The following is a 72,089-nucleotide window of genomic DNA, read 5'->3' on the forward strand; positions in this document are numbered from 1 at the left end:
TAGATAATCCCTTACCCATACTAACCAAAGGGCATGGATATTATATTCAAATTAACAAAATCAGAAACGAAAAAGGAAACATTGCAACAGTAACTGAAGAAATAGAAAACAAAACAAAAAAAAATCATTTGATTTACAAAAGTCTATATTTAAAAACTGGAAAATCCAGATGAAATCCATGTACCAATGTTATATCAGGAACAGATAACTATATAAACAAGTAAGCCCTATGGAAATTTTAGGAATCATTAAAAGTTTTCCAACCAAAAGAGCAAAAGCCCAGATGATTTTACCAAATAATTCAAGCAGACCTTCAAAGAAGACCAAATAATAATACTTCTTCAACTATTTCACAAAATAGTAACAGAAGGAATACTGTCTAACTCATTCCATGAAGTCACAGTTAGGCTGATAATTAACTCATACAAAATCCCAACAATGAGAATTTCAAACCGATTTCAATTATGAATATAATTGCAAAAATACTCCATAGCATTCTAGCAAACTGAATCCAAGAACACATAAAAACAATTATTCACCATAATCAAGTAGGCTTCATCCAAGGGATGTAGGATGAGTTCAATATATGCAAATTCGTCAACATAACCCACTATATAAACAATCTCAAAACAACAGCAACAACAAAAAAAATCCTGTGATCATCCAATTAGCTGTTGAGCAAGCCATTTACAAACTACAACACCCCTTCATGTTAAAAGTTTTGGAAATTTCAGAAATTCAAGGCACATACTTAAACATAATAAAAGGGAAATACAGCAAAAGAAGAGTTAAAATCAAATTAAATGGAGAGAAACTTGAAGCAATCCTTCTAAAATCAGGATTAAGACAACGCTGCTCAATCACTCCTCACTTTTCCAATATATTAATAAAGTTCTAGGTAGCTCAATTTAGACAACCAAAAGGAGGTCAAATGGATACATGCATATCAATGAATCCACATAGATCCATTTTTATCTTTTTGTACATATCTCAAGTACAAGTGGATCAAGGACTCCACAAAAAACAAGATGCACTGAATCTAATAGAAGAGAAAGTATAAGAGTCTGAACACATCAATACAGGTAAAAATTCAGAAAACAGAACACCAAGGGCTCAGGCTCTAAGCTCAATCATTATAATGGGACCTTATGAAACTAAAAAGCTTCTTACTGTAAGGCAAAGGGCACTGTCAATAGGACAAAATGCAAAGTACAGAGTAGAAATTTTTTTACCAACTGTACATCCAATATAAGGAAAATATCCAAAATAGACAAAGAACTCAAGAATTTAGACTCCAGGAAACCAAATAACCCAAGTTAAAATGTGATACAGAGCTAAACACAGCATTCTCAACTGAAGATTCTCAAATGACCTAGAAGTACCTAAAGAAATGTTCAACATCCTCAGACGTCAGAGAAATACAAATCAAAACAACTCTGAGATTTCATCTTATACCAATCAGAATGGCCAAGATAAAAACTCAGGTGAGAGTAGATGCTGTCAAGGATATGAAGAAAGAGGAACACATCTCTATTGCTCGTGGGACTGTAAGATGGTACCACCCTGTTGAAAATAAATCTGGTGCTTCCTCAGAATATTGGAAACAGCTCTACCTAAAGACCCAACTGTATGTACCACTACTGGACATATACCCAAAAGATGCTACTACATATAAAAGGATGCAAGTTCATAGAGTCCTTATCTGTGATATCAAGATGCCAAAAACAACCCAGATGTTCCTTACTGGAAGAATAGGAACAGAAAAATGTAAAACCTTTACACAATGGAATATTATTCAGCTATTAAAAATGATGACTTTATGAAATTTGTAGGCAAATGAATTGAACTAGAAAATATCATCTTGAGTGAGGTAACCTAGACCCAAAAGGACATACATGGCATGCACTCACTTATAAGTGGATATTAGCTCCAAAGCTTAGAAAACCCATGATACAACTCACAGACCATATGTAGCTTAACAAGAAGAAATGCCAAAGGGTGGATGTTTCAAACTCTCTTAGAAAAGGAAACCAAATAATCATGGGAGGCAGAGGGAGAGAGCAACCTGGGTGGAAGAGGGGAGCGGTGGAAAGGAGGAGGCAAGACTAGGTATTAGAAGAGACAGGAGAGAAGTCTGGAGGTCCAGGAGCTCAAACATAAATAAGAGGCAGTGAAGAGTTGGGGGTGCTTGGGAAAACAATAAAAGACCCTAAGGCCAAAGATACTAGAGGCTCCCAGGACCCAGTGGGAATGACATCATGAGAAATACCCAACAACCCGAAGACAGTATCTCAAGAGTCAACCTCTATTAGACACACATGGCCACCAATGGAGGGATTGGGCCACCCACCCATCTCAAAATATTTAACCCAGAATTATTTCCATGTAAAGGAAATGCAGGGACAAAAAAATAGAATAAAAACTAAGGCTTTCACCCAGAGACTGCCCTACTGTGGAATCCATTCATCTGGAGACAGACACAATCTCCTTACCTATTACTGATGCCGATATATACTTTTATGGCTGTCCTGTGACAGGCTTGACCAGCACCTGACTAAGACAGATGTATATATTAACAGTCAACCATTGGACTGAGACTTGTTACAGCAGTGGAAGAGTTAGGGGAATGGCTGAAAGAGGTGAAGAGGATTGCAACCCACAGGAAGAACAAAGTATCAACTAACCTGAAACCAGAGAGCTTTCAGGGACTAAACAACCAATCAAAGCTTGTGCATTGCAGGCCCTTGTCTCCTGTTACATATGTAGCAGAAGAATGTGTCATCTGGCATAAGTGTTCTTGTTGAGGTGAGATGTCCCAAAGGGAGATACTAGAGGGGTGAGGTAGGAGTGCGTGGGTGGATATGGAAGCACCCTCTTAGACACAAATTGGAGGGGGATGGAGTGGGGAGTTCATGGAGAGGAAACTGGAAAGGGAAATGATATTCGAAATGTAAATAAATAAAAAAGATTAATAAATTTAAAAAGTTTACATTAAAATGTAATCACTGCCTTAAAGATAGATTTAGCCTTATTTTGGCTGCTGTCATTAAGTTATAATGTAATCATTTGTTTACTAGATATAAAAAATCAAAAACAGTGACAAATTTCCTAACTCAGATATGCTTAATAGATGTCAGCTATTAATCATGTCAGAGAGCTGCTAAATACAAATTTAAATGTTAAAACTTACTATGAGAGAATGAGACTGCCAAATCCTCAGGATGACCACCTCCTCATGCAGTTCTCTAAGAAGGTATGCATACAGCAACAAAGGATTCTTTCTTGATTTATAGTAAGATCAGCACTGAGAAAGGCTGCTTTGGCCCATTGCCTTGCTCACTGCCAGAGCTTGGCCTAAACTGCAGACAGAGGATGTATGGAAAGTTAAAAGTCTCATATTGCTTAAACCAATGTTTTCTTCCACTTCTCAACTTCTCAGCCTGATAGTCAGACTGCCAGAGATTTTGAAGAACTGTTTAGAGACTAGCCTATAAACTGACCTCTGAGATTTTAACTCATATATGACATCTAGATTGTAATTTATTCTTCCCAGGTTTCTGATTACATGATTACATTGGCAGCAAAACAAACTACAGTGTAAGAGCAAAAGAAAGGAAAAAAAAGAAAAAGAAAAAAGACTTCTAGTTCCTTTTGGCAATGTAATCCACCCTCATATTAGATTGTTAGTCAATTGCTTAACTAATTAAGACAACCACATCTCTTATCAAGAAGGCTTGCAGATATACCTTGCTTACTAGCTGAGTGATAATAGATCTACAAGTTTATATATCTTTTATAGATATAACCTTTTCTATGACCTTACCAGAAAGCAAACAAGCAAGCAAGCAAGCAAAGGCACCTGTTTACAGTGACTGTAGTCCTTTGTCTCCTGGTAAATAATTAAGATTTAAAATGCTTCAGATTTTTCCCCCTTGCTATGCATGTCATATTGAGACTTCAAAGTTTCAAAATCCTAATATTATTAGAGTTCTGATAAATTACAATGACTCTAATAAAGCATTCCTCAATGTGATCCACTTTCATAATTGCAGGGTAAATTTTATGTTTCCTTTGATACCTTTGAAATACACGTTTAATTTATTTCTCATCCTAAATCTATAATATCAAATCTCATAGTGACAAATTTACTTTTCCTTTTGTTGTCTTTTAACTACAGTCTAAGGTGTTTCTCATCCTAAATTTATATAACCAACTATAATATCCACAAAGTCAAATTTTTAAGTCTCCTTTAATTGCATTTTAAATGAAAACTAAATTAATGTGGATCCAGTCTCCTAGACAGAGAGGAAAAACCTCTGCTTGACCCTTCTGCCCTATAAAAAGGTTTTTATTTTCATTATGCTCAACATAAAGACTGTCTATGATATTAGCATATTTACCTCTTCTGTAAAATTATAAGTTACAGGAAACCCATGAAGATCGACCTCTCACAGACCAAATAGACTCCATCAAGTTAAGTAGACATGCCCATCAATAGCCTAAGCTCCAACATGTTTTCTAATTCAGAGGATAGGATTCTTCTCCATTTCCCTCCTTTTAGAACCCCTCACTCCAGCAACCAAGATTTCAAGGTTTCAAATGTATATCTAAGAAATTTTTTTCTCCCAAAACTATATTTGTCTCATTACTCTTGTGTGTGTGTGTGTGTGTGTGTGTGTGTGTGTGCTAGAGAGAGAGAGAGAGAGAGAGAGAGAGAGAGAGAGAGAGAGAGAGAGAGAGAGAGATTCAGTATCTTGCTAAATCCAGACATTTACTCAAAATCTACATCCGGGTCCGCTAAAGAGAAGAATCTCACAGATGCTACTCCACTCTACTCTCACAGACGTTTCTACTGTGACAACAGCTTCCTAACCACAGATAGTCTCACAGGACCTGGACAACCAACTCCCCCAGAAGTTGACCAATATCCTCAGTCCTATTTTCTTAAGTTCTTCCAAAACAAATCTGCAAAGTCAACAGCAAGTAGCTAACATTCACTTGACCCTATTCCTGCTTCACCACTACCTCTTTCTAGTTTCTTATTTCTAATTAAATCTAAATGGAGGAATGTTAGCATTTATTTTTTTAGGCTCAGTCCAACAGTTACCTAGAAAAATCCATGTTCTAGCCTGTTTTGCTATAAAAGGCCTCTTTGCTCCTCCCTCCTGAATCTCTTTCCTTGGACTCTCCCAATTCCCCCTCCCTCTCTGCCCACCACAAGTCCCTGGCTGTCCTTTTCACTTCTCCCTCTCATTCCTCTCTCTTTCTGTCCTTCCCTGTCCCCTTTATTTCTCTCCCCCAATTTCCTTCTCATCCCTGCTTCCCGTGCCCCCAATTAATCTTGATTTTATTCTAGACCCACCATATTGCAGAGTATCATGTTGCTGTACTGCAATACATACCAGAAAGAGAGAGAGAGAGAGAGAGAGAGAGAGAGAGAGAGAGAGAGAGAGAGAGAGAGCGCACTGGGCAGGAGTAGTGAGCAGTCATATTATATGCTGCTAGGTCACCTACATCAGGTAAGCACAGATAATGATGTAAATGATGATGTAAGCTGTTGCTATGTCCCTTTTTATGTCCCTGAGAAGAACTTAGTGATATACCCTATAAACCTATCCTGACAATTCGCTCATTTTTTTTCTATTTAAATTTGTGGACATATACTTACAGACCATGTTGTCAAAAGAAAGGTGAGTCTTATTGAATACTGTTTAGAATATTCAATGAGTAGAATTCATTCTGTCCAGCCATATCAGATACTTAGAATTTTTTTAAAAAGAAAGTTGGTTTAATGTCTACATGCCATAAATTAGAATGTTCTAGGTATGGAGTCTTGATTAAAGAAGTTTCCTGGGGGTTGGGGATTTAGCTCAGTGGTAGAGCGCTTGCATAGGAAGCGCAAGGCCCTGGGTTCCATCCCCAGCTCCGAAAAAAAAGAACCAAAAAAAAAAAAAAAAGAAGTTTCCTGATTGTCCTGAAGTCACACCCAAATTGTGAGCAGCATAATCTTGTTCCTATAAAAAGGGAATTTCAGAAGGAATGTCTCTGTTTCATTGCTCTGGCATGGACCAGACTTTTCCTGTTGCTCCTGCTGCTTCCCTTGCTGACATCAGGACCAGCTTTTCCCTGAGCTTCCATTTCATCTGAGCATCAGTGGCACTACAAAATATTTCCTGGCTTCTAGAATCAAAGGACTGATGGACATACCATTCTGGACTGAATAAGTATTGGCTGTCAACCTTACTCCTCCCCACTAGGGAGAGACAGCCCTTTTGGAATTATTTTTATTATTGAGGCATATAGCTTTGAGGAATCAGTAATTACCAGGCTCTCAGTGCCTCCTGGGTTTCCATTGTTCTTTCTAATTTAAAGCTCACTCAGTAAATTCTTGTTTGATTCTGACGCTCTGTACCCATAAACTAGACTTGGAACAAGGAAGTACAATGGTTTTCAGACTTCAATCTGTCATACACAGATGCAGAAATAGCTAAGGGGAAAATGAGTCCTTCTGTTTTAATGTCTCCATTTTAATAAATAAAGAACACTCACATTGCCCCACCACCTAAGTATATGTATGTTCATGTGTGCACTTGTGTGTGTGTGTGTGTGTGTGTGTGTGTGTGTGTCTGTGTTTGTGTCTGAGTCTGTGTGTATGTGTTGGTAATATTCAGTGTCTTTCTCAGTTGTGTTTTATGTTATTTTTGAGAAAGAATCTACTCCTAAAGACAATTTCAGAAGTTGGCTAATCCATTTGGTCAAAAAGCCTTATGGATCCTCTTGCCTATACTTTCACAGAATTGGGCTTAGAAACATTACCTATCATTAGTAGAGTTTTTTATGAGCATGGAGGATCCAAGCACAGAACTGTAATATGTCATCTCCCTAGCCCCTAATCTTTTTTATTAGTAAGGTTATATCAGTGGTTATTTAAAATTAAGTACAAGAAAGAAGAATGGAAATTTTCGGTTATGTTATACTGTGTCCAAAGAGGAACAAGGTGGAGATTAGCCCAGACATAGCTGCGGGCTAAAGAAGACAGCAGATCTGCTAAGTCTTTAGTATCTGAACAGTAAACAAGAAGCAGTATAGAGAGAGGCACAAGTGACGTTTTCATTATTTATGCCCCGCCCCCCAATGTTTATTTGTTAGTCACAGGCAGGCCATGGCATACATGTTAGTGTCACATGGAAAATCCAGGTGTCAGTTCTCATTTAACACATTTCAGTCTCATTTAACACAATCTCTTCTCCTTTTCACTGTCTTCCAGGCCTGCAAGATTTTTAGATAATCAGCTGTCTTCACCTCTCACTTAAACCTGGGTGGGATGCTGGGATTACACACAAACCAATATCTTTGCCCATGTCTCCCATGTGATTGAATCTGATCAGTACTGTCTCTACCTCAGTTTTCTTTTTTCAAAAACAAGATCTTTAGAAATAATTATCTTAACTAGGCTTCAGTCATTTACATGATTTTATGGGAACCAAGGGTCATAATTTTGTATTAATGACCTTCTATTAAGCTTTTCAAGTGTACAATTAAAATAAATATTAGAATATTCTGCCCTATTCAACAGCATTATGACATTTCATGCATAAGCACTATTCTTATTGAAAACCATCATTAGATAAATTTTAATGCCAAAGTGTAAAATTCAAATATGAACATAATTCTTTTATATCCAACTGAAATTATCTCACAGTGATGCTTAAAAGTAAAAAATACAATAATAATAATAACAAAAATATATATATGAAAGCAATCAAGGGAGACATTGCATTAAATTCAGTTTTAAGGCTATTTTTCTATTGTAATTTTACTTTATGTATATTTTTCTTGTCAATAGCTATGCAGAGTAGCCACCAAATTTCTTAAACTAAAATCAATGTCTACATTCTCTTTGATTTTAATGCACCTTGGAGGTTCCATAAAGTATATTAAGTTTTGAACTCTTTGGACAAATCACTGTTGCTCTTACTATGAAGGCCTTTTTTATGAGAAGAGTTTAATAACTTATAAAACTCATAAAAATTCCTTGCATTTGTACTCTTTTGAATTATAGACAGGAACACTTGTTCAACAAAGCTAATTCTCAGCAGCTCCACTCCAAAGACTTGGAATCTATTTACTCTAGGAATTGGTGAAAAAACTACTTTCTAAATAGACATGATGAAATGGCTGCAGGGCAAAAACAGAGGTCTCAATTAAGACACTAGGAGCTCTGCATTATTGGCATGCTCTCACAGTGTGGGAAGAGGAATAATAGCTACCTGTAAAGAAATTGTTCTTTTATAATTCTTTTCACATTTCTTATTTATGGTGACATACATGCTTATAGTATATGTGTGAAGGTTTATGGACAACTTGAGAAAGTTGATTTTTTTTATTGGATATATTTCTTCATTTGTATTTTAAATGTTATTCCCTTTTCTGGTTTCGTGTGCATAAGCTCCCTATCCCCTACTCCTACTCCATAAGAGTGTTCTTCCCCATCCAAACACCCTTACCACAACCCCCCCCCAACATTCCCCTGCACTGGTGGTACAACCTTGGCAAGACCAAGGGCTTCCCCTTCCACTGGTGACCCAACAAGGCTATTCTCTGCTACGTATACAGTTGGAGCCTGGGTCAGTCCATGCTAGGTAGTGGTTTAGTCCCTGGAAACTCGGGTTGTTCGGCATTGTTGTTCTTATGGGGTTGCATGCCCCCTCAGCTCCTTCAGTCCTTTCTCTAATTCCTCCAAAGGGGGTCCCGTTCTCAGTTCAGTGGTTTGCTGCTAGCATACACCACTGTATTGATATGCTCAGGTTGTGTCTCTCAGGAGAGATCTATATTCGTTTCCTGTCAGCATGCACTTCTTAGCTGCATCAGTCTTATTTGATTCTACTCTTCCATCCATGAGTGATCAAACAGAGGTCATCAAGCTTAGTAGTAAGAACCTTAACACATTAAGCCATCTCTCTATCCCCTATATATTCTTTGTTTAGGATATATTATACATATGGCACTTGTAGAACACAAAATGTAACAAAATCAACAATTATGTGGAGGACTTATATAGATATAATACATTCTAATACCATACAACGACTGCATAGCAAATAGATTTTTCTTCCACTCCTGACCATTTAATGCACCAATAATGTACACATCCTCCTGTAAAAGGCTTTGGAAGAACTGTGAGCATATTTCTTTCTATAATTGTTGCATGTCAAGAATTTCTGATAACACATTCCACATTATAGCTCATAAATTCAATGAAATTATTTATATACCTGTGCTTTTCCCCATGTTACTAATTTTCATACTGAGCAATTTACAAGGGTAAAATTACTGTAAGAAAATTATTGCTTAGCAAACAGGATTCCTTGTTGAAATAATAGCTATTATGCATGTTAATATTCTCAATAATGTGCACAGGTAGTATTCCTCTTTAAAGAGTAATTCTTAGTCCCTGACCTAGGTCTAGAATTGATTAAACAAGAATGAGTCCCTTGACAGGAAAAATGTATGCTTGCAAGTATGTAATACTTGAAGCAATTTACAGAAGTTAGTCACCAAACAATTTTCTTTTCATTAGGTGCTTGAAGACTTTCCTTTCCCAGCATCCTGATTTATATCAGATTTGTCAGGAAAATTGCATTACTTTCCAAACACTTTTATCACTCGCCCACTGTTCATATTTCTAGCTTTGTATTGAAGTTTTATTAGTAACCTATTTAGAAACAATTTGTGAAAAATGTGTTTGGAAAATATGGTTTACTCTCATACTAATCTATAGTAATCATCATATGTAATACTAAATATATGTTACTATAGTGCTTTTAAGGCACTAAGTTCCTTCCTTTCTGTATGTGTGTGTAGATGGGAGGGTACATATAAGTATGTCCACATGTGCATGAATGTTCTTGTCTATGTGGACATCAGAGATTGATCCTGGGTATCTTGCTTCATTAATTCCACCTTACTTTCAAGAAAAGCTAAAGCTAAACACCCTCATAAATGACTGCTTAGTGGATTACAGGGAGTTATTTATATGTATGTATATGATATTTATATGTATATTCAAAGATGATATTTTATTACTATATACCTAAATGATGTGCTCTTCTATGGGAAAGAATATTTCTCCCATCCGAAGATTCCTTAGTTGCCTATAATTCACTCTGTTGGTCATTTCTATTGTCATGTTTGCCTCAAGTTTAAGAAAGCATGTTGTTGATACTATGTGAGCACCCCTGCTGACATTACAAGTAGATATTTTTTATAGCAAACTCCTTAACCATGTGACACATACAATTTTACACCCACTCTTCTGAAATGTTCCCTCAGTCTCATATAAGAAAAATGTTTTATAGATGTATTCATTAGGAATATGCTCCACAGTTGTGTACTTTAATAGGCTGTGATTTTCTATAATGATCTTTGTTGAAAAGTGAAATGTCCTTGATGAGTAAGTTTTTCACATATATTTGAAGAAAAACCAATTTAAAAGTCAAAATGAACAAACTCACAAACAGCAGCAATTACTTTTAAAAGAGTTAAAGGTAATTTTTTCCTAGGGTCAAATATGAGAAACATGACCCAGAAACAAAAGTTTTAGATTAGCTTAAGTTCCATGATTCAACATTGTAATACTTTGATTATATTCTTTATAGTTTCACAACAAAGAAAGTTTTAAATCACGTTATTGTTCAAATTCATTGTTAGATATATAAGATAGGTAAGTTACAGAAAATTGTGGAAAACTCTGCTGTAGACCTCTGACACTGAACAACAGCATTCTTAGTCCTTTAGTTCATTGGAAAGTAGATGTCTGTTTACACATATGGTAGACAACATGAATGAAGAAATGAAAAAGTTACCTTCCTAGAGTCTGCCTACTATCTTCCTGGGATACAGAGACTTCATCCAAGAATCACTCCATGCTACTTATGTTTATTCTCATGTTTGACATTGCTACCCTCATTTACTTGGCTTGGTATGAGTGGACACCAGGAGAACATCGTTGCCTCTAATGAGTTGTGAATACATCCTGGGTGATAGCCCACACTGTTTGGCAAGTATCCTTCAACTCAAACATGATAAATGTTCTTAAAACAATGCTGTTAGATGAGTTAATGATTTTATGGAATTTCTGATTCTATTTAAGTGGTTTTAGGAAGATTTACATTATTTTGGGAAGTTAAGAGAGTCAATAGAAATTATAATGTTAGACTCATGAATAAAATGTGCTCCTTTGTCAAGTTCTAATCATCCAGTCAGATAATTCAGTAGTAGGTGTAGTTCTTTTATGGAGCTTTTATGGAGAATTCCTTCTGCAAGTCCTCTCACAATGGTCTCTCAAGATTTGAGTATACAGGCTTTGGCTACATTGTCTGTCGTAGACTATATTTTCATATAATTAAAATTGGGAGTAAGACAATCCTCTTGTTTGTAGACTCATCCCAAAAATACATAAGTTGTTCTGGTAGTAATATGAATTTATATTGCTTTTATGACTTGCTACTCTACCTTTGTAAGATTATATCATAATTATTACCTTTTTTGTTATGTTCGAGGTGATATCTGTTCATTCTTATACTTGTTATAATACCTGACACGTACTAAATGAACACATTCCTTTGAAGTTCACACTTTAATTAGGTATACTGTGGACAATTGGGTAACTGTTTTATACTTTAAATAATAAATAAATAATATTAATAAATAAAAACAAAATAAATTAATGAGGGAAATATAATCATACTTATATAATATTCAGTAAATGGATAGAAATTAGGGGATACAAAGTGGAGGCAAGAGGGAAGTGAAACAAGAGAAAAGAATGGGATACAAGGGAAGAGAAAAGGGAAACAAAGACAGGGAAGGTGAAGAGGGAAGTGAAGAGAGGGGAAGGGACAAGAAGGTAAGGGAGGAATAAAAGTACACAGTTCTTCTATGCTCTAGTTGATCTTGGTTTCTCCATCTTTTCTCCATCTAATGAGTACTTCATTATCAATCTATAAAAACACAGGTTGTTGTTGTTGTTGTTCTTGTTGTTGTTCTTGTTGTTGTTGTGTGCTTTCTTACTATGGAAATACATGTGAAAGCATAAGAAGAACATACACTGAATAGAAGTGAGCAAGCAAATAGTGACAACAAAGTTACACAATATTCTTAGAATTTCTGTGTTTGATATTGTTCGTTTGAAGATTGCATGGGTCTTATGTAGCTCTCCACTATCAGTGCAATGTGACAATGCTTAATTATGCATGTTTAGATTAATTTAGATTAATTTTCTCTTAATGATCATGCATTCTTTGTCCCCCGCTATCATCTCACCAGCAAGAACGTACACAGACACCAGGATCCTTTTGCAGCAAAGTGTTTACTGTAAAGCTCTCTTGAACAGGGACAGGGGGACCTCAAGTGCTCCCTTTTGTAGACAGGCTGAGGCTATGCTAATTGTCCTTCAGGGTTTGGCGGAGCATGAGTTATTTATTAGCATGGTGCTGCTCCCTCATTAGCATATTACCGGCCAACTGATGCCAGGTGCAAAGCCTGCGCATGCGCAGTACCGTTGTTCACCACAGGAGGGCACCCTACAATTCTTAGAAAAGACATATAAGTTTTCAGTGCAGAGTCTTTTATGCCCACACAATTGAGGTTCTCATCTTATGCTTGTTATGGGTCTTGCTCTTTGTCTCCTCTCTCCCTCCCTCCTTCCCTCCCTCCCTCCCTCCCTCCTCCCTTGCCTCCTCCCTCTCTCCCTTTCAGTGTTTAGTTCTTAAAATTACATTTCTTAGTTTGGCAAATGCCTACAAACTCTCTTCTGAGGTATGATGCCAGACACAGATGAATAAGTTTGCTTTTGTCTGCTGTTCTTCTCTTCTCCTTTGAATCACTCCCTTACAAATATTTTTCCAGCATTACCCTCTCTCCTTCTTCTCAGAGAAAGGGAAGACCACTTGGGTACCACCCCAACCTGGGATATCATTCTCCGGAGAACTAACCATCTCCATACCCACTGAGGCCTAATCAGGTAGTCCAGGAAGAGGGAAGGGATCCAATGGCAGTTCCAATTATTAGGGAATCCAAACAACACCAAACTGCACATCTGCTACAAATATATGAGGGTTTATCTTTGTTTGGTGGATAAGTTTCTGTAGACACAAATAGACCCAGATTAGGTGATTCTCTAGGTCTTCTTGTTGTGTCCTTGACCCCTGCAGCTAGCACAATTTTATCCCCTACTTTTAAACAAAACTTCCTGTGCTCCACCTAATGTTTGGATACAGGTCTGTACAAATGTTTTCAACTGCTCCTGGATGAAGGCTCGCACAAGATAGTTATGCTAGGTTCCTGTCTGAAAGCACAGCAGAATATCATTAATAGTGCTAGGAGTCAGCTATCTTTAAGTGGATTGGTCTCACGTTTGACCTGTCATTGGTTAGCTGTTCTCTCAGTCTCTACTCCATTTTATCTCTGCATCTGATAGACAGGACAAACTTTGGGATGAAGGTTATGTGGGTGTTTTAATTTCCCTCTCTTTGCTTGGAAACTTCTGGTAACAGGAGGTATCCTTATTTAAATAGTTGAAAAGTATTTCATTGTATAGAAGTTTCTTTATGCATTCTTTATTACTCCATATTTATTAAATGGGTATTTCTTATTTACATTTCAATTGTTGTTACCTATTCTGATTTCCAGGCCAACATCCCCCTAGCCCCTCCACCTCCCCTTCTATATGGGTATCCCCCTCCCCATCATACCCCCATTGCCAACTTCCCCAAGAATCCTGTCCACTGGGAGTTTAGTTTTGACATGATAAAGGGCTTCCCCTTGCACTGGTGCCCTTACTATGGTATTCATTGCTACCTATGCAGTTGGAGCCCAGAGTCAGTCCACTTATAATCGTGGGGTAGTGGCTGAGTCCCTGGAAGCTCTGGTTGGTTGGAATTGTTGTTCATATGGGGTCTCAAGCCCCTTCAAACTCTTCCAGTCCTTTCTATGATTCCTTAAGTGGGGATCCTGTTCTAAGTTCAGTGGTTTGCTGCTGGCAATCGCTCCTGTATTTGCTGTATTCTGGCTGTATCTCTCAGGAGAGATCTACATCTGGTTCCTATCAGCCTGCACTTCTTTGCTTCATCCATCTTGTCTAGTTTAGTGGCTGTATATTTATGGGCCACAAGTGGGGCAGGCTCTGAATGGGCATTTCTTCAGCCTCTGTTCTAAACTTTGCCAAACAATTCCCATGGAAGGATATTCTTGTTCCCCTTTTAAAGAAGGTGTGAACCATTCACATTTTGGTCATCCTTCTTGAGTTTCATGTGTTCTGTGCATCTAGGGTAATTCGAGCATTTGGACTAATATCAATTTGTCAACGAGTGCATAGCATGTGTGTTTCTGTGATTGGGTTACCTCACTCAGGATGATATTTTCCAGTTCCATCCATTTGCCTATGAATTTCATAAAGTCATTGTTTTTAAGAGCAGTGTAGTATTCCATTCTGTAGATGTAACATATTTTTCTGTATTCATTCCTCTGTGTTGAAGGGCATCTGGGTTCTTTCCAGCTTCTGACTATTATAAATAAGGCTGCTATGAATATTGTGGAGCATGTGACTATGCTATTTGCTGAAGCATGTTTTGGGTATATGCCCAAGAGTGGTATAGCTGGGTACTCAGGTAGTGCAATGTGCAATTTTCTGAGGAACCTCCAGACGAAATTTCCAGAATGGTTGTATCAGTCTGCAACCCCACCAACAATGGAGACAGGTTCCTCTTTCTCCACATCCTCGCAAGCATCTATCTACTGTCACCTGAGTTTTTGATCTTAGTCATTCTGACTGGTGTGAGGTGGGATCTCATGGTTGTTTTGATTTGCATTTCTCTTATGACTAAAGAACATTACTTTAGGTGCTTCTCAGCCATACAGCACTCCTCAGCTGCAAATTCTTTGTTTAGCTCTGAATCCCATCTTTTTTTTTTTTTAACTTGAGTATTTCTTATATACATTTCAAGTGTTATTCCCTTTCCCGGTTTCCAGGCAAACATCCCCCTCCCCCCTCCCCTTCCTTATGGGTGTTCCCCTCCCAACCCTCCCCCATTTGACGCCCTCGAGAATGGCTAAGATCAAAAACTCAGGTGACAGCAAATGCTGGAGAGGATTCGGAGAAAGAGGAACACTCCTCCATTGTTGGTGGGGTTGCAGACTGGTACAACCATTCTGGAAATCAGTCTGGAGGTTCCTCAGAAAACTGGACATTGAACTGCCTGAGGATCCAGCTATACCTCTCTTGGGCATATATCCAAAAGATGCCCCAACATATAAAAAAGACACGTGCTCCACTATGTTCATTGCAGCCTTATTTATAATAGCCAGAAGCTGGAAAGAACCCAGATGCCCTTCAACAGAGGAATGGATACAGAAAATGTGGTACATCTACACAATGGAATATTACTCAGCTATCAAAAACAATGACTTTATGAAATTCGTGGGCAAATGGTTGGAACTGGAAAATATCATCCTGAGTGAGCTAACCCAATCACAGAAAGACATACATGGTATGCACTCATTGATAAGTGGCTATTAGCCCAAATGCTTGAATTACCCTAGATGCCTAGAACAAATGAAACTCAAGACGGATGATCAAAATGTGAATGCTTCACTCCTTCTTTAAAAGGGAAACAAGAATACCCTTGGCAGGGAAGAGAGAGGCAAAGATTAAAACAGAGACTGAAGGAACACCCATTCAGAGCCTGCCCCACATGTGGCCCATACATATACAGCCACCCAATTAGACAAGATGGATGAAGCAAAGAAGTGCAGACCGACAGGAGCCGGATGTAGATCGCTCCTGAGAGACACAGCCAGAATACATCAAATACAGAGGCGAATGCCAGCAGCAAACCACTGAACTGACAATAGGACCCCCGTTGAAGGAATCAGAGAAAGAACTGGAAGAGCTTGAAGGGGCTCGAGACCACATATATACAACAATGCCAATCAACCAGAGCTTCCAGGCACTAAGCCACTACCTAAAGACTATACATGGACTGACCCTGAACCCCATTTTTTAATAGGGTTATTTGTCTCCCTGCAGTCTAACTTTATGAGTTGTTTGTATATTTTGGATAGAAGCCCTCTATCAGTTGTAGGATTGGTACAGATCGTTTCCCAATCTTTTGGTTACTGTTTTGTCTTAACAACAGTATCCTTTGCCTTATAGAAGCTTTGTAGTTTTATGAGGTCCCATTTGTCGATTCTTGATCTTAGAGCATAAGACATTGGTGTTTTTTGTTCAGGAAATTTACTCCAGTGCCCATGTTTTCGACATTCTTCTTTTAGTTTAAGTCTATCTGGTTTGATGTGGAGGTCCTTGATCCACTTGGACTTAAGCTTTGTACAGGGTAATAGGAATGGATTAATCTGCATTCTTCTACTTGCTGACCTCCAGTTGAACCAGCACCATTTGCTGAAAAGGCTATCTTTTTCCATTGGATGGATTTGGTTCCTTTGTCAAAAATCAAGTGACCATAGATGTGTGGGTTCATTTCTGGGTCTTCACTTCTATTCCACTCGTCTATCTGCCTGTCTCTGTACAAATGCCATGCAACTTTTAACACTGTATCGCTGTAATACTGCTTGAGTTTAGGTACACTGATTGCCCCGGAAGTCCATTTATTGTGGAGGATAGTTTTAGCTATCCAGGGATCTTGTTATTCCAGATGAATTTGCAAATTTTTTTATCTAACTCTCTGAAGAATTGGATTGGTATTTTTATGGGGATTGCATTGAATATGTAGATCACTTTTGGTAAAATGGCCATTTTTACTATATTAATAATGCCAATCCATGAGCATGGGAGATCTTTCCATTTTCTGAGATCTTCTTCAATTTCTTACTTCAGAGGCTTGAAGTTCTTATCATACAGATCTTTCATTTACTTGGTTAATGTCTCACTGAAGTATTTTATATTATTTGGACCTATTATGAAGGGTGTCATTTCCCTAATTTCTTTTCGGCTTTTTCTCTTTTGTGTAGATGAAGGCTAATGATTTATTTGAGTTAATTTTACACTCAGCCATTTTGGTGTAGGTGTTTATCCGGTTTCGTAGGTCTCCAGTGGAACTTTTGGGATCACTTAAATATACTGTCATATCATCTGCAAATAGTGATATTTTGACTTCTTCCTTTCCAATCTCTATCCCTTTGATTTCCTTTTGTTTTCTGATTGCTCTGGCTAGGACTTCAAGAACTATATTGAATAAGTAGGGAGAGAATGTGCAGCCTTTTCTAGTCCTTGATTTTAGTGGGATTGCTTAAAGTTTCTTTCCATTTAATTTAACATTAGCTACTGGTTTTCCCATATATGGCTTTTACTATGTTTATCTATGGGCCTTGAATTCCTGTTCTTTTCAGGACTTTTATCATGACGGGGTGTTGAATTTTCTCAAATACTTTCTCAGCATCTAATGAAATGATAATGTGATTTTTATCTTTCTGTTTGTTTATATAGTGGATTTCATTGATGGTTTTCCAAATAGTAAACCATCCTTGCATACCTAGGATGAAGCCTTCTTGATCATGATGAATGTTTCTTTTGATGTGCTCTTGGAATCAGTTTGCAAGAATTTTATTTAGTATTTTTGCATCGATATTCATAAGGATGATTGGTCTGAGATTTTCATTCTTTGTTGGATCTTTGTGTGGTTTAGGTATAAGAGTAATTGTGGTTTCATAGAAGGAATTCAGTAGGACTCCATGTCTTTCGATTTTGTGGAATAGTTCGGATAGTATTGGTTTGATGTCCTCTACGAAGATCTGATAGAATCCCGCAAAAAACCCATCTAGACATGGGCTCTTTTTGGTTGGGACGCTTATAATGACTGCTTCTATTTAATTAGGAGTTATGGGGTTGTTTAAATGGTTTATTTATTCCTGATTTAACTTTGGTACCCTGGTGTCTGTCTAGGAAATTGTCCATTTCCTCCAGATTTTCAAGTTTTGTTTAATATAGGCTTTTGTAGTAGACTATGATGATTTTTTTTAATTTTCTCTGATTCTGTCGTTATGTCTCACTCTTCATTTCTGATTTTTTAATTTGGACACACTCTCTATGTGCTCTGTTTGGTCTTGCTAAGGGTTAATCTATCTTGTTGATATTATCAAAGTACCAGCTTTTGCTTCTGTTGATTCTTTGTATAGTCCTTTTTGTTTCTACTTGGTTGATTTCAGCTATGAATTTGATTATTTCCTGCCTTCTACTCCTCTCAGGTGTATTTGCTTCTATGTGTTCTAGAGCTTTTAGGTGTGCTGTCACGCTGCTGATATATTCTCTCTCCTGTTTCTTTCTGCAGGCACTCAAAGCTATGAGTTTTCCTCTTAGCACAGCTTTCATTGTGTACCATAAGTGTGGGTATATGGTACCTTTATTTTCATTAAATTGTAAGAATTCTTTAATTTTCTTCTTTATTTCTTCCTTGACAAGGTTATCATTGAGTAGAGCATTCTTCAATTTCCATGCATATGTGGGTTTTCTTAACTTATTGTTATTGACTCCACTTATCAGTGAGTATATACCATGTGTGTTTTACAGTGATTGGATTACCTCACTCAGGATGATATTTTCTAGTGTCATCCATTTGAGTATGAATTTCATACAGTCATTCTTTTTGATAACTGAGTAATACTCCCTGTGTAAATGTACTATATTTTTTAATCCATTCCTCTGCTGAAGGGCATCTGAGTTCTTTCCAGGTACGGGCTATTAATAATAAAGTTGTGGTTTGGGGATTTAGCTCAGTGGTAGAGCGCTTGCCTAGCAAGCACAAGGCCCTGGGTTTGGTCCTCAGCTCTGGAAAAAAAATAATAATAAGGTTGCAACGAATGTAGTTGAACATGTGTCTTTGTTGTACTTTGGAGCATTTTTTGGGTATATGCTCAGGAGAAGTATAGCTGTGTCCTCATGTTGTGCAATGTCCTATTTTCTGAGGAATATCCAGAATGATTTCCGGAGTGGTTGTACCAGTTTTCAATCACACCAACAGTGGGGGAGTTTTCCTCTTTCTCCACATCCTCACCAGAATATGTTGTCATCTGAGTTTTTGTATTTTAGCCATTCTGACTGGCATAAAGTAGAATCCCAGGATTGTTTTGATTTGCTCATCATGACTAAAGATGTTGAACATTTCTTTAGGCATTGCTCAGCCATTTGATATTCCTCAGCGAAGAATTCTATGTTTAGCTTTGTACCCCATTTTGTATTAGGATTGTTTGACTCTCTGGGATCTAACTTCTTGAGTTCTTTGTCCATTTTGGATATTAGCCCACTATCAGATGTAGGATTGGTAAAGAACTTTTCCCAATCTGTTGGTTGCCATTTTGTCCTAGCAACAGTGTCCTTTGCCTTACAGAAGCTTTGTAGTTTTATGGGGTCCCATTTGTCGATTCTTGATCTTAGAGAATAAGCCGTTTGTGTTTTGTTCAGGAAATTTTCCCCAGTGCCTATGTGATCAGGACTCTTCCCCACTTTTTCTTCTATTGGTTTAAGTGTACCTTGATTGATCCACTTGGATTTAAGCTTTGTACAGGGCAATAAAAATGTATCAATTTGCATTCTTCCAGATGCTGACATCCACTCGAACTGGCATCATTTTTAAAAATGCTATCTTTTTTTCCACTGGATGGTTTCTGCTCCTTTTTCAAAGATCAAGTGACCAGAGGTGTGAAGGTTCATTTTGGGGTCTTCAATCTATTCCACTGATCTACCAGCCTGTCTCTGTGGCAATCACTTACAGTTTTTATCACTATTTCTCTGTAATAATCCTGGAGAACAAAGATGGCGATTTCCTGGAAGTTCTTTTGTTACTCTTGTTGAGTACAGTTTTCGCTATCCTGTTTTTGTTTTTTGTTTTTGTTTGTTTGTTTGTTTGTTTGTTTTTGGTATTCCAAATGAATTTGCAAATTGTTCTTTCTTTCTCTATGAAGACTTGTGTTGGAATTTTGATGGAGTTTCCATTGAATATGGAGTTTGCTTTTGACAAATGGTAATTTTTACTATATTAATCATGCCAATCCATGAGCATGGGAGGTCTCTTTTTATCTTCTGAGATCTTTTCAATTTCTTTCTTCCGAGACTTGAAGATCTTGTCATACAGAGCTTTGACTTAGTTGGTTAAAGTCAAACTGAGGTATTTTATACTATTTGTCATTATTGTGAAGGGTGTCATTTCACTAATTCCTTTTCCAGCCTGTTTATCCTTTGAGTAGAGGAAGGCTACTGATTTGCTTTTGTCAATTTTATACCCAGCTACTTCGCTAAATTTGTTTATCAGGCTTAATAGTTCTTTGGTGGAACTTTTGGGTCACTTAATTATAATCATATCATCTGCAAATAGTGATACTTTGACTTCTTCCTTTTCAACTTGTATACATTTGACCTCCTTTTCTTGTCTGATTGCCCTGACTAGGACTTCAAGATCTATCATGAATAGGTAGGGAGAGAGTGGGCAGCCTTGTCTAGTTCCTTATTTTAGTGGGATTGCTTCAAGAGTGTCTCTATTTAGTTTAATGTTAGGTACTGGTTTGCTATATATTGCTTTTACTATGTTTAGGTATGGGCCTTGAATTCTTGATCTTTCCAAGACTTTTAACCTGAAGGGGTGTTGAATTTTGTCAAATGCTTTTTCAGCATCTTATGAAATGATTGTGTTTTTTTTTTTGATTTATGTACATAGTAGTTTAAGTAGATGGATTCCCATATACTGAACCATCCCTGCATCCCTGGGATAAAGACTGCTTGACTGCAATGCATGATCATTTTAATGTGTTCTTGGATTTGGCTTGCAAGAATTTTATCGACTAATTTTCATAAGGGAAATTGGTGTGAAGTTCTCCTTCTTTGTTGGGTCGTTGTGTAGTATAGGTATAATTGTAATTGTGACTTCATAGAAGAAATTGGGTAGTACTCCATCTATTTCTATTTTGTGATATAATGTGGACAGTATTGGTATGAGGTCTTCTATGAAGGTCTTACAGAATTCTGCACTAAATCCATCTGGTCCTGGGCTCTTTTTCGTTGAGCGACTTTTAATAACTGCCTCTATTTCATTAGAAGTGATGGGATTCTTTAGATGATTTATCTGTTCCTGATTTAACTTTGACACCTGTTATTTGTCTAGAAAATTGTCCATTTCCTTCAGATTTTCCTGTTTTGTTGAATATAGGCTTTTTTACTAGGATCTCATGATTTGATGAATTTCCACAGATTCTGTTGTTATCTCTCCCTTTATATTTCTGTTTTTGTTAATTTCGATACACTCTCTGTGACCTCTGGTTAGTCTGTCTAAGGGTTTATCTATTTTGTTGGTTTTTTCAAAGAACCAACTCCTGGTTTTGTTGATTCTTTGTATAGTCCTTTTGTTTCTACTTGGTTGACTTCAGCTCTGAGTTTGATTATTTTGTGCCTTCTACTCCCTCTTGGGAGTATTTGCTTCTTTTTGTTCTAGAGTTTTTTGTTGTGGAGTCAAGTTGCTGATGTATGCTTTCTCCTGTTTCTTTTTGAAGACACTCAGAGCTGTGAGTTTTTCTCTTATAACTGCTTTCATTGTGTCCTCTAAGTTTGCATGTGTTGTACTTTCATTTTCATTAAATTCTAAGAAGTCTTTAATTTGTTTCTTTCTTCCTTGATCAAGTTATCACTGAGTTGTTCAACTTCCATGTATATGGTGACATTCTGTCATTATTCATGTTATTGAAGACCAGCCTCAGCTCATAGTGTTCTGATAGAGTGCATGGGAATATTTCGGTCTTCTTGTATCTTTTGAGTCCTGTATGTGAGCGATTATACGGTCAGTTTTGGATAAGATACAATGAGGTGCTGAGAAAAAGATATATATATATATATATATACATATATATATACATATATATATATATGTATATATATATATATATATATATATATATATATATCTTGTTTTAGGATGAAATGTTCTATAAATCTGTCCAGTCATTTTGTTTCATACCTTCTGTTACCTTTTACATGTCTCTGTTTAATTTCTCTTTTTATGTTCTGTCCACTGATGAGAGTATAGTGTTGACAAATCCTACTATTACTTGGTGAGGTGCAATTTGTGATTTCAGCTTCAATAAGGTTCCTTTTATGAATTTAGGTCCCCTTGCTTTGGATCATTGATATTTAGAGTTGAGAGTTCATCCTGATGGATTTTTCCTTCGATAAATATGAAGTCTATTTCCTTATCTTTCTTCATAATTTTGGTTGAATCTCGATTTTAATCAATATCAGAATGCCTTCTACATCTGGTTTCTTTGGACCATATTCTTGGATATTTGTTTTCCAGACTTTTACTCTGAGTCAGTGTCTCTCTTTGTCTCTGAGGTATGTTTCCTGTATGCAGCAAAATGCTCAGTTCTTTTTATGTATCCAGTCTCTTAACCTATGTCGTTTTATTGAGGAATTGTTTCTAGTGATGTTGATAGATATTAAGAATTAGTGATTGTTGCTTCCTGTTATTTTGTTTGTTAGAGGTGGAATTATGTTTGTATTTCTCTCTTGGTTTCCTTGCAAGGAAATAACTACTTTATTTTTCTATGGTGAGTTTCTGTCTTTGTGTTGGAGTTTTCCATCCATCATCCTTTGTAGAAAGATATCGTGGAAATTTGATTTTGTAATAGAATATCTTATAACATATCTCCATATATGTTAATTGAGAAGTTTACTGGATATAGTAGCCTGGGCTGGCATTTGTGTTCTCATATTATCTGTATATCATCTACCCAGCATTTTCTGGCTTTCATAGTCTCTGGTGAGAAGTCTGGTGTGATTCTTATAGTTTGACTTTATATGTTACTTGACATTTTTCCCTTACTGTTTTTAAAATTATTTCTTTGTTTTTCTCATTTGGTGTTTTATCTATTATATGATGGGAGGAATTTTTCTGGTCCAATCTATTTGGAGTTCTGTATGGGTCCTGTATGTCTATGGGCATCTTTTCCTTTAGATTAGGGAAGTTTTCTTCTCCAGTTTCGGTGAAATTATTTACTGGCCCTTTAAGTTTGGAGTCTTCAATATCTTCTATATCTATTTTCCTTAGGTTTGATCTTTTCATTGTGTCCTGGGTTTCCTGGATATTTTCAGTTAAGAGCTTTTTTTGTTTTAAATTATCTTTGACAGTTTTGTTGATGTTTTCTATGGTACCTTCTGCCCCTGAGAGTCTCTCTTTTATTTCTGGTATTACATTGGTGATGCTTGCATCTATCCCTCCTGATCTCTTCCCTAGGCTTTCTATCTCCAGGGTTGTCTCTCTTTGTATTTCTTTATTGTTTCTATTTCCTTTTTAAAATCCTGGCTGGTTTTGCTCAATTTCTTAACCTGTTTGGTTTTGTTTTCCTGCAATTCTTTAATGAATTTTTGTGTTTCCTCTTTAAGGGTTTCTACTTGTTTACTTGTGTTTCTTTAAGGGAGTTATTTATGTCCTTCTTAAAGTCCTCCATTATCTTCATAAAATGTGCTTTTAAATGTAAGTCTTGCTTTTCCAGTGTGTTTGGTTATCCAGTATATGCTTTGGTGGGAGAACTGAGCTCTGATGATGCCAAGTAGTCTTGGCTCCTTTAGCTTTGTTTCCTGTGCTTGCCTCTTGCCATCATGTAACTTTTGGTCTTAGTTTGTCCTGCTGTCTCTGACACTGGCTTTTCCCTCCTGTACGCCTCTGTGTCAGACCTCCTATAGACCAGTTTTCTTTCATTTTTCTTTCAGGTGAATCCAGGAACAGAGGGCTTTGCCCTCAGGTGTGTAGGATCTTCTGGTAACTGGCTTTCAGCTCTAGACATAGGCACAAACCTGAAGGGTGATGCCCCTGACTTCTCCTAGATCCCTGTGCCCAGGACGCACAGATGGCACTTGGCAATTTCCTCTTGGGTTGGGAATGTGGACAGAGAATAGTCTCCTCTGAGCTCTCAGGAGTGTCTGCACTTCTGAGTATCCAGTTTTCTCTTTGCCCCCCAACTAGGATGAGTGCAGGGAGCTGTGTGACCAATTCACTTCAGTAACAGGTGCAGGCTAAACCCACCACGAAGTTTCCTGCTGCTGACTGCTGCTATATTCCTGTATCCAGTGGCACTATGCAGTTTCAACTTGAGCCAGAGATGTGGGCCTGAACATGTTATAACCTTGCCTAGTTGAACAGGAAAAGAGTTGCATTTAGCATCTTTTCTCAAAAATTAACACTGTATCCAATAACATAGGCAGGTAGGTGTCCAGTTCTAGTTAACTGGAGACTTGCCATTGTCAGTCACTTACTAATGTTGATATTGGCATTTATCTGACAAACAGAATTTTAAAATAAAAGTACAATTTCTTTAACCTAGAAGCACTACACACAAGGATAAAAGTACTTGATAGAATTGAAATAATAGCTAAATTCTATAATCAGAAGTTACCATTTGGGATTCTATTGCATATTAAAAAGTAGAATTTTAGAATTATACAAAATTGATCTTATGATTTGATCAAATATTAATATGCATAAAATATACTTTTTTATTTTAGAATTATACTCACAATATTTTTGGGGAAAGAGGGAATAGCTTATCATTTTATAAATATATTCCTTAATGTATTCATTTGATAAATCTTTATATTAAGAAATAATAACAAAGAATAGAAAACAAATTTCTTATAAAATGATTATGGACACTTCTTGAATGCTTCCAAGGATGGGAATATGTGTGGATAGAATATATTTTTGCTCTGATTTCTATACCATTGAAGCACAAGACACAAAAATATATGTAACAGACGAAATAATGTCTAATGTATGTACCTACTGTGTACTCTTCACCACATCATGTCAAATAATACTCATTTTTACAGATCATTACTGTATGGGGTACATATGGGGTAGTTAATAATGAAAATATTTATTTTTTTTATACTTTTAGGAACTGTAGAGTACCACTTATCCCATACTTTCTATTTGAATATTTTTTTATATCTAAGATTCCACCAGGCACAGATGAAATGTATCTGAAGGAAGCCAGCATTCTTTCTATGATCACTATGTAGTTAGATCCACAGGGATGCCATAATTTTCAGATTCTCTTATTATAAACTAAACAATATTTTCTATGAAATATGTAAATAACATTTATACTGTTCACAATATTATAAGTAATCTACAGATGATTTTAATGATAGCATGTGAGTGGATATGAAATGAATGTCTATAAATATTGCACCAATTTCCTTAGGAAATTTGAGGGTTGTATTTTGGGTTGTATGTAGGGTTCTAGAATTCTCAATTGAGGATGGTGTATGTAAGCTATATTATATTCAGTATTATTCTTAACATTTATTGCCTTATCATCTTGTAACTGAAAGATTTGGTTTTGAACAACAACTTGTTTTCCCACATAACTCAGCAGGTGGCAACTACCATCTATTTGCAAAATAAAATGGTGAATCTTTATGCTCAAATAAGATGCTGACTTGCTTCAAACTACTGCCTGCATATTAAACAGTGATTCTTCAACTTTCATTTCTGTTGCTGTGATCAAATTGCCTGTTGCCAAATGATCTATGGAGGAAACAAATATATCTGTCCTGAAATTCCAGCTAGCAGGCTACCATAGACCTAATCACTGGTTTCAGCACAGCTAGTATTCTTTAGTTTTATATAGAACGTCATGGCTACTAAAAATGTTATGACTAATTATCAAGAAAAACGAATGTTTTAATTTACATTTCTTTTGCTGTTATAAAATGCTCTGCAAAAAGCAAGTTAGGGTAGAAATACTTAATTTTATCTTCCAATATCAGGTTTAATCTATCATTGCCAAGATGCCAAAGTGACAGGAACTTAAAGTATTGAGTAATATCATATTCATAGTGAGGAGCAAAAAGACATTAATGTATGCATACTACTCAGTGCTATGTTTGTTCTACTGTTTTCAGTCCAAACCCAAAACTCAGGAATGATGCTGTTTTCAGGGTCTAGGTCTTTTACATCAATTAATATCACTAAAATAATCCTTCAGAGACATGAAGATAGGCCCACCTGATCTAAAGCATCCCACATGAGACTCTTGTCCACACGATTCTATATTGTGCAAAGCTGATAATTAAAAGTGACCAGGATCAGGTTTGGGAATAGTTGGGGTGATGGTATGGGTTACACGGGGTCAGGAAATTGAACAGAGGTATGTAGCATTGGGGAATGGGGAACTGGAGGCATCCAATAGAAAGTTCCAGATGACAGGAAAAAAAGAGGCTCCCAAAACCCAACTTGGATGATATTAGCTGAAAAACCCAAAAAATAGGAGACAGAACCTGTGGAGACCAGATCCAGAGGTTAGGCAAGGACTCCGGTTGAGGGAAGGGGCCATCTACCCTTCTCAAAATTTTCACCCAGAATTTTTCCTGTCTAAGGTAAATACATGGATAAAGAGTAGATCAGAGACTGAAAGAAGTGTCATGAAGAGACTGTTTCACCTGGGGATCCATCCCATATGCAGTCCCCAAACCCAGTCACTATTGCTCATGTCAAGAAGTACTTGCTGACAGGAGCCTAATAGAAATGTCTCCTGACAGGTTCTACCAGAGCCATACTGATACAGATGTAGATGCTTACAGCCAAAAAATCGGACAAGGCACTGGGACCCCAATGGAACAGTTAGGGTGAGGACTGAGGAGCTGAAGGGGTTTGCAATCCCACAGGAAGAATCACAATATCAACCAACCAGACCCCCTAGAACTCCCAGTGATTAAGTCACCAGCCAAAGAATACACAGAGAGGGACCTATGCCTCCAGCCACATATATATGTAACTGAGTATAGCTTTGTCTGGCATCAGTAAATAGGAGGAGAAGCCCTAGGCCCTGTGAAGCCTCATTTCCCCAGTGTTGCAGAACGCCAGGGTGTTGAGGTGAGAGTGGATGGGTGGGAGGGGAAGCATCCTCACAGAAGGAAAGAGAGGGGTGATGGTAGAGAGGTATCTGGGAAAAGTTATAGCATTTGAAAAATAAATATATAAAATATCCAAAAATTCCAAAGTAATAAAAATTTAAAAAATAGTCTAGAAGATAACTTACCTAATTAATATGTTTATCCTGCAAAGAAAGGGATCTAAGTTCAGATCTCAGCATCTATACACACATCTGGCCACAGCAGCATGCTGTTCTAGGCACATGAAGACAGGAGTATTTCTGTGACTTACTTTCCAGTCTATCTATTCATAGCAGTGATTACAGGTCATTGAGAAAATCTGCCTTAGAAAATAATATGGAGCTGGATTGTGAAATGAACTAAATACTTCTCTCCTCTACCCACAAGAACAAAGACATAGATTTACTGATATGCAGAAATAGATATGCACATGAACACACACACACACACACACACACACACACACTCAAATGAGATGCATGAAAATCAAAGCAAACCAAAAATACCTTCATGATTTAAAGTATGATCAAGTGCTGAGACTTATTATAAAGTTTGCATATATCTTTTATTTGGGAACTAAAGAGTTATCAGCAGGGTAGAAACCTTAGATTTGTATTAAAGAATTTCTACAGCAATCAAGTAAATGTTATAATTCATAAAGAAAAATATTAATTACTTATATCCTTTAATTTTTAAATGTATTTGTGTGTTTGAATATATTCATATGTATAAGTATTTTATCTTTATCAGAGAGTTATGTCTTGTATAGATAATAGAAAACAATAATAAAATTTTACTTTCTTCTCAAGATTTAAAATTCTACTTTCTTTCATTTGTGATATATATTAATTCCATGATACCCCAATAAAATATAAAAGCCATTTGCTTCCCAATTTAATAATGTTACATAACGGTTGATATCAGTAAATAGAAATAATTACTTCCTCTCTAAATAGCAAATGATTCAATTAAATGAAATTAACAAACCAGCATGCAAATTGTAGTTAGTTGATTAGAGATGTCTAAGCACACACATGTACTAGTTTTCTATGAGGAGAAACATTTTTTTATTAAGCGTTGCTGCAGCATTCTTTACTGTATGGTGGTCCTACATTAGATGGAAATACTCTGTGCAATAAATTAAGGTCATTTTATATTTAATAACTCAAATGTGACCAAGTTTCAGAAAGACACCCCCTTCCCCCTATTCAGTTTTCAATGGTATTGTTATATGACTTTAGAGGTGGCTTTTCACCAAGGATAATCCATTGATTTTTGTAAGGGACTAAGACATTGTTGGCTAAATCCTCCTGATATTAACATCTAAAAGCCTTTGTTGTGCTTTGAACCATCCAAGAACATCCTTTCAGATGAGAGAGTCTAGAAATAGGTGATTTTTACATGAGTGTGGTCTGCAAACATGAAAAGATGTTATGTGAGGAAGCTGTAATAAGAGGACAATTGGATTTTGATGATATATGTCCTGATTTACACTGCTGATGTGTTCTATTGGTCAAGATGATCATCCACATTTTACAGAACAGGATTCCCATTGTTTGTTTGTTTGTTTGTTTGTTTGTTTATTTATTGTGTGTGTGAGTGTGTTTGTTTCCATATGTGCTAGAGCAGAATAATGGTTATTATTAATTAATAGTATCGAGGTTGATTTCCCCACACCCACGAGTTGGCTCACAATAATCTGTAACTCTACTTTCAAAGTAGGTGATGCCTCCTTCTGGCTTCTGTGAGCACCAAAGATTTATGTGGTGCATGGACAAACATTCAAGCAAAACACATCTGTATGCAAAAAATAATATATTTTAAAAATTGTGTGTTTATGAGGGATCACGTATGCCACAAAGTATGTGTGAAGTGAGAGGACATCATTGAGAGTGGTACTTCTCTTCTTCTATCCACGGAGGAAGTAATCTTAGTAATCAAACTCAGATTTACAGTCATAGCAGGCACCTTTACTCACTATGAATTTTCAAGAGATACTCTCAGTCTGGATGTGCCCTATATTGAAACTCAATAAAATTGCCAAACAGGTATAAGTTAAATTATTTAATACAAACACTATATCAAAGAAAAGAATAAAATAATAGTTAAACTAAGTGAAAAGAGAAATACAACATACTGAATATGATATGAACTTGAATGTATGTAGAGAAGTAACTTGGTAGTGCAAACTGCTTTCACTAGATATGAAAAATAATTTCAGAGTCAATGATAACATACTTTATATGAGAAAGCTAAAGCAATACAAACAACAAAAACATGAGCATAATACCAGAAATATAAATCAATTAATACAAATAAACTTATAAAACAGTACAATGTATCACTTGGAAAAATAGTGATATTTCCAAAATTAGTACAATTAATGAAGCTCTAGCAATATTTAAAAAGCAAACTAAAAATAGAAGAAATATAAATCATTAGCTTCAAAATCAACCAAAAAATGTATAAGAGGTCCAGCATGTTTAAAAGGCTTGTTGTACATTTTGTGTAAACCGGTGTTCAGATATATGCTACTTGAGAATATTTAGAACAATTGACATAAAAGGAAAAAAAGGAACTTAAATATCAGTAAACAATAAGATTTTTCCATTGTCATTTTACAATTGATTTCAGATTTGGGGATCAGATCAGTTTGATCTCATCATTAGTATTACAGAAAATTATCCTGTCGATAGGAAAAGTAAGTTGTGATGAGTTTTGTAAAGAGAAATCAGCAAGACACAGGGCAGCCACGATTGGGTTATTAACTGAGAGAATAGCAGGAGAGAGTTAAGGAATCATGATAGAGCCTGAGTGAGAGTACTTTATTTCCACAGAGAAGCTTTATTATCATATAGAATTGCAATGGACAATGTGATATTGGTCATGACAGGAAACAATATTTAATTTCAGAAGAAAATGGGGGCTTGTGATTCTTATAAGCCTTTGAGTAAGTGGACAATTTTTGAATTACATGTCCTTCCTTGGTATAGCCATCCAGTCAGAAGTTAGATTAAGACTAACATTGTAATTCAGTGTTGCTTCTTCTTTATTTAGTGCTCCTATGCTTACATTCCATGATAAAACAAGAGACTATATATAGAAGTTAATAGTAGATTTATACATAATATTGAATAATTAACAATACCCAGATATCTTCCAAGGCAGCCATAAATTTTACACCTATACAGTGTGATTAAACTAAAAACTAAAGGGTAAAGATTGGGAGAGAGACGTGTGCTCACTATTGAAAATATGATAAAACTCCTTTACTATATTCCTAGGTTGAATAATTATTTACACTTTGTCAAACATAGTTTTTAAAGCAAGGGACTAGACTTAGAATAGTAAGTTAGTGGTAGTTTTAGTCAGCAAGTTCTCTAAGTTTAGAGAGTGAGGAATGTGGGGTAAAACAGAATTCACAAACTAATATTAATATTATTAGCACCATAGGTTTATGGGTCCATCTGACTCTACAAAACCAGACTAACTACCCACTGTCAATGTGGTAATTAGAGAGGCAAGTGATTGTGAGAAGCAGAAATGAGAGACTTACTACACTAACTGCAGTTGCACTAGGAGGAAGATGAAAATGGCCTTTTTGGAAACAATACTACATAAAGTCATTGTCTACAATTTCTGGACAGCTCCCTTGAACTTGGTACAATTACAGGTCATTTCCTTTTCCAGAGTTCCTCAACCCTCACATACTCCCTAAAATTTGTCATGTAATTCCTGGTGAAATTACAGGTTCATATTGCTGGAATGACTCTACATCCAAATGAAGCATTCCCAAACCTTAAATCTCAGCTATTGAAACCTCCCCCCCCCCAAATAATCCCGTCTAAGATAGACCTGTTTCACTGATCATAGCCTAAAACAGTTGTGATACTGAAACCTCCACAGAAGATTTCCTCCTTGATTTGTAGGGGGAGGTGTGATTCTAAGGTCTAGTTCCTAATTTGTTCTTTTTAATAAAGACGGGAGGGAGCCAATTGCTGGGTGGAAGGAATAGATAGGTGTGACTTCCTGGTACCAAGAGGAAAATGAGATGCAGGGATAGAGAGACATGCTTTTTGCAAGGAATTGGAATGAAGAACAGGCACTTTCATGTAAGATCTCAAAGCAGCCAGGGTTTGTGTCTCCACTGTGGATGAGTTGACAGAGATGTTTGCCGTGGGCTGATTAAAACAGACCACTGAGTTTGGGACTGAAGTAGAGACAGAGATGGTGGTTTGATAAGGGCGTTCAATTACAGATGGGAGATATCTGCACCCAGCAACTGTGCCTTGCCAGCAAGACTTAAAATAATAAAACTGTCTATATGTCATTTATCCACGAGCAAAGGTCTTAGGAGTGGGATGGTGGAGCAGCAGATCCCGGAGCAAAGCCTGAGCAAAGGCCCATAAGAAAGGGAAGCTGGTAGGGTTGGGGATTTAGCAAGCCCAAGGCCCTGGGTTGGGTCCTCAGCTCCGGGGGTGGGGTGGGGGGGTGGGGAGAGAAGCTGGGTCAATGTTGGCAGTGACAATTCCAAAGTTAGGCTGAGAGGAACAAAAGGAAGTAAAGAGCTGGTAGCACGCATGCAACAACCCGGTTAAGGTGTTAGCATGACCATAAAAATACATGCAACATCTGCACTGCTGCCAGACTGGGATTTTGATGACATACCGATTCTGGACTTTGTTTATTCCTTTCTTGCACAGTATGCACTGGGATCTGGACACCCCATGGGAAGATGTGGGCAATGAGACTCAGTTTGGCTCCATCCTTTCACTCTTGGTTTTCAGTAACTTGTGCAAGCCAAGGGAACAAGTGAAAAATGGAACTATGCTGTCTCACTGATCTTTCCATCTCTTAAATTCATCTTCAAGGTCCAGTTTGAAATTGGATAGAAGACAAAAAGAATGAATAACGAGCTCTCCTGGTCAAGGTATAGTTTTATCCAACTACTAACATGTCATTGTCTGGACTCCAATCTCTCCTAGAGTGTAGACAAAAGTGACAGAACTATATGAATGCTCTTTCATGAAAACTAAGTACTTCATATTTAATCAGTCTCACAAGTGCAACCTGAAATATTACGATAAAATGTCCTGTATGCATAGTTCTGTTGTTATTTTTATTTAATTTCAAATGCAGAGAGTGTTAAGATAGCATCCTTTAGAGAGATGGTTGGTATTGACAAATGTAAAACTGTTTCCAAATAAGAAATGAGATGGTTTCTTATTTTCAAAGACTCTATGAGATTTACAGTAAGTAGGCATTTTTCAAAAATTAAAGATTTCAAGAAACTACAGTTTACTTCTGTGGTATTTTAAATAGGAAATGCACCCATATACTCATGTGTTTGGTAGCTTGGTTCAAAGGAAGAGGCATTAGAAGGTATGGACTTTTTGAAGTAGGTATGGCTGTGTTGGAAGAATTGTGTCACTAGGAGGTAGACATAAGTATTTCATGGTCATGGTGTTTCTTCACAGGAATAGAAATCCTAACTAAAACTGCTTGATACTAAGTGCATAGTTTGCTTGGACTAGGAAAGACTCAAAAGTTCATGTGAAGAAATGTCTCATTTCTCGGTAAAAAAGAATTGACTCAATTTTAAGTTTAATAAGCAAATGCTAGTGAACTTTGGTGTTAATGTCTGCTAGCCCTTGAGAAACGTTTTATTGTGTCATATTTATTTAAAAAGCTGGAAACTTTGAAATCATAAATATGTGTTTATCTTCCTTTTGAATTACTCAGTTGGGAATCTCTCCTGTTGCAATTGAAACCTTACTCTAGTAACTTGAATGCTCCATTTTCTTTTTAACTTTTAAAACTCCTTTCCTCATTTGTTTCTCTGCCCTTAAAATAATATTCTGAGAGAAAAATAGAAAATAGAGTATGGAGTAGTGGTTGTCCACAAGATGACCTAAAGACAGGTAGAAAGCTTAAACATGAGAAACCAGAATCAGCTACTTGTATTTCCCATGCCAGAGAGATCCTTGTTTCCTTTCATGGTCAATCAACATAGAAAATGTGACAACTCTGACTGCTTGCTGTGCATTTTTGTGTGTTTATTTGTCAAATCTTGCTTGGTCAAAGGATATATTAGATATTACACAAGAGAAAGTACTGGAATTATTGGATAAAATAGTTTTCTTATAATAGGTCCTAGAACTCAAATGCTTATAATATATGTGATATGTCTACAGAAAATTTTGGGGAATAAAAAATAGATTGCAAAACTATTATATGCAGATTTCAAATACGAATTTTTCAGTGAATCGAATTTCACCAATGGTATTTCTTGAGTGTTAAACATTAGTATAATTTCTAGCATTGGAATTTTAAGCAAAAGAAATAATTGCTTATCACTATTAACCTAATATTTAACTAGGTCTATTGAAATCTTGCTAAGCGTACAAAAGCTTCAACTATATTAGAAAAAGGGAGAACAATTGGCAAAGGTGATAACTCTGGGCTAATGGACCCATGAGTTTATGTAGGAAGCTGCTACTAGATATCCTATTACACACTCAAAGACAAAGATTGGTAAATTGCATACATTTACTTAATGAAAAGCTTTAGGTTTGAGATTTGTAAAGGACACAGAGCAGGGTTTTTAGTTTAGTTTTGTTTTTGAATAAAAAGCATTACTAACTATTTACTGTCTTCATAGGTAGATAGAGCAGACAGTATCACGGTCATGTCTCACAGGAGAGTTCCAATCCAGGGTGTTGAGAGGGACAATCTTTCTTTTAGATATCAGGGTAATGAAAAAATAATCTATGAAAAATAAGACTTACAGTGATTCCCTAGCAGGTGGGAGGAAAGGCAAGGAGGAAATTTAGCTTCCAGTAGCCATTGATAGAAGTCTCATTTGCAGAAATAAGAAATCTACCTATGTAGAAAGCCTTTTAAGAAGTTGCAAAGATTTCACAGGCTTTCAGTGGGTGTCATGTCAAAAGTTAGAAAGTGAAGGAAATACTGTTATAGTAATATCACAGCCTGAGCAGTAGTCTATTCTGGATTCTAATATTTAATTTTCAACTTGGGAAAATGTGATAAGGCAGATAAATATTCATAAATTTTAAAAGGGACAGTTTTCCCAGATGAATTTGATAGTGTTAAAGATTCCAGTTATTGGAAAAGTTGATTCCTATATTTGGAGAAGATTTTTTTTCTTCTACTGCTCTTTGAAAGAGTTATAGAGTAGGAATTTGCATTTCTTTCTCGAGGTCAATGTGTCACCCCTAATACCCGAACTTTGAAAGAAAAATGAAGGAAAAAAAAAGAAAAAGAAAAAAAAGTAAAAAGAAATGGGGAACACATGGAAGAGGAACTATCACTGACTGATAGCCTCTCCCTAGACCACACAGCACTATGTGAAAAAGGTTTCCTCTTATAAAAAAATTCAAACAATAAGGAAGCATTGGAATGGTTTCGGAATACCTGACCTCAGCGTATGAATGGAAAGGGCTATGCATTCCTGGTAAGGGATGTCTCTGGCTCTATGAATTCATTCTCATTTTCTTTGTGTAAGTTTTATTATGTTCTGTTTCAAGGCTTCATTATGTAATCAGAGAGCAGGAAGGGATAAGTAACTGGGAAACAAGATGCCAAGGAACATGTAATAGAGGATGCTGCCTTCATTACATCTACTCCACAATACTTGTAGAAAACTGATAATTTTGGTTCAGTTATGGGTTCTGCATTTCAGATCTCTATCCCAAAGTATTTTATATGGGGAAAGGGGAACCATGATAGTAATAGAAAACCCAGTGTAGGTGGGCTTTGTTTCAGGCTCCTGGTGAGAAAAATGGGAATAGCATTTTATGATTATTTTACCTTGGCTTGAAAAAGTAAGAAAATTTCAGAAGTGAGCAACTGCTGTTTGTATCATTCAAATTCACCTTCAGTATGATTAAAAAAAAACTGGCATAATGTTTGACTATCTCCAATGAACGCTAGCCCAGGTGAAAGGTTTCATGGGGCTCAGGGCTCAGGGCTGGCATTAATGACCAAAGTATTACAGCTCTCTGGCCAGGACCTTCAAGATCTTTTTTGATACTTTTGCAGCCGTGGTACTTGTTGTAGCAATGATAAGGAACTGTAGTGGGCAGTCAGAAGCAGTATCCAGAGCCTCTAAGAGAATGGCGGAATTTGGCTACAACTGACAGTGAAGGGTAGCTAGCAGCTGCAGTGACAAATGGCTGTAGCTACATGGGTACAGCAGAAGTCTTGAGATAAATGCTTTGGGAGAGAAATCTCTTCCCTGGAGTGTTATAGCTCAATAAAACAGCCAGCCTCAGATGATTTTTTGTGGAATAACTGGTGCACTTTATTCCATGTGGATAAGAGACCTTAGAATCATTTAGCTGGCAAGGTAGGATCCAGGGATAGATGTTTCCTATTGGCTCAATCTGAGATGCTAGGAATGCTTTATTTGCCTGGGTAAGGAATTCAAGTGTTGTTACTATCTGACTGGTTGTTATGGACTTCTCACTAGGGGGTTTTGGTTATGTGTTCCATGACAGGAAGAGTCTGGCTGGGAGTTGATGCCAGTGCCTGTCATTCCCAATTGAGATTTGCCACAGTTTTTGAGTCTGCTTCAACCTTACTAGTTCCTTTGTCTTTGGACTTGTTCCATTTGTCCCACAATATGTTTATTTAAAAAGAGGAAATAAATATTTTGGCTCTGAGTACCAGATTATCTTGTGCAATAAAACAGAGATATAATAACTTTCCCACAGAATTTCTCCTTTCAATTTACTGTAGCTGAATATGTCTCAAAATAATGAATTCATATTCAATAAGCATCTCATTTAACCATCCCTGGGCATACATCCAAGGGATATGCTTTACTAATTCCCCAGGTACTTCTCAATACAACTAAGTTGACAGTCAAAATTAACCATAATACTACACTTAATCATCTTTAACATATTGCAATGTATATTCTGTTTTTCTTTTAATTATTTTTAATCAGTGTGTTGAATTTGTAGATTAAACTTCAGTATATGCATTTGAAACAGGATTTTAAAAAGTGCCATGAATTTCTGTACTACTTGCAATTTCAAACATTCCTTAGGGTTCAAAAATCCTCCTTACTGCAACGTGGTGAGACTAATGTTATATATTTGCACAGATAATAGTGTTCCAGTATGCATATTAATTATAAGATGAAATAGATATTCTGTGGTAGAGTTTTTGGAAACAAAGAACATGGTAATATGCTGCATTTAGGAATCTTAACCCAGCCAACAATTGAGGGAGAGCTGGCTAATGCCCCCCCCCACCCCAATATATTCCCCGTTGGTCTATCATTTCATCTCCATTCTACATGATTTTGCTCATTTGATAGCACACCCACTCTCCTTTATTGCAAGAACACTATGCATATCTTTTATTTTATTGCTATAAAATCGTAATTAAATCACAGTAAATCAGTGATAATAATTATAGTGATCATATTTATAATTGAGTATAAGTTGGCAACCCAGGTGCATTCACTGACCATAGAGCACCAGCACCCTATTTCCTAGCCAATTCACCCATACTCATTTCCCTTCATCACCATACACCTGTTTACAACTCTAGGATAAGCGCTCTGCATATAGAAAGGTTATATCAGAAGCCAGAACCCAATCACATTCTTCAACATTACCTCAGTCACTACATAGTCTGCTACCCAACTACTTCCCCTTCTCTTAACAACTTTTTCAGGTCCAGAACACTGGTAAAAGACTCCTACCACATCAGAGGCATTCCCAATGCCAGAACCCCGGGTATTCTAGGCACACACACTGTCTCACTTCTTAGTGCTTGGCAACCCCATACCCAATTGGCCCTCCCTTCCTTGTCACCATATCCTGGCTCCCAATTGCAGTGTAGGTGGAATTCTGCTAGGTTGGAAGCCATGCTAGCCACCAGAATTCCAGCTCCCAATTCAAATAGAGACCTTGTACAAAAGCAAAGGCCACTTCAGGCAGAAGAAAGAAAGGAATCAAAAACTAAGAAAAAGTAAAACATAAGTAACAAAAACCAAATAAAAAAAAACAAAATAAAACAAAACAAAAACCCAAACGAAACATACACTTAACAAAGACAAAATCAGAAATCAGCTCCAAGATTTAGCCCCAAAACCAAACACCTAAACTCCGACGTAAAAAACACAATGAATAATAGGCAAGGCGATTATGTCACAATGATAATACAATTATCCTAGTACAGCAAGCCCTGAATATTCCAATAAAATATTTAAAACAGCTTAAGTAAAAATGAGTGATATTAAACCAATTCTTGTAGATAATAGTGTTCCTTAAACTGAACATAAATAAACACCTTGAAAAATAGAGAAAGAGAAAAAAATTATGGGAAATGAATAAATACCTTAAAGGAATAAAAATGCAAAGAGTAGAAGGAAAGTGTGAACAAAAATTTCAAGACATGAAAATGAAAATAAAAGCAAAAGGAAAATACAAAATGAGAGAATTTTAGAAAAAAATGTAGGTAATTGAGTAGGATCTATAGATACAAGCATCACCAACAGAATGTAAGAGATGGAAATGATAATCTTAGGTATTGAAGATATGATAGAAGAAAAAGGAATACAAGTCAAAGAAAATGGTAAATATAAAAAAAAAATGCCTGACACAAAACATCTAGGAAGTCTGAAATACTTTGAAAAGACAAAACTTAAAAATAACAGGAATAGAACATGGAGAATAATCTGAACAAAATCATAGCAGAACCATTTTCTCACATAAAGAAAGACATGTAGACTTCAGCCGAGGGACCACAGATAAGACAAACTTTTCTGCTCCAAGCGACCTGCCTGGTGCACTCAGGACACAGGGAGGCAAAAATCTTCTGGGACTGGACACTTCCGGTTTTTAGCTGGAGCTGGAATCTTGCTGATACCGGCCTACAGTTCCCTGCCCCCAAACCCCTTAGGAGAGAGAGCATACCGTCCAGAGAGGTGGGCACTCCTGAGACTGAAGAGCAGGAGAGACCACCAATACTGTCCACCCCTGTCCAGATATGTGGTCCAACAGGAAACTGTATAGGGGAGCTGGGAAAGGGAAGATAGGGGCACACAAGCGGCAGGTCCCCTGAGATCCAGACACCATCCAGATCTAAAGCTCCCTGCACTGGAGGGACAGCTAAACCTTCAGAGGGGCAGACACATCTGGAAAGTCAGGAGAGATTATACTCTGCCCGCATTTCTGACTCCAAAGGAAAAAACCTAATGCCATCTTGGACCCTGGTGTACAGGGGACCTGGGAAAAAGCAGCGTAGGCCCTCTTGGTTGCCACCCTCATGGAGAGCACAAAAGCAGCCCCACAAGAGCCACTTCAGCTGCAGGACAACAGATAAGACCAAGTTTTCTGCTCTAAGCTACCTGCCCGGTGGAACCAAGACACAGGCCCACAGGAACAGCTGAAGACCAGTAGACAAGAAAGACTACACGCCGGTAAGCAAAACACTATGTTCCCATAACTGGCTGAAAGGAAACAGGAAAACAGGTCTACAGCACCCCTGGCACATAAACTTATAGGACAGTCTAGCCACAGTCAGAAATAGCAGAACAAGGTAACACCAGAGACAACCTGATGGCCAGAGGCAAGCGCAGGAACCCAAGCAACAGAAACCAAGACTACATGGAACCATCAGAGCCCAATTTGTCCACCAAAGAAAACACTGAATATCCAAACACACCAGAAAAGCAAGATCTAGATTTAAAATAACATTTGGTCAAGATGATGGAGTACTTCAAGAAGGACTTAAGGAACTCCCATAGAGAAATGCAAGAAAACACAAATAAACAGGAAAAAGCCTATAGAGAGGAATCACAAAAATCCCTGAAAGAATTCAAGGAAAACACAATCAAACAGGTGAAGCAATTAAAAATGGAAATAGAAGCAATAAAGAAAGCACAAAGGGAGACAACCCTGGATATAGAAAACCAGAGAGAGACAAGGAGCCATAGATAAAAGCATCACCAACAGAATACAAGAGATACAAGAGACAGTCTCAGTAGCAGAAGATTCCATAGAAATCATCCACACAACTGTCAAAGATAATGTAAAATGGAAATAGCTATTAGTCCAAAACATACAGGAAATACAGGACTAATTGAGAAGATCAAACCTAAGGATAATAGGAAGAGAAGAAAGTGAAGACTCCCAGCTCAAAGGACCAGTAATTATCTTTAACAAAATCATAGAAGAAAATTTCTGTAACCTAAAGAAAGAGGTGCCCATAAACACACAAGAAGCCTACAGAACTCCTAATAGATTGGACCAAAAAGAGACTCCTCCCGTCACATAATAGTCAAAACACCAAATGCACAAAACAAAGAAAGAATATTAAAAGCAGTAAGGGTAAAAGGTGAAGTAACATATGAAGGCAGACATATAAGAATCACACCGGACTTCTCTCCAGGGACTATGGAAGCCAGAAGATCCTGGACAGATGTCATACAGACCCTAAGGGAACACAAATTCCAGCCAACTGGAATCCAAGTGTATCCGGCTAAACTCTCAATTAACATAGATGGAGAAACCAAGGTATTCTATGACAAAACCAAATTTACACAATATCTTTCTATAAATCTAGCGCTACAAAAGATAATAAATGGCAAAGCCCAACATAAGGAGGCAAGCTATGCCCTAGAAAAAGGAAGAAACTAATCGTCTTGGCAACGAAACAAAGAGAAGAAAAGCACACAAACATAATCTCACACATAATCCAAATATGAATATAGCAGGAAGCAATAACCACTATTCCTTAATATCTTTCAATATCAATGGTCTCAATACCCCAATAAATGACATAGATTAACAAACTGGATACACAATGAGGACCCTGCATTCTGCTGCCTACAGGAAACACACCTCAGAGTCAAAGACAGACACTACTGAAAGAGCGTACCCCTAAACGGGGAGCCGCATCTCTCGCTCTGATCGCGGGGTGGGGTGCCCCCAGGAATCACGAGTAGCCATTCTTTTTTTTATGTTTTTATTTTTTTTTATTAACTTGAGTATTTCTTATATACATTTCAAGTGTTATTCATTTCCCGGTTTCCGGGCAAACATCCCCCTCCCCCCTCCCCTTCCTTATGGGTGTTCCACTCCCAACCCTCCCCTCATTGCCGCCCTTCCCCCATAGTCTAGTTCACTGGGGGTTCAGTCTTAGCAGGACCCAGGGCTTCCCCTTCACTGGTGCTCTTACTAGGATATTCATTGCTACCTATGGGGTCAGAGTCCAGGGTCAGTCCATGTATAGTATTTAGGTAGTGGCTTAGTCCCTGGAAGCTCTGGTTGCTTGGCATTGTTGTACATATGGGGTCTCGAGCCCCTTCAAGCTCTTCCAGTTCTTTCTCTGATTCCTTCAACGGGGGACCTATTCTCAGTTCAGTGGTTTGCTGCTGGCATTCGCCTCTGTATTTGCTGTATTCTGGCTGTGTCTCTCAGGAGCGATCTACATCCGGCTCCTGTTGGTCTGCACTTCTTTGCTTCATCCATCTTGTCTAATTGGGTGGCTGTATATGTATGGGCCACATGTGGGGCAGGCTCTGAATGGGTGTTCCTTCAGTCTCTGTTTTAATCTTTGCCTCTCTCTTCCCTGCCAAGGGTATTCTTTTTCCTCATTTAAAGAAGGAGTGAAGCATTCACATTTTGATCATCCGTCTTGAGTTTCGTTTGTTCTAGGGATCTAGGGTAATTCAAGCATTTGGGCTAATAGCCACTTATCAATGAGTGCATACCATGTATGTCTTTCTGTGATTGGGTTAGCTCAACGAGTAGCCATTCTTGATGTAACAGCAAGAGGTAGCTTTATTAACGAGATCCCAGGTCTTAGCGGGATCCCGGGTCAACACGTATCCCACACAGGAGACAGAGGAATAGACCCCGAGCCTCCAAACTCGGGTGTTTATATAGGGGAGGTAAGGGGCATTCTCGCGGTTACACATGATTGGTCAATTCAAAAGGTGCACGGTTACTTTCGGCGCGAAATGACATCAGCAAGGAGTATGTGTTATCTAGCAGCTCAGCAGGCAGGTAGGGTGGCTCATCTCACTCAGGGGGGTGAAGGAAGGGGAGGAGGTGGCTACAGATGGTCAGTGTCCTTGCGGCTGATAGCTGGTTTGGCAAGTCCTATCTCTGGCTCTCCCTCAGGCACGTCCAGCCCTGCACATCCAGACTCTGACAATGAGCAACCTTTATGAAACTCTAGTTCTGCACATTCAGGCTCTGACAATGAGTAACCTTTATGAAACTCTAGTTCTACACCACCTCAGAGTGCAAGGCTGGAAAAAAAATAACTTACCAAGCAAATGGTCTGAAGAAGCAAGCTGAAATAGCCATTCTAATATCGAATAAATTCAATTTTCAACTAAAAGTCATCAAAAAAGATAAGGAAGGACACTTCATACTCATCAAAGGAAAAACTCACCAAGATGAACTCTCAATCCTAAATATCTGTGCTCCAAATGCAAGGACACCTACATACATAAAAGAAAACTTACTAAAGCTTAAAGCACACATTGCACTTCACACAATGATAGTAGGAGATTTCAACACCCCACTCTCAACAATGGACAGATCATGGAAACAGAAATTAAACAGAGACGTAGACAGACTAAGAGAGGCCATGAACCAAATGGACTTAACAGATATTTACAGAACATTCTATCTTAAAACAAAAGGATATACCTTCTTCTCACCATGTCATGGTACTTTCTCCAAAATTGACCATATAATAGGTCATATAACAGGACTCAACAGATACAGAAAGGTAGAAATAATCCCATGCATCCTATTAGACCACCACGAGCTAAAGCTGGTCTTCAATAACAATAAGGGAAAACGCCCACATATGCATGGAAGTTGAACAATGCTCTTTTCAATGATAACCCAGTCAAGGAAGAAATAGAGAAAGACTTCTTAGAATTTACTGGAAATGGAGGTACAACATACCCAAACTTATGGGACACAATGAAAGCTGTGCTAAGAGGAAAATTCATAGCTCTGAGTGCCTGCAAAAAGAAAGAGGAGAAAGCATATGTCAACAGATTGAAAGTATACGTACATGCTCTAGAACAAATAGAAGCAAATACACCCAGGAGGAGTAGAAGACAGGAAATTATCAAACTCAGAGCAGAAATCAACCAAGAAGAAACAAAAAGGACCACAGTAAGAATCAACAGAACCAAAAGTTGGTTCTTTGAGAAAATCAACAAGATAGATAAACCCTTAGCCAGACTAACAGGAGGACACATAGAGTGTGTACAAATTAATAACATCAGAAATGAAAAGGGATATATAAGTACAGAAGCAGAGGAAATTCAAAAATCATCAGATCCTACTACAAAAGCCTATATTCAACAAAACTTGAAAATCTGTAGGAAATGGACAATTTCCTAGACAGATACCAGGGACCAAAGTTAAATCAGGAACAGATAAACTATTTAAACAACACCATAACTCCTAAAGTAATAGAAGCAGTCATTAAACTTCTTCCAACCAAAAAGAGCCCAGGTCCAGATGAGTCCAGTGCAGAATTCTATCAGACCTTCATAGAAGACCTCATACCAATACTATTCAAATTATTCCACAATATTGAAACAGATGGAGCCCTACTGAATACCTATTATGAAGCCACAATTACACTTATACCTAAACCACATAAAGACGCAACAAGGAAAGAGAACTTTAGACCAATTTTCCTTATGAATATAGATGCAAAAATACTCAATAAAATTCTGGCAAACCGAATTCAAGAGCACATCAAAACAGTCATCCACCATGATCAAGTAATCTACAACCCAGCATGCAGAGATGGTTTAATATAAGGAAAAACATCAACCTAATCCATTATATAAACAAACTGAAAGAACAAAACCACATGATCATTTCATTAGATGCTGAGAAATCATTTGACAAAATTTAACATCCCTTCATGATAAAAAGTCCAGGAAAGAATAGGAATACAAGGCCCATACCTAAACATAATAAAAGCCATATACAGCAAACCAGTCACTACCATTAAACTAATTGGAGGGAAACTTGAAGCAAATCCACTAAAATCAGGAACTAGACAAGGCTGCCCATTCTCTCTCTACTTATGTAATGTAATTCTTGAAGTTTTAGCCAGAGCAATCAGAAAACAAAAGGAGCTAAAATTGATACAGATTGGAAAAGAAGAAATTAAAATATCACTATTTGCAGATGATATGATAGTATATTTATGTGATCCGAACAGATTCACCTAAGAACTACTAAACCAGATAAACACCTTCGGCAAAGTGGCTGGATATAAAATTAACTCAAATAAATCATTCCTCTATACAAATAGAATCAAGCTGAGAAAGAAATTAGGAAAACAATACCCTTCATAATATTCCCATATAATATAAAATACTTTGGTGTGACTTTAACCAAGCAAGTGAAAGATCTGTATGACAAGAACTTCAAATCTTTGAAGAAAGAAATTTAAGAAGATCTCAGAAGATGGAAAGATCTCCCATGCTCATGAATTGGCAGGATTAATATAGTAAAAATGGCCATTTTACCAAAAGCAATCTACAGATTCAATGCAATCCCCATCAAAATACCAATCCAGTTCTTCAGAGAGCTAGACAGAACAATTTGCAAATTCATCTGGAATAACAAAAAAACCTTGGATAGCTAAAACTGTCCTCAACAATAAAAGGACTTCTGGGGGAATCACTATCCCTGAACTCAAGCAGCATTACAGAGCAATAATGATTAAAAACTATATAGTATTGGTACAGTGACAATCAGATAGACCAGTGCAATAGAATTAAATATCAATAAATTAATCCACACACTTCTGGTCACTTGAATTTTGATAAAAGAGCCAAACCCTTCAGTTGGAAAAAAATAGAATTTTCAGCAAATGGTACTGGTTCAACTGGAGTTCAGCATGTAGAAGAATGCAGATTGATCCATGCTTATCACCCTGTAAAAAGCTTAAGTCCAAGTGTATCAAGAAACTACACATCAAACCAGATAAACTCAAAGTAATAGAAGAAAAAGTGGGTAGGCATCTCGAACACATGGGCACTGGAGAAAATTTCCTGCATAAAACACCAATGGTTTATGCTCTAAGATCAAGAATAGACAAATGGGATCTCATAAAACTGCAAACTTCTGTAAGGCAAAAAACACTGTTGTTAGGACAAAGCAACAACCAACAGATTGGGAAAAGATCTTTACCAGTCCTATAACTAATAGAGGGCTTATATTCACAATATACAAAGAACTCAAGAAGTTAGACTGCAGGGAGACAAAAAACCCATTTTAAAAATGGTGTTCATAGCTAAACAAAGAATTCACAGCTGAGGAATGGTGAAAGGCTGAGAAACACCTAAAGAAATGTTCAACACCTTTAGGGAAATGAAAATCAAAACAACTCTGAGATTTCACCTCACACAGGTGAGATTGGATAAGATCAAAAACTCAGGTGACAACAAATGCTGGCAAGGATGTGGAGAAAGAGGAACACTCCTCCATTTTTGGTGTGATTGTAGACTGGTAAAACCATTCTGGAAATCAGTCTGGAAGTTCCTCAGAAAATTGGACATTAAACTACCTGAGGACCCAGCTATTCCACTCTTGATAATATACCCAAAATATGACAAGGACACATGGTCCACTATGTTCATAGCAGCGTTATTTATAATAGCGAGAAGCTGGAAATAACCCATATGCCCTTCAACAGAAAAATGGATACAGAAAATGTGGTAAATCTACAAAATGGAATATTACTCAGCTATCAAAACAAGGATTTTATGAAATTCATAGGCTAATGGATGGAACTGGAAAATATCTTCCTGAATTACATAACCAAAACACAGAAAAACATACATGGTATGCACTTATTGGTAAGTGGATATTAGCCTAATTGCTTGAAATACCCTAGATGCACAGAACACATGAAACTCAAGAAGGATGACCAAAATGTGAATGCTTCAATCCTTCTTTAAAAGGGGAACAAGAATACTCTTGGGAGAGAATAGGGAGGCAATATTTAGAACAGAGGCAGAAGGAGCACCCATTCAGAGCCTGCCCCACATCTGGCCCATACATATACAGCCACCAAACTAGATAAGTTGGATGAAGCAAAGAAGTGCAGGCCGACAGGAACTGGATGTAGATCTCTCCTGAGAGACACAGCCAGAATACAACAAATACATAGGCAAATGCCATCATTAAACCACTGATCGGAGAGTGGGACCCCTGTTGAAAGAATCTTAGAAAGGACTGAAAGAGCTTGAAGGGGCTTCAGACCCCATATAAAAAACAATGCCAACCAAACAGAGCTTTCAGGGACTAAGCCACTACTCAAACACTATACATGTACTGACCCAGGACTCCAACTGCATACATTGCAATGAATAGCCTAGTAAGATCACCAGTGGAAAATGAAGTCCTTGGTCCTGACAAGACAGAACCCCCAGTGAACGTGATTGTTGCGGGGAGGGCAGTAATGGGGGAGGATGGGGAGGAGCACACCCATAGAGAATGGGAATGGGAGGTGTTAGAGGGATGTTGGCCAGGAAACTGCGAAGTGGAATAACAATCTATATGTACATAAGAGATACTCAATTTAATAAAGATGAAAAAGAAAGACATGTACATAAATGTACAAAAATTTTCCAAATATCAAATGTAATGGACCCAAAAAGAAAGTCTCCACATCACATAATAATTAAAACACTGAATAAAAAGAACAATGAAAAAGTAAACACTTAAAGGGAAAAAGACCAAGAAAAATGTAATGGCAGACCAGTTAGAATTATACCAGATTTCTCAATGGAGACTAAAGGCAGAAAAGTCTGGACAGAAGACTTGAGGAAAATTAAAGACCATAGAATCCAGCCCAAAACTATTATACCAGTAAAACATTCAACCTTTGTAGATGAAGAAACAAGATATTCCATGATAAAGTCAAATTTAAATAGTATCTATTCATAAAGCAAGCCCTACCAGAGATGATAGAAGGAAAACTCCAACTGAGGGAGGTTATCTACATCCTTGGAAAAACAGAAAATAATCTCATAGAAGAAAATTCTCTCTCTCTCTCTCTCTCTCTCTCTCTCTCTCTCTCTCTCTCTCTCTCTCTCTCCCTCTCCCTCTCTCTCTCTCTCTCCCTCTCCCTCTCCCTCTCCCTCTCCCTCTCTCTCTCCCATACCACAAACACTACCTAATTTATAACAAGAATGGGCAATTATTGGTTCTTGATATCTCTTAATATTGCAACCTTTCAATAAAGTGACACTGGCCAGAATAATGGATGTGAAAACAGTTCCCCAGTTCTATGCTTTGGCTACATAGAGAACATACACTTTAACACCCAAGATAGACATTGCCAGAAAGGTAAGGTTTCAAAAAAAATATGTTCCAAGTACATGGACTTAAGGAAAAAACTAGTGATACAATTCTGTTAAGATCCAGCAAGATGATCTTTCAATTCACAAAATATATACTCCAAACACAAGGGTATTAATGTTTGTAAGGCTTTGTCACACATTGACCCTTACTCATGGATAGTGGGAGACTTCCATATCCGACTCTAACAAATGGCAAGAATATGCAATCGGAAACTAAACAGACAGAAATTAAATAGAAAAATAATGGATCGAACAGATGTTATGAAAACTCCCATGGACCTGACAGATATGTATAAAACATTTCAAGACATTGCAAAAGAATATAACATCTCCTCTGCCCCTCATGTACATTTTTCAAAAATTCACCACATACTTAGTAAGTCTCAACAGGTACAGGAAAGTTGAAATAATCCTTTATATTCTGTCAGAAAACCATCAATTTAAGCTATGTTTTAGCAACAATAACAACAGGGAAAACGAAGTCCTGTACTAAGAGACTGCGATGTCAAGAGAGAAATGAAAAAATAAATTAATTCATTGAAGATGAATTCACAAAGTACCCAAACTTATGGGAAACAATGAAAGCAGTGCTAAGAGGAATGTTGATAGTATTAAATACCTTCATAAAAAGTTAGTAAGATTACATACTAACAACTTAAGAGTGTACCTGACATTTCTTGAACAAAAAGAAGCAATTTTACCCAAGAGAAGTAGATCATAGGGAATGATTGGTGGGTTGAAATAAATAAAATAGAGACAAAGAGAACCATACAAAGTATAAATGAAACAAAAAGTTGGTAATTTGATAAAATCAGCAAGATAATATATTTTTTTCCAAACTAACTAAAAGAGATCATGAAAGTTAACAATTAAAGAAAAAAATAGTGGACATTTTTTTCCAACAACAAATACCAAGGAATTCAAAGGGTTATTACATTCTAAAGGAACCTGTACTTAAAAAAAAAAAGGAAAACCTAAATGAAATACATGTTTTCCTTGATAGATACCACTTCATTACCATAGTTAAATCAAGATCAAGTAAAGAGTCAAAATTGAGCTATGACACCTAAGGAAATAGAAGTAGTCATTAATACCCTCCCCCCAAAGAGCTAAGACATATGCATTTATGGTCCAGATGTGATCCCATATCCTCTCTTTCTTTTCTTACTGGTGGTCAAATATTACTGCACACCAGGGTAGAAGGATGAAACAGAATCTAGAACAGGTTGTTTTCTATGAGATCCCAGTAAGTCTGCGAGTGATTGACAGGAGGCCTGAGAGGTTGAGAAGTCCTCTGATAATCTAAGTGTTATAGCTGTATTAGAAAAAAGCCTTCACTGTAGATATTCAGTGAAATAGCTGTCTTAGATTGTGGACATATATTTTATTCCAGATAAAGTAAGAGTATATATGGAAGTTGGAGAAAAGCAAGGAGTTATCAGGGTAAATGAAAACCATTTACTAGATTTTTAAAGTTTGTGAATGCCCCATTATCCTGGAGTAGCATTCCATGAATCCCAGGCACTTGTTGGAGAGATTCTTATCAGGAAAAGAGGAATGGGGAAAAAAGGTGAAATTGGATTTCTACTGAGGACTACCTAGCCTTCCCCAGGAAGAGCGTGTTTGGGACCACAATCCACAGAAAATGTCAGATAAGAAGAAACCCTGTTATTAAAGGAAGTCCTTCATCCTGCACCATGCTCAAAAGAGCTGTCCAGACAATGGTGATTATGACTTTAGTTGTCATAATTCCACCACAAACCTATACTCCTCAAAATATTCCATAAAATAGACAGAGAAGGAACATATCCAAATTTATTTTATCAAGGCACAGATACACATACCACACAAGAATTTGAAAATGAAAAAGAATTCTAACCAAATTTTTCTCAGGAACATACATGGGAAAAATTAGTCATAAAAATATGTGCAAAACTTATCAAAGAATATATAAAAAGATAATATATTGTGGTCAAGAGATTCAGAAATGCTCAACATAAGCAAATCAGTCAATAATATACTGCCAAGTATCAGCAGGACCTAATGGCAAGTCGCTGCGGATAATGAGGAAGCAAGAGTTAAGTCACAAGTGTTAGAGGGAATCTTACCACCTAACTGACAGACAACCTCTTGGTCATAAAAATAGCTATCATTGAAAAACTAAGTTACTTTTAGAATCATATTCCCTCATTAACCCTTTAACCTAACCTTTAAGAATCCAGATGCATATTTTGGCAAATCATCACATCCTGTTCTCAGTCTGGTAGTGCTTGTGGTTTCAAAGGAACTAGACAATAAGAAGATCTACCCAAAGACAATACAGGGATAGACCCATGTCTCCAGCTGCATATGTAGCAGAGGATGGCCTTGTTGGACACCAATGGAAGGAATAGCCATTGGTCTTGACAAGGTCAGACCCTCAGTATAGGGGAATGTCAGGGAATAGGAAGTGGAGGCTGGATGGGGAGGGGAGCAACCTTATAGAAGAAGGGGAGTGGGATGGGATAGGGAGCTTATGTCTGGGAAACCAGGAAAGGAATAACATTTGAAATGTAAATAAAAAATATCCAATAAAAGAAATAATAAATATAATAATAATAAAGAAAATTTACAAATCAGTCTTAGCACATTGCCATGTCCCAAGCAGTGTGTTATCAATATTTAATAGTCAGAGTGCAAATTGTCATTAGGCCAAAGAAAAAATTTCAGGTTAATATTGCTGCGGCTAGTATTCAATTTCTGCCAAAATACATTTTTTTTCATACCGCTCCATAGTTGTCCTATACAAACTATTTGTTCGTGAAAAAATGGTTCTTCATACTTCACTCATAATTTATCCACATTTGTCTGGCAGTATAAGCCCCTGTGTAGGGCAGAGACAGCTCCAGCCAATCTGACTATGTTGCTATGTCTTTCACTCAAAAAGCATAACATGTGTGGCCCTCATTCTTATATTCCACTTAATTGCCTATGTATATAGCAGAAAGGGCTTTAATCTGATCTGCTCCCAATTCTTCTAGCCCACCTAATCTTGTTTTCCTTGTTCAGTTTATTTTGTTCTGATTATCTTGTTCCTCAGTACAGAAACAGGGATTCCAAGAGGATTTTATTGTAAGAGGCTATGACAGAGTTCTCTGGTATATTTATTTTAGGCAAACCTCCAGGCTACAAGGAAGAACTTCAAGTAAGACCAGATGATGATATCTCCCTAAAATAGGGAGGTGAAGTATGCTCAAAATTTTTGAGAAAGCTTGCAAACTATAGTCCGGGGAAAATACTGCAGGACTTTTGAGGAGCCACCTGTGATTTAAATAAGACCTGAGACATCTCTATAATTTAAACTTTTGAGGTAGTCTCTCAGCTAGCTTCTAATTTAACGCTACTTCCAAGTTTACATTCCTGCCATGTGGCTATCTCTTTACTTTCCTGTTCTGTTCCAGACGCCCTTCTATTCTCTTCCTTATAGGCTTTGAATCTCCTATTTCTGCTTGCATCCTTCCTGTCTCTCTGCCTAGCCAGTACTGATGGCCCTGTCCCAGCTGTTGGCTGTCTGCTTTTCAATACATTCAGCAGTAAGACAATATCTGAACATCCCTTTGGTTGTTTTAGATAATGATGGTTTCCTGACCTTCAAGTTTTTAAAAGATTTGGAAAGACAAGCTTTTTAAAATTAAAAACTCTGTGATGGGCCATAGAAATGAAAATATTAAAACCGTGATATCACTTAGCTCTCTGTACAAAATTAAGATCTGAAAATACAGAGACAAAACTAAATGCAATATGAAGAAATGTTACTGTATCGGGAGAGACATAAAAATTTCCCATCAATTCAATATGCGTAAGTTAGAAAATATTAAATGCCACCCCCACAACCAGCATTAAACACATGTCAGTCAGAACTAGGAGAAAAAGATGCCATGGTGGCAATTTTATCAATGGCCCTGCTTAGCTCGATTTTTGTCAAGCAGCTGTGCTGGCCTTATGACTTTTGCTGTTCTTAGTAGATGTAGATGTATCATCTCAGCTTTCTATTTATTACTCTAAGTGTCTGTAGATCTCATTGAGTGGCATATAGGACATTTCTTAGTCCTCAAATGGTGACTGGAAATTTCTATGGATATATATTGCTGAAGTAGGGATTGGGGTGGAGTTCCTTCCAGCCTGTGTATGTTCTTTGATTAATGGGTCAGATTCTGAGAGCTCCAAGGAATCCAGGTTTGATGACTATATTGGTTTTACTATGGGGTCCCAACTAATTTTTGGCCTTCAATCATTCCCTCAACTCTTCAATAAGGGTTCTAGACTTCTATCTTACATTTGGCTATGAGTGTCTGTTTTTGTATAATTCTGCTGTTTGGTGGAGCCTTTCAGAGGAAAATTACACTACTTTTCTTTCTGAAAGTATAAGAGAATATCATAAGTAATATCAGGAATTTCTGTTTGCCCATAGGATGGGTTTAGGTTTAGGCATCTTATTGTTGGATTTTCCTTTGGTAATTTAAAGCATTTAATTTTAGAAGTGGTAGACACAGAGCTTGTTGTTTTTTAAGACTTGGAGACAACAAAAAGGATAGATGATTTTCCCCAAGTGGTTCAAAAGCAGATGTTTTATTCTAGATAGATGTTGGCTTGACCTAGATCTTTTTGCTAAGAACCAACCATTACAAGAGACTGGAAATCTCCAAACACATAAACATGAGGCACTGAAATCAATGCTTTGGGATTAAGTTAAGACTATTATTTAGTGGATGATGCTTTAAAAGGAACTGGGAAAGGTAAGTGACAGTTCTGTGGTACCTCTTTTATACTTGCAAGAGAATTCATGCCTTTTTTATGAAAATACAATGGTCAGTCTAAAATACTATGTATAAAATATATAAATATAAAAATACATGGTGATCACATTAGATATAGCAAAGGCCTTTTACAAATCAAATACCCTTCATGCTAAAATTCCTAGTGAGAATAAGGTTATGATGGAAACATGTAAACATAAGAAAGACAATTTATACCAAGCTTCTAGCCAGTCTCAAATTAAATGGAATGAAATTCAAAACAATTATATTAAAATCAGGAATAAAAAATGACTGTTTACTCTTTTCTTATATATTAAATATAATACCTGAAGTTTTAGATAGACTATTAAGACAACTGAAGGAAATCAAAAGGGAATTAAATCGGAAAAGAAGATACCATAGTATTTTTATTTGGATATGATATAATAGTATACATAAGTAAGCTTAAACTTTTACTAGGAAACTTCCTTTTATTAGTCCTTATTTTATTTATTTGCATTTCAAATATTGTTCCTGTTAATGTTCTTCTTTCTGCAATACCTCACTTAATTCCCCTCTTGGTCTCTAGGAGGGTACTACCCTACGTATTGAACCACTCATGCCTCTAGCATCCCTGTTAGCAGGGACAGCAAGCCACCACATGACCAAGCACCTTCTTTCCCATTGATGCTATTTTGAAATGTGATAAGACAGTTCTCTGCTACATGTGTAGCAGGAGCCACAGAGAGACTTACATACACTCTTTGGTTGGTGGTTTAGTCTTTGGGAGCTCTAAGGGGTCTAGTTAATTGATATTGTTGTTCTTTGCATTGAGTTGCAATACCCATCAACTCTTGCATTCCTTCTCCTAAATCATCCAAAGCATTCCCTAAGCCCAGTTCAATGGTTGGCTGTGTGAAATTATCTCAAAATCTTTAACATATTATTCTTCTTGCCTAAAGAAAACACATGGACATAAAATGGAGAAGAGACTGAAGGGATGGTTATCCAGAGTCTGTATGACCTTGGGATCCATCCCATCCAAAGACACCAATCCTCAATACTATTCCTGATGCAAAGAAGTGGTTGTAGGCAGGAACCTAGTGCTGTCCTCTGAGAGGCTTTGCCAGCACCTTACAAAGACTAATACAGATACTTACAACAGGGAATGTATACAACTGATAAACACACTCAAAATAGCAGGATACAAAGTTTTGTCACAAAACTAAGTTGCTCTCCTATGTAGAATTGGCAAATAGATTGAGAAAGAAATCAGGCAAATGACACATTTCAAAATAGCATCAAATAATATATCTTAGGGTAACTCTAAGGAAGTTTAAGACTTGGATAATAATAATTTCAAGTCTTTAAAAAAAAGGAGTTGAAGGATATATCCGAATATAGAAAAGTATACTATACTCATGGATTGGTAGATTTAATGCAACAACAAAATGACAATGACAACAAAGGTAATTGGCAAGCCATTTCAAAGCACCCCAGGTATATCTGCTATAAGGAATAGATAGCAGAACATCTACCTGTCAATAGCACTTCAACTTCAGACTCCATTACATGCACGACCATTCTGTTTTATCTAATTAAGACTATGTTGAAGTCCTATTAGTGGTGTTTTATTCTTTGAGTATGTTTGGGTAAATCTAAAGTAAATCTATTCTATGATAGGATACAGTGAGTAGACATTTTTCAGTTCAATGTAGTGAATTTGAGCAACATCATATAACTGATAGATACAAACTTGGCATTCCTTTGAATATATATATATATATATATATATATATATATATATATGTGTGTGTGTGTGTGTGTGTGTGTGTGTGTGTTCTATGCAAGTGTAAATACTTCTTCTACATATGTTAATTTATTTTAAAAAATTTAATTGAGTTATATCAGACAATTTCATGGACTACATGATGCATATGTATCACCTTCATTTTGTTATTTTCTACCTGACAACTTACAAGTTTATGTCTTCCAAAAAGTTACCTCCCTCCCTCCCTCTCTCTCTCTCTCTCTCTCTCTCTCTCTCTCTCTCTCTCTCTCTCTATCTATCTATCTCTATCTCTATCTATCTATCTATCTATCTATCTATCTCCTTCACACATGCAAATGCACGGAAACACACACACACACACACACACACACACACACACTGCTCACCTATTTATTTCTTTCATGACACACTGAGTTTTGTCAGGATTATCTATCTATATGACCACGGCTTTGCGGTTATGAATATAAGTCTAGTATACTCTGCAGTGGGTACAAAATTTGAATCAAAATGTCTAATTTTGAAAAACCTACCAATAGTCAATTTCAACTGAGCAGTAAGGACACTACATGAAAGCCTTGGCTCATTCCATGGCCAACTGTTGATAAGTGCCAGTCTTCAGTGGGTACAATAACAGGAACCACAGTTGCATGAGTTCAGGATGATTGCAGTTATAACAAGTCTAAAGTATGGAATTTCACAACCCTTGACCATATCTCTCTGATTATCATGGCTCAAAAAGATGTTTTATATTTTTAGTTTCTACTTAGTTCCCTAGTACTTAGGTCGATTTTGTATATATTACAGTTGAAGCACAGTTGAGGTAATAAATAAATAGTAGATGAATAAGCAAAACTATTTTACTCCTCTGTTAAAGACATAGCCTAAAGCAATTTACTGATTAATGGGGAGGGGACATATTCAGGTATGTCACATGGTAACAGAAAAAGAAAGCAGAGCTTAGCACATATCCAGAATATCCAGTAGTCACATGGATGAAAGCCTGTCTATCATGGTTAAGACAAAATGGGTGATCTTTGCCTTCTTGTATAAAATAGTTTTGTTTGTTCATTCATTTCATGCTATTCACCAATTCTAGGTGCATGGAGTATGGGAGAAATTAGAAAAAGTGCACCCAGCAGTCATTTCATTCAGTGTGGAAAATATTGATTGATCACTGACTTGTTTCATGAAACAGTTCAAATATTTGTAACTTATTCTTAAAGATACAGAAAACAATATTGTAGCCATTAATATGCTTATAGTATTACTTATATCTGCTGAGCTTCCTAGCTGTTCTATGAAGATAAACAATGTAGAAATGACTACAGCCATGTGCCAATAAATCCCTCCTCCCAAAATCATTCTATGTGTTTACCACTGAATTAGTTTGTTATGAAACAACTATACTATGTGTAAAGGAAGACTACCATGTTACTTGAAGTTTCGTATATATATCTTAATTCTAAAAGCAGATTTAAAAATTTATCCACAACAGATGAATCCGAAGAGGCTCCTTGCCAATGTTTAAACCCTACAATGACAATACTGAGTTGTATTCTTTAAAGAAGTCTGAAGGTTATAATGTACATTGTACAATTGAAGAAGAATGTCTTGACAACACAAGATACAGGGGCTGAAGGCACGATTTAGTGCTTAAAAGCTTTGACTTCTTTTTCAGACGTAAGTTTAGTTTACAACGTATGTGTCAGATACCACACGCATGTTTCTTAATCCAGCTACAGGGGGACACAATTTATTTATTGTCTTGGGTCACCTGAACTCATACACAACTAAACACACCCACATACACCCACCACCCAACACATTACCAAAATGTCTAGGTCACCTAGACATAGCTGTCCATTTTGTTTAAGGAGTCATTGGCTTCTATTTCCTGAAGATACCAAAATACTAAGCCTGAAGTTGGGAAAATTACTTCTTTGATTAAAGCTATAGTTAGGTATAGAAAATGTTCAATCCTAAATTGGACATCTGTATCACCAGCTACTTTGAGGCCAAGAGAAAATCATGAAAGAACAGGAAGTCAGGAAGATCTACTAAACATTTAGAGAGGTTTTTAAAGGCTGTTTTTTGATAGACTGTTGCTGTTGTAATCCAGAATTCACAAGAGTTTTGGCTTTCTGAAACAAAATCAATGAACAAACAAACCAACAATTAAACTATTTCAGACAGGAGTTAAGAAGGGATAAGATGAAAAGGAGGATATAAAAGATTACTAGGAAGGAGAAGAAAGAAATTGTGACAGAAAAGGAAACAAATAGAGTATGCGCAAGAAGGGGAAAGAGGGAAATGGTGACAAAGAGGAGGGAAAAAGTGAAGGAGACAGAGGAGGAAGTTCAGAAGAATGGGGAAGGGAATGAGTGGGAGGATACATGGAATAGAGGTAAATGAGAAAAACAATGAGAAGAATAAGGTGGGTACCTTGAGCAAGATGAAACAAAAAGGGTGAATTGATCAAAGTGTATTTTATAAATGAAATTGTTAAAAATTAAGAACAGTTTCTTGAAAAAATGGCTATTATTTGAGGTGAGAAGAGCTTGATTGCTTTCAATTTAAACATCTTGATAGACTCCATAAAATAAAGACCCAAGAAATAACTTTTTCTCTCTACTTGCTTGTTTCTTGTTAAACTGAGTCCATTTTTCAGAATTACAGTCCACATACTGGAGAACCCCAGGAAATGATTGTCTACAACTGAACTCAGAGAAACAGAGAAGAAAGCTTTACTTTTTGCTAACATTATCAAAATTGCTGGTACAGTAGATGATTGAAGGGAGACATTTATTTTACTGGGCAATTTAATCCACTATAAGGTATCTGAATTTCCTAAAGTGGCACACAATGGGGGTGACAATGATAGATTTATGTCTTTAAATATAAACCATTGTCAATGCCAAGTTAAAAATATTTTTTTCTGAGGAATAATAGGTGATATTTCTTGCTCAGGAAATGTATGTACTATGTTGGGTTATTTCCTATTCTTCAGAGAGAAGGACAGACTTTGTCTTGGATAAATTCCCTGCTAATGTCCTCTTTTAACACTATATCTCAGGCATCCACTTGTGCATGAAATGATAGTAGCCTGGGATTCACTATCTCTTCTGTTTTCTATGTTGTTTCTCAACGCAAATTAATTTTGCCAGTTTCTTAAAAGTTATTCTTTCAAAAAGAGTAATTTGTCAATATGTTATGCACTTGGGTGTATGTGAGTATGGTAGACCGAAGTTGATATAGAATATAGTCTTCATTTGCTCTCTATTTTATTTCTTTGATATATGCTTTCCCTTGGCTTAGGGCTACCTGTTTAGCTAGGCTAGTTATCCAGTGATTCCAGACTTCCTCCTTTCTCCCTCCCTAAGGCAGTAATTTCATATACTTTCATTAAGAGAGTTGCTGGCATATGTATTCAGTACTTAGGTTTGAGTAACTAATAACTTATAGGATAAACTATCTCCTTAGCCCTTCAAAAGTGTTATATTCTATAACAATATTGGATTCAATAAAATTTTTATTTAAATTAAAGACCATTATCAAAATGATAAGAAATAAAAGTTTTTTTTTCAAGTATCAGTATCTGTAGACCTATATTTATTTCTGGGTTCAACAACTTCAAAAGAAAGTGTAACATATCTAGGGGCCCAGCATGTAATTACTGTTTTCCTTCTCTTTTTCCTCAGTATTCATACAAAATCTCTACCTTCTATGACAATGTTTCTCTGGGCTCTCCAGGATCAGTAAAGGTTTTTATTTTATTGTTCAGATCTTGAAAATTTTAGGATATTTAATATGTATAAAAGGTCAACATACACAGATTTGTTGCTTTAGAAATATATTCTAATAAGCATGTACTAATTAAACTGTTAAAAACTCAACATTCATTAACATATAAAATAAAATCCAGTACTTCATATCTTAGTAATAACTAGGTTAAATAAACTAATGTATATTATATATTTATTTTACATATTATATAATTATATGTATATAAATTAAATTAAAAATGAAAAAAAATTGATCTTTCGTTGACAGAAAAAATATTGCAATAATTTGAGTCATTTATATATTTGTATTAAAATTAATTATAAATTGGCTAACTTATACTATTTAATGTTGTTGGTAGATTCTATTTGCTGTACAAAGTATATGTTTCTGTAAGTCTTTAGAAATTAAATAATTGTTCCAGTATTTATATTACTATTTAAATTCTAGGTTATTCTGGACTGTTGATTTGGGGTACTATATATGTACCATACTATCAAACTTAACTTTAAAAAATTTAGAGATCACATATAGATTCGTTGAAACAGTCTCTCCAATCATGTTTTCCTTTGACACTGAAGTAAAATGATAATCGTCTATTTAAAATTACAGCCAATGGAAAAACTTGCATAATATCAAAGTAAACAAACAACAAAATTAAAGAAAACTTAAAAATGAGAAAAACTACTTGCAAAACACATAACTGAAAAGAAGGGAACAAAATATAACAGGAAACAAACAAAACTCAAAAGAACATAAAAGATATTTCTCTATCATACATGCTGTCAGAAGTATCTGCAAGTGTGTCTCAACTATATTAATCATAACAGAAAAAAGAGTTGACATCCAAGATGCCTGAATAAAACATTAATGGATGTGTAAGTACAACTGAACTAAGATTCCAGATATGAAAATAATTTCCTTAGACTATGTAACAAAGAGCCCTGAAAGACGCTATTACAGAATCCCTGGAGAAGAACACCAATGGCTTATGCTCTAAGATCAAGAATAGACAAATGGGATCTCATAAAACTACAAAGTTTCTGTAAGGCAAAGGAAACTATTCTTAGGACAAAACCACAACCAACAGATTAGAAAAAGATCTTTACCAATCCTACAACTGATAGAGGGCTTATATTCAATATATACAAATAACTCAATAAGTTAGACTGCAGGGAGACAAATAATCTTATCAAAAATGGGGTTCTGAGCTAAACAAAGAACTCACAGATGAGGAATGCCGAATGACTGAGAAACACCAAAAGAAATGCTCAACATCTTTAGTCATAAGGGAAATGGAAATCAAAACAACCCTGAGATTTCACCTCATACCAGTGAGAATGGCTAAGATCAAAAACTCAGGTGATAGCAAGGATGTGGAGGATAGCGAGGATGTGGAGAAAGAAGAACACTCCTCCATTGTTGGTGGGATTGCAGACTGCTACAACCATTCTTGAAAGCAGTTTTGAGGTTCCTAAGAAAATTCGACATTGCATTACCTGAACACACCTATACTACTCTTGGGCATATACCCAAAAGATGCTCCAACAAATAACGAAGACACATGTTCCACTATGTTCATAGCATAGTGGATGCCCTTCAACAGAGGAATGGATACTGAAAATGTTGTCCATGTACACAATGGACTACTACTCATCTATCAAAAACAATGCCTTTATGAAATTCAGAGGCAAATGGATGGAAGTGGAAAATATTATTCTGGGTGAGGTAACCCGATTACAGAAAGACACACATGGTATGAACTCACTGATAAGTGGCTATTAGCCCAAACTCTTGAATTACCCAAGATGCACAGAACACACGAAACTCAAGAAGGATGACGAAAATGCGGATGTTTCACTCCTTCTTTAAAAGGGGAACAAGAATACCCTTGAGGGGATAGGGAGGTAAAGTTTAGAACAGAGACTGATAGAACGACTATTCAGAGCCTAACCGACATGTGGCCCAGACATATACAGCCACCAAACTAGATAAGATGGATGAAGTAAAGAAATTCAGGCTGACAGGAAGCAGATGTAGATCTCTCCTGAGAGACACAGCCAGCAGAGGGCAAATTCATACGTGAATGTCAGCAGCAAACCACTGAACTGAGAATGCGACCCCTGTTTAAGGAATCAGAGAAAGGACTGAAAGAGCTGAAGGGGCTTGAGACCCCATGTGAACAACAATGCCATCCAACCAGAGCACCCAGGGACTAAGCCACTACCCAAAGAGTATACTTGGACTTACCCTGGACTCCAACTGCATAAATAGCAATAAATAGCCTAGTAAGGGCACCAGTGGAAGGGGAAGCCCTTGGTCCTGCCAAGGCTGGAACCCCAGTGAACGGGATTCTTGGTGGGAGGGCAACACCCACATAGAATGGGAGCGAAAAAAAAAAAAGAATGGGAGGGGGGTTGGGGTATGTTGGCATAGAAACCGGGTTAGGCAATAACATTTGAAATGTAAGTAAAAAATACCCAACTTAGTAAAGATGGTCAAAAATGATTATGGTTTAAAAGACAACTAAGTGTGTATGTGTGCATGTGTTTTCTACAATCGGGCAAGCATGTGCATGTTCGCATTTGTGTTCTTGTGCTTATGTGCGTGCGTATGTGTGTGTGTGGTGTTTGTGTGTGTGTGTGTGTGTGTGTGTGTGTGTGTGTGTGTTTGTGTTTGTTGAGGTAAGGAATCCTGGAGAACCAATACATGAATATCTCAGTTAGATATATAAACATTTTTATGTTGATAAGAAGGGTAAATAAAACTATTTGCAGATTCTGAGTATTCTTTTCTGATTTTACCATTCCGAATACAATTCAATGATGGGCTGGTTTTCGTCATTTTGAGCAGTGAATAGATACCCTCCATGAAGGCTTAAAATACAACCAAATTGTCAAAAACATGAATTACACTGTCTGACAGTCTTCATCTAGAGGATACAAACATGACACTAGAATGAAATTAACAATGCTGAAAAGTAAACATGCCATGGAAGAAACAATGAGAGAGAGCAATATTTCAGTGTTGGTGAAGGATGAAATTCTAGCAAAAAAAAGAAAAACAAAAAACAAAAAAATAACAACAACAACAACAACAACAACAACAACAACAACTGGTAAGCCATCAGTGGGTTATCATTTTAAGTTACATAGCTGTGCATTTGTTGAAGAAATTGGAATCGGTGAACAAAGATACTTGATTGATTGAAGATTAGCCCTTGCTTTATTTCAACATGATTTGATCAAAGACCTCCCTTCAAATCACTAAAATTTATTTGCTTAGTTAGCTGGATTTCAGTCATCCATTGCAGGGGTAGTACTTTAAATTAGTTTTTGCTAATTTATTAGGCTGCAATAAAATAAAATATACTGAGGCCAGTATGGTCCATAATTCTTTTATTTTACAGAAAATATGAGGTTACCTAGTGGGTTTCTTGAGATGGAGAAGGTTTCCAATAAGGCATGCTTATTGGATTTTTATGAATCAGCAGTTTTTATGTCTGTGCATCTTATTTGTGTTACAAAAATATAATTTTCATCAATGACTAAGAAAAATATGCCTACTCTATCAATAAATGGTATCATCTACACAGATAAATTTATGTCTATCTGAAACTGCAAGAAGCCCACTCACAACTTAAATATCAAGAAAGAGACAAGCAAGGAAGAAGGACTCAGAGCTTCCAACAACTATTCTCTGATAGGTTCTGCTATAGAGGAATGAGTAGTTTTAGTTGTAAAGACTGCTGAGCCTAACTGGCTCCAAAGAATAGATCTAAACTCACATTTACACAGATAGCTCTAGTTAAACCCAGTGGATCATACAGCAAAAACAAAGTGTGTGAAAGGATTTGTGCAAAAGTTGGGGAGACAGTGGTCAGCATCCATGTAAAAAGGTACAAAATTATAAAATAAACAAACAAAGAAATGTAGAATCACTATGTAAAATTGTCAGGGAAATACAACTTTAAATGTTGGAAACATATTTTTTTTTACTGTTTTCTTTTCATGGATACTTCATGAGAAAAATTTGTGAAGTAAATAAAATACATTCAAATTGATTTTTACAATGGATTAAAATTACAGAATTAGTTAGATGTGTTTTATAATTTTACCACACTTTATAAGTGAATATGAGTTGTTTGTATGCTCTTAATGGGTACAATTAAACATAGAAGACCAAGCATGATTCCATTTTCCCATAGAAGTTTATTAGAGCAGTGAACAAATGCATTACAGTCTTTGTGAATGACTATGCAACACCAAATTTACTTGTACCTATGGACCCAATATTAACAGAGACACATTTTTTCTTTCCATTGTTATAATATATTCTTTAATTCAAGAAATAACATTATGTTCAAATAAATTAAGATACCATCCAGTGTCTTAGCAATTGCAGGAACAATATAGGAAACAGCAAATTTCCTGGATGGGGAGCTGATGACATAACAAATATTTTTGTATTCTAGGAGACACAGAGTACCTATATCAAAACCAGTTTCAATTAATTTTTGATATATCTTTCTGTCAATTGTGGGACAATCGAGGTGCCACACTGAGCCACAGAATAAAGAAAATTTAAAATCGAATACACATGATATTGTTAAAAAGACTAAATTTGAGTACCAGTGACAGATTTTGTATGAAAAAATGAATACACGTTACAAAATAGATGGTTTTTCTAAATCCTGCATGTCTCCTGAAAATATCTCCAGTTCTGTTGCCATCAATTACAGTTATATTGGTGATATGCTCGACTCTGAACCTTATCAGAACTGCCTAGCAAATGCCAAAATATTCAAGAATATATTCTAGAATTTTAAGATAAATGGTCTCTTGTCTTGCACTACAATCACAATACTTAATGCTACGCTATGAAAGCTTTTCAAGCAGAGGGTGAAGGGCAGTGTATCTTGTTAGATCCACTTCATCAACATCTCACAAAATTTTCTATGTGGAGATGATTTTATAGCCATCTGAAGAATTATAAAAAGTCCAAGTCAAACGTGAAAGCAAAAATTATAGCCCACACATGGAATTCATAAGAATTGTTTCCGTTTGGTAATAATTTCTTTTTACTTTACTTTTTTTTCCTAGCAGGCCAGAAATAACCTTGAAATTCTCATCCTTCTTTTTTAACATATGTGTGCTTGGATTATTGATATTTGTTACCAAGTTCAGTTATACTGCTCTGGTGATTGAAGTCAGGGCTTCAGAAATGTTAGGCAATCACCTTCCTAAGTAAATAACATCCTAACCCACATAGGGAAGATTGAGATGTTTAAAGTTATTCCTCTAAGAGTGAACAAAAAGAATTTATGGAAAGAAACAACTGCCTGTACCCTGAGCTGAACCAGGCCCACAGCTCTCTGTATGCAAATCCCTTGGAGGAGAGAGCTAGATTCTCAGATATGCAGACAATCCTCAGAGTTCAAAGTAGATCTTCACTTCAGCTCATATTCCTGGCCCAAGAGGAACCTTTGGAGTGGCCTTTGGATACAGGGACCTAGGAACAGTCAGGGGCAGGTTCCCTCTGGTTTCTGCCTGCCACTATAGCTGAAATTCAGTCACCACAAGTGCTAACACACCTGAGAGCAGAGATGATACCACCTCCTCTGCTGGAAGCAACCATACTGGAGGTTTCATGACAGAGAAACCCAGGAGAAGCACTCTGTTCCCAGATCCCGCTGAAAGAAAACAGGTTTACAGGAGTGGTAACACACAGGCTTACAGGAGTTACAAGCCACTGTCAAAGACAGAAAGTCAAGCTAATACCAGAGACAATCTGATGTCCAGAAGCAAGCACAAGATCCACACAACAGAAACCAAGGCTTTTTAGCATCATCAGAGCTCAGTTCTCCCAAGAAGCAAATCTTGAATATCTAAACACACCAGAAAAGCAAGATTGGGATGTAAAAATTACATCTCCTGATGATAGGGGACTTTAAGAAGGACATAAATGAAAACAGTAAAGATGCACAAGACAATATAGGTAAACAAGTAGAAGCCCTTAAAGAGGAAACACAAAAATCCCTTAAGGAATAACAGTAAAACACAACCAAACAGGTGAGGTAATTGAACAAAATCATTCAGGATTTAAAAATGGAAATAGAAACAATAAAGACAGAACAAAGGGAGACAGCCCTGGAGATAGAAAATCTAGGAGAGATCAGGAGGCATAGATGCAAGCATCACCAACTGAATACAAGAGATAGCAGAGAGAATCCCAGGGGCAGAAGATACCCTAGAAAACATTGACACAATCATCAAAGATAATGTAAAATGCAAAAAGCTCATAATTGAAAACATCCAAGAAATTGAGGATACAATGAGAAGATCAAATCTAATGATAATAGGTATACAAGAGAGTGAAGACTCCCAGCTTAAAGGGCTAGTAAATATCGTTAACAAAATTATAGAAGAAAACTTCCCTAGTCTAAAGAAAGAGATGCCCATAATCATACAAGAAGCCTACAGAACTTCAAATTGATTGGACCAGAAAGGAAATTACCCTGGTCACATAATAGTCAAAACACCAAATGCACAAAAGAAAGAAAGGATATTAAAAAATAAAGGCAGACCTATCAGAATTAATAAAAGACTTCTCAACAGAAAGTATGAAAGCCAGAAGATCCTGGACAGAAGTCACACGGACATTGCTGGATTTGTGGAAAGATACTGTGTAAATTTGATTTGGTCATGGAATATCTTGTTTTCTCCACCTATGTTAATTGAGGTTTTTTTTTTTTTTTTTGATATGGGCTGGCATTTGCGTTTTCTTAGTGTCTGTAAGGCATATGCCCAAGTCTGGCTTTCAGAGTCTCTGGTGAGAAGTCTTATGTAAGTCTGATACGTCTGCCTTTATATGTTACTTGACTTTTTTTCTATACTTTTTTATTTTTTTTAAGAAATACAATGTTCATTTTTGAAACTTCAAGTTAGCAACTGGAGAGGGGGTCTTGCTTAACTTGTTCTTTTCTTCTGTTTGTCTATGACTGAAAAGTATCTCATCTTTGTTAGAAGTTCCTTGGGTTTTTCAAAATCACCTTGTCAAACGCTCTGTTTACAATGTCGGTAAATTATTTGTGTTTAGCCTGGCAGGACCAAGGATTTCCCCTTCCACTGGTGCCCCAACAAAAATATTCTCTGATACATATGCTGTTGGAGCCCTGGGTCAGTGCATGTGTAGTTTTTCATTAGTGGTTTAGTCCCTGAAATCTCTGGTTGTTTGGCATTTTTGTTCTTATGGGGTTGCAAGCTCCTTCAACTCTTTCATTTCTCCCTCTACTTCCTCCCCAGGGGGTCCTGTTCTCAATTCAGTGGTTTGCTTCTAGCATTGACCTGTGTATTTGGCATGCTCTGCATGTGTATCACAGGAGAGATCTATATCTCTCTTTCAGCATGCATTTTTTAGTCCCATCAATCTTATCTAGTTTTGGTGGAGATATATATATATATATATATATATATATATATATATATATATATATATATATGTATATGTGGCTATATATATATATGGGCCCATGTGGGGCAGGCTCTGAATGGCCCTTTCTTGAGTCGCTGCTCTAAACTTTGCTTCCATATCCCCTCCTAAGGGTATTTTTTTTCCTTTAAAGGAGTGGAAGTATGCGTTTTTTGTCATCCTTCTTCTTGAACTTCCTGTGGTCTATGGATTGCATCTTGGGTAATCAAGCTATTGGGCTAATATCCACTTAACAATTAGTGCATACCAAGGGTGTTTTCCTGTGATTGGGTTATCTCATTCAGGATGATATTTTCTATTTCATTCCATTTGCCTATGAATTTCATGACGTCATTGATTTTGATAGCTGAATAGCTCACCATTTTGTAGATGTACATCATTTTTTGAATCCATTCTTCGCTGAAGGGCATCTGGGTTCTTTCTATCTTCTGGCTATTATAAGCAAGGCTGCTATGAACTCAGTGGAACATTTATCTTTGTTGTATTTTGGAGAATCTTTTGGGTGTATTCCCAGGAGAGGTATAGCTGGGTCCACAGTAAGTGGAATCTCCAATTTTCGGAGGAACCTCCAGACTGACTTCCAGAGTGGTTGTACCAGTTTGCAATCCCACCTATAATGGAGGAGTATTCCTGTTATCCCACAACCTTGCCAGCATCTGCTGTCACCTGAGATTTTGTTCTTAACCATTCTGACTGGTGTGAGGTGGAGTCTTAGAGTTGTTTTGATTTGCATTTCCCTGATGACTAAGGATGATGAACATTTCTTTAGGTTCTTTTTGGTCATTTGATAATCTTCAGCTGAGAATGTTTTGTTTAGCTGTGCTCCCCATTTTAAATATTTTAAATAGCTTTGCAGTTTTATGAGGTCCCATTTGTTAATTCTTGATCTTAGAGCATAAACCATTGGTGTTTTCTTCAGGAAATTTTCCCTAGTTCCCATGTGTTCAAGACTCTTAGCCACTTCATCTTCTATTAGTTTGAGTATATCTGGTTTCATGTGGATGTCCTTGATCAACTTGGACTTAAGTTTTTTACATGGTGATAATAATAGATAAATTTGCATTCTTCTACATTCTGACCTCAAGTTGAACCAGCACAATTGGCTGAAAATGCTATCTTTCTTTCATTGCATGGTTTTAGCTCCTTTGTCAAAGATCAAGTGACCATAGGTGTCTGAGTTCATTTCTGGGTCTTCAATTCTCTTCCACTGATCTATCTGCCTGTCTCTGTATCAATATTATACGGTTTTTATGAATATTGCTCTGTAATATTGCTTGAAGTCATGAGTGGTGATTCCCCAAGAAGTTACTTTATTGTTGAGTATAATTTTTGCTATTCTGGGTTTTCTGTGATTCCAAATGAATTTGCAAATTGGTCTTTCTATCTCTGTAAATAATTGTGTGGAAATTTTGGTGGGGATGGCATTAAACCTGTAGAATGCATTTGGCAAAATGGCCATCTTTACTATATTAATCGTGCCATTCCATGAGCATGGGAGATTTTTCCATCTCCTGAGATCTTACTCAATTTCATTCTTCAGAGACTTGAAGTTCTTGTTATACAGATCTTTCAGTAGATGGGTAAGTCATACCAAGATATTTTATATTATTTGGGACTATTGTGGAGGGTGTCATTTCTTTAAATTCTTTCTCATCCAGTTTATCTTTTGAGTAGAGGAAGGCTACTGATTTGTGTGAATTCATTTTGTACCCTGACACTTTGCTGAAGTTGTTTATCAAGTTGTCTTGTGGAACTTTTGGGGTTACTTAATTACACTTTCTTATTATCTGCAAATAGTGATACTTTGATTTCTTGCCTTCCAATTTATATCCTTTTGACCTCCTTTCATTGCCTGATTGTTCTGGATAGGACTTCTTGTTCTATATTGAATAAGTAGGGAGAGAGTGGGCAGTCTTGTCTAGTGTCTGATTTTAGTGAGATTGCTTCAAGTTTCTCTCCATTTAGTTTGACATTAGGTACTGGTTTGCTGTATATTGCTTTTACTATGTGTATATATGGGCCTTGAATTCCTGATCTTTCCAGGACTTTTATCATGAAGGGGTGTTGAATTTTGTCATGTGCTTTCTCAGCATCTAATGAAATGATCATGTGGTTCTTATCTTTGAGTTTGTTTATAAAGTGGACTACATTGGTGGATTTCCATATACTAAACCATCCCTGCATCCCTGAGATGAAGCCTTATTTATCATTATGGATGATCATTTAAGATTCTTTGTTTTGTGGGTTTGGTGTTTTGGCTATTATGTGACTGGGGAATTTTTTTCTGGTTCCATCTATTTGGAATTCTGTTGACTTATGGTATGTTTATGGGCATCTCTTTCTTTATGTTAGGGAAGTTTTCCTCTATAAATATGTTGAAGATGTTTACTGGCCCTTTAAGTCAGGAATCTTTGTTCTTTCCTAAACCTATTATCCTGTGGTTGGATCTTCCCATTTTGTCCTGGATTTCCCGTTTGTTTTGAGATAGGAGCTTTCTGTGTTTTACAATATCTTGGATGGTTGTGTCAATGTTTCCTATGGTATCTTCGGCCCCTGAGATTCTCCCTTTTTGTCTTGTGTTTTGTTGATGATGTTTGTGTCTATGACTCCCGATCTCTTTCCTTGATTTTCTATCCCTAGCATTGTCTCCCTTTGTGATTTCTTAATTGTTTCTATTTCCATTTTTTAAATCCTGGATGGTTGTTTTTAATTTTTTCACCTGTTTGGTTCTGTTTTCCTGTTATTCTTTAAGGGATTTTTGGAATTCTTCTTGAAGTCCTTCAACGTGTTTAACTATGTTGTCCTGTATTTCATTAAGGAAGTTATTTATGTCCTTCTTAAAGTCCTCTATTATCAGTATGTGATGTGATTATAAATCCAAATTTGATTTGATGTTTTTTTTTTACATATCCAGTTTTTGCTTTGGCGGCAGAACTGTTCTCTGATGATGTCAAGTAGACTTGTTTTCTGTTGGTTAGGTTCCTGAGCTTGCCTCTTGCTATCAGGTTGTCTCTGATGTTAGTTCGTCTTGCTGTCTTGACCATGGCTTGACCCTTCAGTAAGTCTGTGAGTGTGCATTCCTGTAGACTTGTTTTCTTTCAACCAGACCTAGGTACAGTGAGACATGTGATGGCTCAGTTCCAGGCACAGGCAGAACCTGGAAATGGTCTGTCCTGACTGCTCCTGGGTATGTGTGTCCGGAACCTACATGCGGGTTGCTTAGAACAGATGAATTAGTCTTATGTCTGCTCTCAGGTGTCCCTGTACTTTTGGGCGGGAATGTGAGCAGAAGACGTTGTGTACTCTAAGCTTTCACGGTTGTTCACAGTTTTGAGAGTCTAGCTCTACCCACCATGGGATTTTGGTCCACAGTGCTGATGGACAGATTCAGCTCTGAGTGCAGGCAGAAAACAAAATTGTCCTGTCCAAGACTGCTCCTGCCTTTGTGTGTCCTGCGGCCACCAGATGGGTTGTGTGGAGCAGAAGAGTTGGTCGTACCTCTGCCCTCAGGTGTGTTGGTGCTCCTAGTGACTAGCTTTCATTTCACCGGAAGTGTCTTGCCCCTGACTGCTCCTAGATTCCTTTGCCCAGAGGGCACAGAGGGCACTAGGTAAGTTCCTCTTGGGTGAAGAATGTGAGCAGAAATGTAGTCCTTCCCTGAGATCTCATGAAAGTGTACACTTCTGAGAGTCCAGCTCTCTCCCCCAAGAGATTTGGGTAGAGAGAATGGTGGGACTATTTCACCTTCGGGCTCAGGCAAAAACTGATTGTGAAATCATCTTAAGAGTACTAACTAAATTTTAAAAAAGATATGTATACACATATGTATGCGTACATGTAAACATATACATATACATGTAATCTCGAATTACAGAAACCAAAATTTGAAATCTCATTTAAATATAGCTGCAACACATTTTGTCACACAATCTTTTTTCTTCCATAACATAACCTGGATATGAACACTTGATGTGATGATAGATAAATCATAAGTTCTTTCTGAATATTAAATTAAAACAAAACCATTTACTTTCCTCAATTCTTTTTTTTTTTTTTTTTTTTTTTTTTTGGTTCTTTTTTTCGGAGCTGGGGACCGAACCCAGGGCCTTGCGCTTCCTAGGCAAGCGCTCTACCACTGAGCTAAATCCCCAACCCCTACTTTCCTCAATTCTTAATAGGTGATGCATTACTCCACTGCGTGGATTCCAGGAGGAATGTCAAAGAAGATATTGCAATGGATATGATCATAATATGTTGTATACATGAATGAAATTATTATAAGTTTAATTTAAAAATTACTTTAAATGTTTTGTACATGTACATAAAGTATAAACTAATATACTCAGTTAGGAAACAGTTGTTAATAACTGTAAATTAGCCCTGTTTATTATACATGCATTTGTAAATGAAGTATAATATATTTCAAATTATGAGGATTACATAAATACCATTTTATTTTGAGATTTGTATGGCTAATACATGCAAACTTACCCCAACTGCAAAACTATTGTTTTTTTATGTTACAGGAGAGGAATCTTAAAGGAAGGAGGGGCATAAATTACTTTCCTCTTTTATGAAGGCAACTGACTTTGTTGCCATCAAAATTGCATAAATGTGAAGGATAGTAAGTATACTTACTGTGCATGCATGATGACCAAAGTATTGATTCTCAGTAACCACACAAAACATAAGACATGGACACACACTTGCAACTTCTGTATAGGTGAGGCAGAAAAAGTATAGTTTTGGAGTGTTGCTCACCAGGAAACCTAGACAAATATATGAGTTCCAGGTTCAGCAAGTGACCTTATCTTTAAAAACACCTAATTGAGAAGCCACTGCAGAAGAAAAGATTCATTGTTGACCTCAGATCTCCTTATCTACTTGTACCATGGACACACACACACACACACACACCATCTTCTGAACAAAGGCCCACACATTATGGAACTAAGACCTGCCAACAAGTGGGTGAGGAAATATCAGAGAATATATATAATATATGTTCTACACCTTATTATTTACATACCACTCTCAAATACTGGGCAAAACTTATTTCATAACTTCAATAGTTTTCTCCCTTTTTAGAGGTCCCAATGTTGTCTCTAATTCGTTTTCTAGTAATTTATAAAAATTTTATTTAAAAGTCAAATGTTATTCTATTACCCTGTGCCATTATTGCCTTGTTTCCAATATGAGCACACACAGAATGCACCTAGACCATTAGGACTGTATTTTTCTGTGCTCCTGTGCCTCTGTTTTTAGTTGTTCAAGAAACATCTAATTTCACAAATTTCACCAAAGCAAAAGGGGAAAGAAATAGGAAAATCAGATATAGTAGAGTAATTATGTACACCAAGGCCAACTGAAAAGCAGTCATGCACAAATGAAATATATACATCCATTGTCCATGACTAGGGTTAGGAGAAATGGGGACAACTTTTTGTTCATGAAGAGCTGCTGCGGGCTACTGAGATGTCTCCATCCCAACCTATTGCAGGCAGTTCCTTATTTCAGGTTGGTCCCCTGGAGAGATGTGTCTCCTGCTTCTCCAGGTCTCAGACACCAAACTATTTTTTTACAAGTATTTGCTGCAGGCTTCTGAGATGTCTCCATCCAGGCCTGCTGTGAGCAGTCCATGTCATCCTATGCTGTTCTCAGCAAAACACTTCTTATGACAGGAGAACCATTTTCTTATAATGCCAAGTAGCATTTGTTTCTGTTGATTATGTTCTTCAGCTTGCCTCTCACACCATCTGGTCATCTCTTGTCCCGCGCTATCGTCCCGCCAGCAAGAACAGGCGCACGGACACCAGGATCCTTCTGCAGCAAAGTGTTTATTACATCTTGAAGAGGAGAGACTGAGCCCCAGATTGGCACTGCTTATAAACACCCTAATGTGGCGTGTCCATGCCTGATTGGTCGCTTACCCATGATCTCATTGGCATGCCCCGGGGTGGGCAAAGATTTGGCGCGAACACACTCTTGCACATGCGCACACAGCTAGTTTCCTGAAAGGAAGTCGGGCTGGTGCAGTGGAAGCCAGCGCCATCTTGTAAAGGCGAATGTTATTGCAGCGTTCCACGTGGGGCACAGCGGAAGCCAGCGCCATCTTGCAACGGCGAATGCTATCACGGCTTTCCACATCTCCCCCTTTTTTTTTTTCTAGAATGAGGCTGGTCTAGGCCTCTGCAGTTACGTCCATATGCTGAGGCTCCTGTCTTACGTCGTTCCTCTAATGTCACAGCCTTATCCGTCGTAGAGTAACCCTATTGCCACCTGGCCACGTGTCTTAGATTGGTCTGTGCATGAGGAAAGTTGCCTGTCTCTGGATACCGCAGTGCTGTGTGACAGTAACTACTAAAAGACCTAGGGTGAAGTCTACAAAAGAGGCCAGCCAGAAAATGAGTTAGTGGGGAAATCATGATCACCCTATCGCGTGCAATGAGGAAACCTCAGTGATGTAGTAGGGCTGATCAAAGAATCATTGAGTCTCTCTCATCCCAGTGCAAGGGATCCACAAATCCATGGGGTGCAAGAGCAGAGAACTCAGATGCCAACTAATTTCTTAGAATAGATAGCCAAATTCCAGGGGAGGCCTTTTGTTCAATGGCCACAAGTGCTTGAGTGACAACGACCTTGTCAAGTTTCTGTTGAAATCTGAGTTTGCAAACCAACCATAGCATGAACACTAATCTACAGCATAGGGCTGCACCAAACAGAGCCACTCCCGATAAGTAGTTGGCACCTCATCTGGTTCTCCTCTGCTGCTACCACCAAGGGCCGTCCGTAGTCAAGCCGCTTCTATAATAAAATTTAGAATTCCCAATTGTTAGGAACTACTCCAGAAAGTTTACCCACTGTGCTTGCCTAACAATAGATTGGGGGAGGGTAACTCTAGACACTGCAGACAAAATGGCTGCAGCAGTAATGGCTGCTACAATAGCAGCGAAAATGCCAAGGTCTTTCCCAGGCCAGTTTAGGATTGGTCATTCTTCTCTGGAACAACTGGCAGGCAATGGAACCATGTCTGAGATCTGTACAACCAGGGCAGAGTTCCCCAGTCAACAGCAGCTTCACGCAGATGGCATTCCTGTGAAGCTACAGACTGCAAAATGACAACACCAGTTAAGGCAGCAAGAGTCGCCAGGGGAATGAGGGGGGCAAGGGTAAAGGAGTCCAGTCTTCTCCAGCAAGCAGCAGTGAACAGAGGGTCTGAGCATAGGCCACAGTGTGACGGGACATACGCAGTGGTTGACAAAAGATGAGGGGGGGGATCTTCCATCTTCCCATCAGGGCAGAGGAATGACTCCAGGGACGCAAACCACGAAAGCTGAATCTTCATGCAACCAGGATCAGCAAGTCTCACCAACCAATCAGGCAGCTGGCATATTCTTGTAGCATCTTGTAGAAAAAACACAGAGATTCCCTCTTCCCCATATAAAATATCTGATCAGGATCATTTCAATATGTGAATCTTTCTATTTCACCTAGGTAGAAGTATGCCTAGTTGTAGGGTGCCATAAACACTCAAGGATTCCTTGGCATCCAAATTTTAAAATTTAAATAAAAGGATCATTATTTAGCATACAGGGATAACTCCCCCTTTTTATTTATTAAGATATAAACTGTCTAGTATCATTGTCCTCCCTCGTTAAGGGGTCCAGGCAATCCAGTTTGAGTTCTTAAATGGCCCCTAAAGGAACAGTATTTAGTGTTCTTAACCACTAAGCCATCTCTCTAGCATGTCACAAACTTTATTTCTAATGTGGATAACAAAAACCTAAGTCCTCTGGTAAGGTGAGGTACTTAGCCAACTAACATATCCTTAGAAGTTTAAAATTACTTTCAAATATTCTTTTCTGGAGTAGTGTTAACAGCTACTCCCCAAATATT

This window comes from Rattus norvegicus, chromosome 13 (genome assembly GCF_021556685.1).
Source record: "Rattus norvegicus strain SHRSP/BbbUtx chromosome 13, alternate assembly SHRSP_T2T, whole genome shotgun sequence".
Lineage (NCBI taxonomy): Eukaryota > Metazoa > Chordata > Mammalia > Rodentia > Muridae > Rattus > Rattus norvegicus.